Source organism: Colias philodice, chromosome 25, assembly GCF_061535455.1.
Source record: "Colias philodice isolate Cphi_HAF_F1 chromosome 25, ilColPhil1 Martin Lab GWU primary, whole genome shotgun sequence".
Classification (NCBI taxonomy): Eukaryota; Metazoa; Arthropoda; class Insecta; order Lepidoptera; family Pieridae; genus Colias; species Colias philodice.
Window position 1 is genome coordinate 2,911,214 of NC_143110.1, and position 60,948 is coordinate 2,972,161.

Consider the following 60,948-nt stretch of genomic DNA (forward strand, 5'->3'; position numbering starts at 1 on the left):
TAAAATACAAACCAGACTAGACAAACATATCTACGTTAAGTAAATATTTTTCAGCAATTCTCAAATAATTCAGATATTTTAAATTTTCAATCCATTTTTTTTTTCATAATAAATCGAGTCTATTACCGTTCTGGAGCCGTATTATGACCTCTTTAATCTCAGTCAGTTTACGCCGTGAATTAAAGCGCGCAAATTCATATAATATCGTAATAATTAACCATGGCTGGTTATTGTGATCGTAATATGAATTTGCCAGTCAGTTCAATTCACAGCGTAATCTGTCTGGAAATAAGAGGTCATAATACGGCCCCTGAAAGGCCAAACCTACCTATGTAGATAATACAGTTGACGGAGACAATGACGATTCAAAAGTGCTTCTAGAAGAAGTCTTATTGAATAAATAAATGTTTGAGTTTGTAAAAAAAATGTTTCTACAATGTATTGCACAGTGATTATAATTATATTTCTCAACGTTGATGCCTTATCTCATCTCGACTTATCTTTATAATTATTTAGCAATTTAACACTCGAATAACGAAAGGTATTGTTACATCACTACATAGTATAAAACAAAGTCGCTTTCCCTGTCCCTATGTCCCTATGTCCCTATGTCCCTTTGTACGCTTAAATCTTTGAAACTACGCAACGGATTTTGATGCGGTTTTTTTTAATAGATAGAGTGATTCAAGAGGAAGGTTTATATGTATAATAAGATCCATTAAGTAGTGGAGAAGTACTGTTATTTTTGAGGTTTCTAATGTGATGTCGTAAAAAATTACATTTATTCCGCTTACATTGCAAACGCAGGCTGAACCCTACAAGTTTTATCAAAATAATGTACTAAGTATTATACACATTGAAAAAGTCTACAGAAAAGTCCGCGATGGTATATGTCTATCTCTTATGGATAACCCACAATAACTTTTTTTTGTCATTTACTTTTTACGACAAATAATGGCTAATTTTCGAAGCGATTTTAACCAATACAGCATTAATCCTTAACCAATTAAATACCATGGATACATTGTTCATTTAATATAGATCTATATGGCCCTTTACACCGTATGATTTAAGTGAATATTTTCGAAGATATTACAGATTTAAATATTGCGGGACGTAGCGTTTGCGGCCGCCCGGCTTTGTATTTTATACCCGTGCGATGCCGGAGCGGGCCGCTATATTTTTATACCTATACAACGTTCACAATTTTTCTGTAGTGTATTTAGTATCAGCATTGCACCCGTGCGAAGCCGGGGCGGGTCGCTAGTGATTATATAATAGATACTAGTTTAGGCACGCGTCTTTGTACTGCAGAATATTTTTGAACGTTATGATATCTATTTAAAATGGTTTTGTTTGATAAGATATGTCTAATGCGTTGCATTTATTATAGATTACAGATACTGAATTTATTAATAACTAGCGGTCCGCTCCGGCTTCGCCCGTGGTAGGTACATTTTTACGTTTTCTCTACATAAGAACCATCCTCGTACTTCAAAGAATTATAGTAATAAAAATAGAATTGTCGAAATCGGTCCACCCGTTCACGCGTGATGCCGTGACGTGACCAAGGAAAAAGGGTTTCATTTTTATATATATAGATATGTAGAATGTAGATATTATATTCTATTTATAGTCTGTAAGATATATACCTAGCTGTATGTATATTGAGGTAAAATTTCAGCAAAATCGGTACAGTCATTTCTAACAAATTAGCCAGAATTTACACAGACACAAAAATATGAAAGCATGAAAGAGTAAATGATTCTCATTTTTAATTTAAATGTTTTATAATTCGATACAAAATAATCTATGACGTAATAAAAACAGATTAAAATGTACATAAGATCAAAAATTTTATTATTAATACACAATAGCAGCTGTTAATATACACTGTTTGTTATATATTACCTCTTTGTTCGAAAGACATTAACCTTTTTGCAAGAACAATAAATGCAATAATTTCCCGCCAACGAATTGGCGCCAAAACTAACCTAAAAATTGGTTCTATCAGTGATGATTTGACATTAATACGATTTATGATGTAATGACCATTATATTATGTTTATCAAACGTATTTTTCTTATCATGAAAACAATGAAAAAAATTTACATCCAAAAAAAATTGGGTTCATTAAATTCGACACATTGTTGTTAAAAAAAAATGAATTTGTCATTTGACAACTTTTCAAAAACATTCTAGAATCGATTTGATTTTCGAATACAAAACAAAATATTCTCATTCTTAACATGTGCTATGCAATTGAGTTCAATGAACGCTCTAACAATATTGACACGAGCAAGAAGAGCCGATATCGGCGCATACAAATATTGTAGCCAAATACGATAGATGATGGGGACTTAGGTGATCATTGGGGTGCTTGACCTTAGATATGAATACAAAATTCAAACGACACTTATAACGCTCCATAGTTCAAACAATCGTTAGTATCATTAACGTTCGATCAGGGAAACAGTAAGTCAGTAAATATAAAGATGTCAATAAACAAATAAATATGTGTATAAGGAAGAGAGGCGGAAAGGCGATTCTCAAACGAAAGTGAAAGAAAGTCGAATGACCAATAATCCAATACATCATTTTCATCACGCGAACATAGCGGAAGCGAAGCGCTGAATGGTATCTTGAGTTTTTTCTTACGCGCGTGATCGTTTGCTAGGCATTCCTGCTATGCAAGCCAGTGTCAGTTACCGCTGGCTTTATTGAGAAAAAATGCTGAATGTCGTGTACACACTCGCCAGTAATGCTAGTGGCCACGATAGTGCACATGCGAGACGCTTGTTGATTGTATCGTCTAATTAATGCTTAGATAATGTAAACAGATTCACTTTTATAGTGTGCTGGACTCGTTTATCGACATAGCTGTACTCTGTAATATTTAGTGTAATATTATGGAATTTTACAACATTACGTAAATCGAACATCAAAATCAAACCCTATATAAAGGAGCACCTAAAGAAAATTCCTACTCTAAAACCTTAGGAGCATCTAATATCTATCAAGAAAATGCTTTCCAGTAATGATTTGCTCGTCTATTCGCAATGTTATTATATTAAATTTCACCTAATAACGTAAATCGAACCTAGAAATTCTAACCTAAACACCCACATATTCCTATATATGTGGGTGTTTAGGTTAGGATTTTTAGGACATCTTATCCACCAAGAAATGTCTTCCCTATAATAATTGCTCATCTATTCCATGTTTAACCAATATTGGATAGAAGCCACACAATTTCTATTGTTTTGTACTTCCGCAGCCACCCTAGACCATGTTATGTAAACCGTTTCGTACATCCCGTCGTATTTTTTCCGTCAGCGATACTGTTTGTAAATTTTCGCCGGTTTGTGAATGAATTTCGCGCCATTTCCGCAATTTATATTGAAGAAGATTATAAAAAAATAATAGTTTAAAAAACTAAAAAACACGCTTTTTATAGAAAACCGAACTTAAAAATAGAAAATTTTATCAAATTAGTGTATTGTCATCGGTCCTCAATAAATCTACAAAGTTTGAACGAAATCTGGCCGTTTAAAGTGGGTCAAAATCGCGCCCAAAGAAGTCGGTTACAAACATACAAACATACAGGTGAAGCTAATATAAAGCGTGTAAAAACTAAATTTGGGCACAGTCTTATCTGCATTTCTCCGTTCCTAAAGATTTTAGCATGATGATCATATCATATTACCTACATAATTATTACTAGCTGTGCTCCGCAGTTTTACCTCTCAGCGAGATGATAATAAATATAGCCTAGGTATAGCCTTCCTCGATAAATGGCCTAAATTGGCTATCCAACACCAAAAGAATTTTTCAAATCGGACCAGTAGTTCCCGAAATTAGCTGACTGTCCACAGGACAGTTCTTTGGCATATTACTATAATATATGATGTTACATATGTAATTTGTAAAATTGTAAAACTGACATGATTAAAAAGAGCAACTATGGACTTATGGAGTTTCTTGCCGATTCTTCTCCGTAGATACTGCTTTCCGAATCGGTGGTAAATGTTAAAAATATGTACCTAAATACGTTTCAAAAGCGCTTCTAGAAGAAGTCTAATTGAATAAATAAATGTTTGAGTTTGAGTTTGAGTTTAAAACATTTAGCGTGTTCAATCAAACAAACTTATATATTGATGGATTTATAACTTTACAATGATTTTTGTAAGAATATTCATACGAGGATTAAGGCTAATAGGCTAAATAAATTACCCAACTCGATGACAAATTTTGCGAAGTGTTACGGAATAAATGAATGAATTTGAATATTATTTGCGCCATAACCACGAAGCGTGATAACGTAAAGCTGTTATTTCACACATACGAGTTTAAACTTATGTAAAATCTGCTTTGATTCTTAAATGTATCATCACTACATAGTAATTTTTTTTAACTATAGATAGGGAAGCGCTTGACCACAATCTCGTCTGATGGAAAGCTAAAATGCGGTCTAAGATGGTACGCGCTTCCCGGTTCACTCTTCGCTTGAAGACTGATATTGTACTCGTCGGGGAACACAGATTCAGGAAGCGCGTTGCAGTCCTTAAACATATAAAACAAATTCGTAAATAACTAAATATTACATAGTATAAAACATATTCGTCCCTGATCCTGCGTCCGGGTCCCCCAGCTTTAAAACTACGCAACGATTTTGATGCGGTTAGTGTTTCAAGAGGAGATTTTAGAACATAATTTTATTAAGGTTTATAGAACGCGGACAAAGCCGCGCGGGCAGAAAAATTCTTAAATAATCCATACTAATATTATAAATGCGAAAGTAACTCTGTCTGTCTGTCTGTTACTCAATCACGTCTTAACTACTGAACCAATTTACATGAAATTTGGTATAGAGATATTTTGATACCCGAGAAAGGACATAGGCTACTTTTTAACCCGGAAAATAGGATTGGTTTTATCCCGGAAATCCCACGGGAACGGGAACTATGCGGGTTTTTCTTTGACTGCGCGGGCGAAGCTGCGGGTGGAAAGCTAGTCATACATAAGATAATCCCACAAGTGGACACAACTTATGCCTGAAAGTACTGAATTATTTTCCTTTCATTCAACCACTTCTAGCGATTTAATGTTTTAACTTTTAATCATAGGCAAAGAGGCAAATACTGTCCTCTTGTCACGTTTACACACTATAGATACTTGAAAAATACGTTATAGAAACGCATATATTCTATGCACGTAAACCCTTATAGATACCAAGAATAGTAAAGATAATATCCTTCCTGGAGTACAGCTCTGTTTATTCTATATCAGTCATATCAGATAATAATTATAGTTTCCTACACCTTTACCGTATCTTTGGGACCGTTAAGTAAATCTTTTGATAACCATAACGTTGGCTCTGAAAAGATAACAATACACTTAAATTTTCTTTAAATGTTATTCTGAAAAACATCTAATTTATCTTTGTTATCGATTATCGATTAATGTCATCGAGATTGTTCACACTTTGTGTCTTAGCCTTTGTTTTTGCTTATTGCAGATAATTTTTAATTATTTTCCACTGCTGCATACATTTAATAGTACCGAAAGAATTTAAAAAAAACATTATTGTTCGTCGTTTTAAATTTTAATTACTTACTTAAGTCTAAATAAATCATATCAAAATGCGGCAATGGTACCTACACCTTCATAAGGTCAAGTCCAGAATAACACGGAGAAATTAACTGTTTTTTTTCAATGAATTTGCACATTATTAACATCATTACTATGTACCTACTGCAACTCGATAAAGGGAAAAACTGAAACTGATCGTAGTGGCCAAAAGTTCGACGTTCATTGACAAACCGCTTGGCCAACGTGGCCATAGGTAAGCCAACTTTATCCCGCAGTAGCATAATCTGCGGCAGTAGCGACATATACCTAATACCTATGTGACTTGTGAATACGTGTATGCTTGTAGTAGAAATAAGAAAGGGCTGATGAAGATAGTATTCTTTATTAAGTAATTAAGTGACGTAAAGAGGACGTGATAAAAAAGCTATAATTTTTACAAATTTTCCTTCTAGATAAGGAGCCTTGGATGTAGTGCACGTGCATATTTGTTTATCAGAATCTTGCATGAATAAACAAAAAAATATCGGTTATCATAAATCAAATGGTTTGATCGACTGTTTTAATAAATAATTCAAAAACGTCGAAATGATGTATCTATCAAGCTCATAATGTTGTCTGTAGATTGCCCAATTATTGATGACCGACATTATTTTTCCACTATAAATAAATTTTCATTACGATTGTAAAAGTTATAAGTATTAGATTAAATAATATTTATGATGTGTTTTCTATTTTTGATAATGTTTTTGGTAAATACTAAATACATTCCTTGATATATTAAAGTTTATTACAGGATTATTTTTTTTAATTTATTTGGACCATTTTTTAACTTTTGTGTTGTCCTTTAAAAATTGTATTTTTTTTTAAACTGAAACGGAATGGAACCACTTCCTATAATTAAATCAATTCAACTCAAAAATTTTATCACCTAAACTGTTTTAACATTAGAATTTAGAACACCTTCGCGTCCATGAAACCAATAGAAAAAAAATAATACTGTCAAACCGACACCAAACTACAATAATCTGTGGCACCAAAATCGATTCCCGCAGCCCGTGAAATCTGTAAATAATAAAGATACCACAGATCTGTACAACAGAGGATCATTGATCACTGTTGACAGAAGGGCGTAATATTTACATACCTAATAGCATTTGACCGATTGCGAAGGTCAATATGGGAGACGATCATGTTTATCTGTTGTTTGGTTTGGAGCCCCTCACTCTGTGTGGATTCTAATTTATTTGGGGTTCTGTTAAAAAATGAAAACATTTTTGATGTGGTTGTTTTATAAAAATACTAGCTTTCCGCCCGCGGCTTCACCCGCGTTTTCAAAGAAAAACCCGTTCCCGTAGGATTTCCGGGATAAAACCTATCCTATGTCCTTTCTCGGGTATCAAAATATCTCTATACCAAATTTTATGCAAATTGGTTCAGTAGTTAAGGCGTGATTGAGTAACAGACAGACAGACAGAGTTACTTTCGCATTTATAATATTATACCTAGTATGGATGCATGGTAGAATATTGGTGTAAAGTCGATTAATTTATTCAAATTGTATATGATGAATTTATTTTTGTGGAATTGACCTAGGTACGGTCTACAATATTGAAATATTTTTTATGAAAATATGAATAGGTAGGTACTTACATATTTAATTGATTCATATTAATATTCGTTTAATATATCTATTATTTTGTTATCATGAATGAATTAAAGGTGATAATTCGGAAAATACTAACTAGATTTTTATTTGGAATCAAGGTCATCCAACTTTAATTACACGTCAGCTATCTACATAACAATAATTATTACGTGCAGGGCTGCCGTAATTAATATTTAATATTCGAATCAAAAATCATTTAATCAATGACTCTATACACTCCTATAAATACTCCTAGAAATTCCTATTCGATATTCCTAGGATCGGACTTAGGAAATAATTCAATAAAATCTTGCTAGGTCTTACATACTCTATTGTAGTCATCTGTCATAACATAGTCTATTTTTTTATGAACGTAATGAAATGTGTATTATTTTTGGTGTCAATTAAGTTATTAATATGATTAATTAGTGATGTGTCATTAATTATCAATAGTAATCCTTAATCTTATCCGTAAATAAATAGCTTAAATTGTAAGATAATCGTTCACGTTCATAATATTACCTGTGATATTACCTAATTTTATATCTATGGTATAGAACAATAATTCAAAATAACCACACTTTAAAAAATACACTGATGTCAACCCTACACTACATCTGCATCAAATTACCTAAATAACTATATTTCATCAGAATAATCAAACAACTAAAATAGGGCAAGTATGAAGTATGATAGCATTTTATATTACAACTACTGAGCTATAGGTATCTAATAGGGTAGCCCTATCACCTAAATGTTTGTCTTTATTAAACAAACGCATTAATGAGATATGTTTTTTTTTTATATTTTTATCACCAACTAGTTAATTAGGTAGATTCATTTAGGTACGTCTCAAAGATCATTTTAATCATAATTATTATTTATTAGCCATAGTACACTTATGATTTTTTTCTAAGATACTACACAGGTGTATCCATATTATTAGCAATCTGCAATCGTCCATGTCTGTTTGCAATTAAACAGAGAAAAACAACTGATTAACTTTCTCTCATTCATTAACCAACACCATTGACTAAATGATACTGTGTACGGTAAGCGTGATTCAGAAATGTTAATGCTTACTAGAAATAATTAATGCTTTAACATTCATCCGAACGGTTAAAACGTTTAAGCTAACCATCTTACTAATTACCACTTACCAGCCATCTACAATTCGCGTGGATAATTAAGTTCCTTGTAGTAATAAATACCTAATCTCTAAATCTTGTCTATTCTTTATCTGATAACAATAAATTTATTGTATTATTATATTGTTTTTAATGAGTTCACGTCGCCATATTGTTTCATATTTATCTCATAGATAATGTTAAATAATGTTCGATAAAAACGGAACGACATCGGTAAAGGCATCTCCACATTATCATTTCGCGCTCTCAAACAATGATCCACCTGAGCTCGCCCGCCGGACAATCTGTAGCAGGACGACGAAACGAACGACGCTATCCGTCTCGCTCGCACGCGTCCTGCCCGAGATGCGCGCTCTCGTTCGCCCCGCGCGCCCGGTCGACGGTCTCGACCAATCGGCGGCCATCTTTTGCTCCCCCGAGAGCAGAGCGACAGTGCGTACTCTCATCACAAGGAGACGACATCTCGCCGCGCGAGGTTGTCGTTCCCGCGGAAGATGCACACATGCAACGCGACGCGATAATATATCCAAAAGTGCCTTAGAACTTTTTATTAGTGTAAGACTGTAAATCTGTGCTCAAAAGTTACCGTGATAAGTGAGAGACTGGAAGCTTGGAAATTGGACTTTAGTAGTTTCTAGTACCGGCTGATAGCGCAAAAATTATCCACGATTGGGTAAGTGTAAGTCTAACCGATTAGATTACAATGCAAATTATCGTTAGTGCGACCGTCGCCCTGTTTTGTTTTTAGGTTCAGACATTTAAATCGAGTAGGCCGTGTCGCAGAATTCGATGAATTAAAAATGAAACAAAGTAATTTATCGATCTCCTTGTGTAGGAAAAAATACGAAAGTGGTGTGTGCTTTTTTATTGTTTATCGTTATATTTCGACAGAACGAAAAAAGCTATGTTTTGAATGTTTTGTTAAATATTGTGTTTGATTTATTTTTTAATTCAGTGCTGTGAGTTTTAAATAGAGTATAAAATGAAAAAAATCCATGTTTTACCTATATAAATTAAAGTTGTTTATATTAATTCGGAACAAGTAAAAACCCGACGGGATCGATATTATTTTTGTGAACGAAAAACGAAATTACTTTTTTATTTATATTTGAGCTTTATGACTTTTTACGTTACAAATTTTTTTACTCAGGTTTTTAATTCCGCATTACATTTTTAATTAAAAAAACTTACCTACATATTAAAGTAAAAAAGCACCTATTTTTAGTAATACCGATAATATGTTAATTGTAAATGAGAATTGAGATATTATATTTTTACTCTTTATTCTCATTAAAATTTATAATTGCCTTTCTTATAAGATACCAATTGGATGAAATTGTGTAACGAAAATGATTTTACTTTTTATTAACCGTAGGTATCTAAAAAAAATCGTATAAAAATTGTATGAATATTTATCTTCTCTCTACTACCATAAAAATAAGTCGGGTTTTCCTTCGCCTGACGCTATAACTCCAGAACGCACGAACCGATTTCCACGGTTTTGCATTCGTTGGAAAGGTCTCGGGCTCCGTGAGGTTTATAGCAAAGAAAAGGTGTCTCTGAGTCTGGTGGCGAAACGGAGTTCGCCCGGTTTGCTAGTTAAATATACAGGGTGTCCCACTGTTGGTATACTAAGCTCAAAGGAGGTAACAGTTTTGCATATGCTGAGTACGTAAAAAATACTTAAAAAAATTCAAACATATTTATTTTTCAAATAGATGAATTCTTAAAACTCTATGTGTACAACCATAACAAGCAACCCGCCCAACTTTGCTACCAGCACATGACCTATCGTTTAAGATTATGTTTTCATAGACAAAATTCTCACATTAGCGAAGCGGTATATGCCGGCTGCGCAAAGCTAGAGAAGAAAACATGGATTTTCCAGCAAAATGGAAACAAAATTACAGCAAAATTTTTTTGATGTAATTTTGTTTTTTAAGTATTTTTTATGTGATCAGTGTATGCAAAACTACAAGTCCCTTCGCGCTTAGTATACCAATAGTGGGACACCCTGTATACATATTTCAAAAAATATTGATAAAAACTATGACTTTCATTGTTAGATACCTACCTACCTATTATCTATGATTACTGATTAGGTATTCATCATGAAAAGTTACGGTAAATGCGTAATATTATAAAGAAATTAGCACCTTTTCTTTTCTATTTTATTATTTCATGCAAAAATTGGGTGAATATCACGTAGATTAAAAAACAATTTATTTTTATTCATTTTCAATAAGTAGGTACATAGGAACTAAGTTCTTAATAAAATTATAAATTTAACTTGCATTTAAAAAGTAACTTATAAAGGTAGATAGGTAATAAGATCAAAATTGTGACGACGCGGACCACCGCTTTTTCTATTATTACCTTTTTCTATTATCTTTTTCTATTAATAACAATACCAATAACACAAATACCTACAATATTATATTAACCTAAAGCTAATTTTAAACAAAGAAACCAATTGAAAAGATAAAACAAATTACCAAAGTACCTAGGTAGGTATACAATAACCGTCAAGATAAAAACTCAATCTTAAAATCCGATCTTAAATTGAGACGTTCACTCAAATATTATCTAGTAATTGCGTTCTCAAACTCAAGTGGTGAAGCTATTTTTATCTAATCTTGTTGTTCTCAATTTCAAATTATTCAATTACGACGTAAAATAGGTATTTAATAAATGACAAAGGAATCGAACTTTTATTATTATTTATCTGTGATCTAAATTGTAGATAACTAATCTGTGGAAGATATTTTTGAATAGGATGCTATTATATTGATTTATGTATTCGATAATGTTAGATTTAAACCAGACAGTTAAAAATAGAATATATAGAGATTTTAAAAAGTTATGGCATTTAAAAATAATTTAATCATAAAGTCAAATATACCTAAAATGAATAAAAATATTATAGCTTACACACGTACCTATTTAATTCGGTTATGAAGTAGAATTGAACCATAATATATTATATAGAAAAGAGGTATTATTATACAAAAAACTATATTTCACGGTTACTTCATCATTAAAAGAATGTTGACAAAGCAAACCTTTTATAAAGAATAGAAAAATTTTGCATTTGAATGCCATAAAACCAAAAATATCAATTTCAAAGCAAAATCTCTCCCTCACTCAAAATATTTCATTGTTCTCTAGAATTGTACTTATCTATAACCTTTAATGATATGGTACATTATGTTAGATATGATATCATATTTTATTCAATAATCTATATCCTTTTTTCTATCCTGTTAACATTTACACATTACACAGGTAATAATATCTACGGTTAGATCATTCAACCCATGAATAATATACGATCACAAAAAGTGCCTACGTATATAAAAATGTTTTTGTAAATTTTCATGTAATTTTTAATTGGTTTCAATAAAAATTACACGTTCAAATGAACAGCGATAGTAAAGACTAGCTGCGCCCCGCGGTTTCACACGCGTGGATCCGCTCCTGTTGATTGACGTGATGACGCCTATAGCTTTTCTCGATAAATGGGCTATCTATCCCTGAAATAATTTTTCAAATCGGACCTAATGTTACTGAGATGTTACTGTTAGCGCGTTCAAACAAACAAACAAACTCTTCAGCTTTATAATAGTACATAATATAGTTAGATGTTTACTCACTTTAGTAAATCCTACTAATATTATAAATGCGAAAGTTTGTGAGGATGTGTGTGTGTGTGTTTGTTACTCTTTCACGAAAATACTACTGAACCGATTACAATGAAATTTAGCACACATATAGAGGGTAACTTGGATTAACACATAGGATAGGTTTTATCCCGGAAATCCCACGGGAACGGGAACTATGCGGGTATTAAAACGCGGGCGAAGCCCCGGGCGGAAATATAGTATTTTATAAGGTAGATAAGTATTAAATTAATTAAACGCATCATCAAAGCATTAAAATTTAAAATGAATTAAGATCATTTATTTCCCTCCTAATCGTCTATTGATCACAGCATCTTTACTTAAAATTAAAGCATTCAATACTTTAATGACTGGTTATGTCTTTTTTTTAATAATATTTAAGGATGAAAAAAAAGACATAATCAGTCTTCCACATTATCTGTTAAAAGAAAGGTTTTTTTCAGTCTTCGTTAACAATGACGTTCACGCTGTCTATGTACAAACTACAAATTCATTATTTTTTAAACATTTCGTAAACGAGCACTGGTTATTCAACAAAGATACAGCACAGACATTTTTATCACTAATTGCCAGTTAAAAAATACGAATTAATAATATATTAATGAGACGATAACTGGTATCCAAACTTCACGGCCTAGTAACGCCATCTATTGGCAGAGTTACGAAAACACTTCACGCATGTACAAAGCTGTTATGCCTGACAAGTGATCGCCTTTTCTGGACTAAATAATCTTAAATTATATATAACTAGCGGTCCGCCCCGGCTTCGCCTTGGTACATATTTCGCAATAAAAGGTAGCCTATGTTCTTTCTCAGGGTCTAAAGATTGTCTGTGCCAAATTTCATCAAAATCGGTTAAGAGGTTTATGCGTGAAAACAATACATACATAGTTAGATACATAATTACATAATTACAAACTATTCCTCTTTATAATATTTAGTATCTATAGATTTAAAAAAATGCATACCTATTCGATATTTTTTATTATATTGTTTGATATTAAAGTAGAGAACTCGACTGAACGGTGTCGGTTACGTTCAATACATTTAATAAAATATTCATCTATACCATTGAGATAATATTACTACGTATGGAGGAGACACCACGAACAAAATCTGTGCGCCATTTTTTTGCTCTAACTAAGTTTTAAAAATTATTATCTAGTTAGGTACTTACCGATGAAAGTTATTCCTTTGCACTTTTCCGTATTATTTGTATAATTTGTGCAATATCGTAACACACACGAAGGCATATTTGATGCGTTTCACTTTAAAACCATTAAAAAAAACCGCTCAACATACGCCACATGGCGTATGTTGAGTGGAACATAAGTGATGTATGCGGTGTCGTCTCTATATTAATATTATCTCAATGATCTATACAAATTATTCGTATTTATGTATTCTATATTTATTCGTATAAAAACAAATTACCTACAAATATCTATAATGAATAATTACTAGTCACTAGACCTATAAATATTGAACCTGTTACAATTGAAAATTTATCGAAAGGTTTAGAAAAAAACAAGATAATAAAAATATATTTTTAAATATTATTACATCACGCGAAAGCAATGATCATCAATATCTCACAATACAGATGTTATTAGTGACTTTGTCACGGAATTACCGATAAAGGTAATTAATATTTAATGTCTTCATACGCGATGCAAATGCAATAAAAGAAAATATTTTATTTTATCTGTTCAAGTATTGTCTGTGCCATTTGCATAACTCGCAAGATATTTCAATGCATATTCGAAATAAGTTCTTATTTATTATATTCAATTTAAACGTACATAAACATATTTGAATAAATGTAGGTACATAAAACATAGTTTTTCTTGTTAGAACTGTTTTCATATCAATCATTTCCATACTTTTAACGATTTTGTTTATAACTTATTATAATATTTATCATTTAAACATTTATCAATTCAAGAAAGCTTATAGCAGCAGCATCTTGAATCTTCCTACCTATATTTAGTGAAATTAATCCATCCATCCAGAAAAAGGTATTGTCCAAAGCGGATGCCGCGAAAGCCTCAGGTATTGTCCTTAAGGTATAGTCCAAAGCCTACAGGCGAGATACTTAATGCTCCGATTTATTTATTTATTTATCAATTTAACCCCACACCAAGTAAAATATTTACAATCATACAAAATGGATTAATACGGTAGTTAGGTACTTATGGCGGCCTTATCGCTTACTAGCGATCTCTTCCAGACTGCCCAAAAGGTAAGAGATAAAGAAGAAAAGAAAATGTTACGCGGGTGGCTGTGAAAACTGAAGATAGTATACATAAAATACATAATATTAAATAGAAGGATATGCTAAATTGGAGAGGTGCTTGTATAAAAGAGTTTTAAAAGATTTTATAGATGAAGCTCGTCTAACATCCTTTTTTTTTATTATTATATCAGCCTGTCGTGTCCCAATGCTGAGCAAAGGCCTCTCCAAGTCGCTTCCACGAATCGCGGTCTTGTCCTAATGAGAACCAGTCATTTTTAAATTGGTGAAGTTCATCTCGCCATCTCTTCTTCGGCCTGCCGCGACGTCTTCTATATGTTCCTGGGCTCCACAAAGTGGTTATCTTGGCCCACATCTAACATCCTTATAATATGTAATTTATGTTACCTTCTAGAATCTAGATAAATAAAACCTAACATTAATAGATTAAAATAACTGATTTACCTTAGATAAATCTTATCCAAATACAAAACCAAGTGTCTCAAATCGAAAACAGATACAAGCAAAATCAATTACCTCAAGCTTATCAGATAAGTGACAAGGATTTCACCTGCTATCTAGTAGATGTGACTGTACAAAATCATTATTATAGATTATTTTATATTAGGTTCTTGAAATTGGACTTAAAAGTCTAAAGTGCACGTATTGGGATGAAACACACTTGGGAAATTATAGGATCGTCCTGTGGTTGAAGTAGGATAATTTAACTAGCCTTGCCTATGCGTTACAAATTATGTAGGTATCAAATATGAAATATAGGTTCGACAAAACTGCAAAGTAATAACAGCGATATATTAAACATAGACGTACATGGAGGAAACACTCAAATATATGTACAAGAGAACAGCCCAATGGGCAATGTGCCAATGTGTACTAATTAAAATTGATTTGATTAAATTTTCCTGGATAATTCTAACAGTATCCAGTCCAATAAGAATAAGTACTTACCTTTAACTTGGAAATAGTAAAGCTTCAGACCATTAAAACATATTTGTTTATTATTCTGAGGTTAGCAAAGAATAAAATAATGCGAGAGGAGCCGCGGGTAAATAGGTAGTTTCTTATAATATTGGAAAGAGATTATGAATAAGATAAAATATGAGGCATTTGGAATTTTTTTGGCAAAGATATGAAAGCGGTATTTTATATTATCTAATGCATGTTTGTATATCTAGTGAAGGAAAGGAATGGTTGAGCGTAATTGATAAAAGTTTTAGTCATTAGTGTTTTTATCTTTCATATAATATGTGCGGATTAGATATAATAAATTATCTATTTATTTATTTTAAGAACTTATCGTATCCCTTTTTAGTTTTAAAACAGCTAGTAGATAAATAAATATAAATTCGATGATACATATCGTTAAATTATCTTTAAGGTGATCAATTATTAAAGAAAATCGATCACACTAAATCGATTCACTTATCCAAAATAGGAATTATAAGGTATAACTAGGTATAACAGAGGAAAACATCTTTGCAAATGCGCCTCATTCAGATTTATCCTGTACTCCACAAATCTAAAAGAAACTTCACATAGTTATGCGAAATCAAAATAATTTAAAAAGTGTATAAAAATATCTTCGCAAATGCACCTCATTTAGAAGACAGAGCAATCACAGAGAGCAATGTTTCGAGGCAGCTAAAAGATGCTAATAAACATTATTTAATTTAATATCATACTAGCTGTACCGCGCGATTTCATCTGCAGTTTTTTTTTTTTTTTCAATAAAGTTCATGTGTTATTCTGCTGAATAAACTGTTTCATCTAAATTCTAAATCTGTCCATTCGTTTTTTCGTCAAAGAGTAACAAACATACATCCTAAACTTTCGCATTTATAAGTAGAATTCATGGAAACAAAGAAAGTATTCATTGTGTTATTTAACCACTTCATCAATTTAGCATTTAACAATTATCGAATTAAAAGCGAGATATTATTACATGGCGGCTTATCTCAGATAATATTACACGGTCTCGTACAAAGAGGCCGCTTCTTTGTTGGCGTAAACTGAAGCTTTGTGAGAATTTTCATGTCTTTGTGGAAACAGCGGAGTATTGTGACAAGTTGATGTTTATTTCATACAAGATATGTGCATATGCGGTTTCGAAAATACTGTCGAAGATTGGTCGTACTCAGAAATATTCGGGGACTCTTGCATAACACTTTTTAATTCTAATAACTAATAAGACTGTTTGAAAAATCCTTGAAAATAACCAGTAGTTTCTTCTCCGTCAGGAAACAAAAGAAATAAGATAAAGTTTGTTTTAAATTGGAAAAAAAAATAACAAAACTAACCCAAAAAGACATGCTTAATTCAAAATACATTGTTAAGTAACAAATACATAATATTGTAACTTGTAAGCCCATTTCAAAATTTATACGTATGTATATAAAATACAAACCATTTAGTCAAATGTGTTTGCTGTAGGTATATACATTATAGAAGTTCAAAATGACCATGGACAAAACAGCACCAAAACTCAGGTTAATCCATTCCTTTAGAAAGGAGCAATCTAAAAACAGTACAATCCCTATACCTCATCTATTTATACGGTACATCGCAGGTTGTTAGCACGCATTGTCTGTCCATAATGGGTCACTTGAAGTGCAGTCTGTAACACAGGTGACAAAGCGACGCGTCAGAATTCGTTTACCATCGACGGCATAGATTATAGACACATCGGCGTTCGAATTTTTTTTTCTTTTTTTGAATGAAAACTTTTTGGTGAACTGGCTGATTATGTTCTGTTCTTTTTGAATGAAAACTTTTTTGTGTTTTTGGTTATGTGACATAGATTACACATAGTTTTTGCTTCTGTGAGCAGTTTTTAGGTTTATTTTTTCTTTTTTAATTAACTTTGTTGGCACGGGGCTAGTAATTAATTGCTATACAGTATTGATAACGGAATTGTGCCTTAGGTGATTAGGTAGGTACTTAATATTCATGATATATTACTCAAAATCTATGAATTATACCATTTTTATCTTAATAGTTTCTGAAAATAGCATTTAGCTGTAGCAAAAAATAAATAAGCAATATGTTGAGAAAAAAAATCTAAAATTGGCGCGAAACGGCCTTATACATTTTCCATCATGGCGTCACGATAGTTACACATTTCTCGATGTATAGGAAATACTGATAACTGAGGGCTTCTGACTCATTTCTTTGTTCTAATCGATTCTTTTGTGCTATATAATGTCTGTTAAGTATATGTTTGTGTTTTACTTCCCTCTCAAAGTAGGGCGAGTATATTAAATGTCATACATATTTTGTTTGATTGTAACAACATAATATTTTTGAAGTGAAACTTTTTTATCGGGTTGGAAAAAAATTTAGTGTAACATTTTTTCGACATGCGTGACATTTTTCCGTAACGCGCCATCTTTTTCTTATCCCCACCACGCGTGATTCGACGTATTTCTGTAAAGTTGCATATAGTAGGTAAATTATTTTTTGAAAAATAAGGTCATAAAGAAGTTTCACTTCTTACGTGTGTACAGTGTACACACACATTTTTATTTTTATGCAAATTTATACTCACCTTTGGTTATTAAGCATTGGAGTACAGTAGCAACTTATATTACGTCAATAGTTTGTGTTTTATATAGATTCTTGGACAATTATGAGTTTTTAATTGCTCTAAGAGATTACCTATTCATCTCATTTGTTTAATTGATTTGAAAAAGTGTCTGTCCAATGGATGGAAATAGGACTCAAGACATATATTATAATGATCCAATACATGATTACAATAACAATTGAAGAACTACACAAATTTTATACTCAACGTTTTTTGAACAATGCCGTTGAAAAACCTTTTTTTTACTCCATTTTTTATGAAATCACTAACAATAGAATATTCAATACTTATAGATATTTTATCTAACAGGCGTTGTCCCCACCGGGTCATGCAGGGTGCGGCTAACGCGCCTGCGCCTTCCGCGGCGGAGCCTCCGGCGTCACAACGTAAGTTTCAAGTTAACTTGTAACTTAGTTGTTACTTAAACTTAATATTTATGTGGAAGTATTTTCTTAATTAAGTGTAGTTTAGTATAGCTTAGTCACCTTTGTGCTGAGACCTTATTTCTAACGTTTGCGATCTGAATGAATTCTTTTAAAAATGGATGTTCCGATTGGAATGAATAATAATTAATCTATCTTTATATGTATCTATCAACGCACAGCCCAAACCACTGGACGTATCGGGCTGAAATTTGGCATGCAGGTAGATGTTTGGACGTAGGCATCCGCTAAAAGAATTTCCCGAATTTCTTGCGGGATCGGGGAAAAACGGGGATGCACGTTAAGTCGTGGGCGGAAGCTAGTCAATTATAAGTCTACAAATGATAATATTTTATGGTATACGATTCCTTTCAGTAACACAGTGAATTCTTATATTATATTGTACGAATCTAAAGGTAACCATTTTATAGGCATTTGTAAAAATAAATGCAGTTCAATGTACCTTTACTGCGGCAATGTATTCTGTCGAAAAAGCTTCATCTAACTATACTCTCACAACTGAGATCAAAATAACATTCCAACAACAGGATGCGAACTCGATACTGCAATTAAGATTATCTCAACGACGCGTGCGATCTCCGCGGCGGTAACATGACGACTAATTGCGCGCATGCGCCAAACCCGACACCAACAAACTACCTGCGGTATTTTATAACATTTAACTTTTGAAGACTTCTTCGAGAAACATTTATTTATTCAATTAGACTTCTTCAAGAAGCGAAGAAGCTGCAAGCAGCAAGAAGAAGAGAAGAAGTGAAACTTCTAAGCGCATTTCAATTTCAAGGTCGCGTCATGGTAATAGCGTCACGTCGTGAAATAATGCGACGATTTTGGTATCTTTGAATCTTGCCAAAGAAGTTTCACTTCTGACACGTGTGCTCGGCTCACACGTGCTTTTTTATTGTGCGATAGCTTCCCTATCCTCCTCTTGGCCACAATGTCACGATGAAATATGGCCTAAGATGGAGATTGGAGCGCTTCTCTAGAAGCCTTCCTTCGTCGGGAAACTGCCATTTATCCTTTCTACAAGTCACGCACTTATCACAGATTAAACATATCTTTAATTACTTCGGTCCAGGTTAAAAATAAAATGGCAATTCATGCATAATTGTTATAGTGTTATTTATCTGTGATTCAATATTGTATAAAGTACAGTCATTCTATGAAATAAGGAATAGAGATATTGATACAGTTTTTATATAAGTCATCGATATCCAGATTAAAATGTTAATAACAATAACAATGGTGTTATATTTCATATGGTAAATGAAGTTCCAATAAGCGCATAGGAATAGGAGCTCATTTCTAACACAAATTGTAATCTTACCCATAATTTTCCACAGTCATGATGAATCTTCAAAATTCTTAAGATTTCTAATCGGAAAATCGTTTTCCAATAACACAATAATTATCTAAACTCATAAATACGCTATCAATATATTTATTATATTATTTGAACAAAGTATATAAAATTAATATTTTTATTACAAGCTAACCGTCTCAACTAACTCAAGTTAACTAATTAAATATAAATCAGTATAAAAAGCGAAGATATATTTTATTCTGACGAAAGTATTTACGTACCTAATTGTAAACAATTTTATTTTTATTATTCTTCGCTACGTTGAATTTGTGAACACCTAGAAAATCCTTGGCCAGTTTTATGGATCTGTTTCGAAATGTTTCTAAATACTATTCGTACGTTTATTATAACCTAGCTTTTAACGCGGCGTATTTGCAAATTAAATCTATACTAATATTATAAAGCTAAAAAATTTGTTTGTTTGTTTAAACGCGCTAATCTCAGGACCTACTGGCACGATATGAAAAATTCTTTCAGTGTTTGATAGCCCATTTATCGAGGAAGGCTAAGGCTATGTCACGCTAAGACCAACAGGAGCGAAGCAATGCGGGTAAAATCTCGGGGCACAGCTAGTTTGATATAAAATGGATACAAAATAACGGTGTAGGAATATATTTTTAAGTTATTCTAGAAGAATGTAAGAACTTAGAAGCCGTATACACTATACGGGTAGTGTTCATAATTGTTTTAATTATTTCTTACTTTAATAAGCTTAAGACGTCTGAGTTACACTTAGATAGACAGCTATAGATGAGAATTGTATAGAAAAGTCTTGATAAAGATAGGTTTTTTTTTTATACAAATACACATTAGTGTCTATGAACACTTTCAAAGTTCTTAAAATTTCCGATTAAAAAATGTTTTCTAACTCGAATCGAATTCGAATCTCCATATCGTCTTAGAAACTCTTCGTCTTAGATTATGCGCTTAAAATTCCTTGTTATTTATATCAAAAACAATATTATTGCCTATCGACATAATTAAATCTAATAATCTATTAATCATAAATACATAATATACGTATTATTTAGCTACACCTAAATACATTAACCAATTCCACATGCTATTTATCTAACAAACGCAACAACCAAACAAACATCACCTCGTTAGCTGTATTGACGTATAATCCACCTGTACCAACATCCCAGAGATAAAACTGTAAGATTCTTTTGTTCTTGGAACACAAGTATACGCACATCTTACCGAAATTACTAGAAGGTTCCACAAAGAAACTAATTGCTTGACGAAATTAAAGAAAGGTATCTTTACTAATATTATAAAGCTGAAGAGTTTGTTTGCGCTAATCTCGGGAACTACTGGTTCGATTTGGAAAGATAGTAAGATATTCATCAAAGAAGGCTTATAGGATCTGTGTATCTATATACCTAGTTACAAATATAGGGGAAATAAGATTGTAGCAAGATCATTTCTAGATAAAAATGTCCATTATGATTATATATATATTCTAGCGGTCCGCCCCGGCTTCGCCCGTGGTACATATGAAAAATAGATGTTGGCCGATTCTCAGACTTACCCGATATGCACAGAAAATTTCATGAGAATCGGTCCACCCGTTTCGGAGGAGTATGCAGACTAACATTGTGACACGAGAATTTTATATATAAGATTTCTATTCTCTGTGCCAAATTTTAATAATAATATTCAAATTTCTAAATTACAGCTTCACAAACATATTAGTACATAATTAAAAACATATGATTAGATTCTACATCCATTCAGCCATTGATAAACAAACCATCTTTACAACTTAACGTATTTTTCTAAGCCAATATTACTAGTACAAAGAGGAAAATGTTATTGTTCGTTATTTCTTAAAATAACTGCGTTAAAAACAACCGACTTCAAACTTGCACTTGCAACATTTACAAATACAGACAAAAATGCTCATAAAATAAAAACTACTGGGCCTATCCGAATAAAATTTTTATGGGACCAATTCGACACCATCCCGCATCGAACAAAAAAAGAATCACGTAAATCGGTTCAGAAACCACGGAGTAATCGGTGTACATACATAAAAAAAAAAAAAAAAAAAAACATACCGGCCGAATTGATAACCTCCTCCTTTTTTTGAAGTCGGTTAATTATTTCTAATACTACAACTCAAAAACTACTTCACCAATTTCCAATATTCATTCATCTTTAAGTACATTATTTCATTGAAAAAACTATATTGTATCTTTTAACAACCTTATAGCAACTATAGTAGCAATAGCCACACTTAGTTCAATACACAAAACAAAAGAAAACATTTCTTCAGTCCAACAATGACTAACATTTAAAACCTTTCAAATGTCTTAACGTCACCGATTAGGCGTTCAGATAACCTCAATGTGTGTTTGTATTGGACAACTTTGGTCAATTGGACCATACCGAGATGAGACAACATCCTGGCGGATAAGATAGTGACAAACATACTATTGAATCAGGTATTGATAAGTAAAATTAGACTAAGCAAAGTTAGTCATTTGCTAACGTTCTCTAAAACAAGGGAAGGTTCTGCATTGGTACTTTTTATCACGCTTTTATTAGCGTCACTCACAAGTCACAGCGTCACTTGTTTGTCGGTATGTAACCGACTTCTTTAGAGTTGATTTTGAGGCAATTTAAACGGACAGATTTAACTGAAACTTTGTACATATCAAGGGTCGGCGAGGATACAATAATCATTAATTTTTTCGTGTTTTTTTTTAATTGTACTTATTTCATTATAGTAAACTGCAATAACAGAAAAATCCTGTTTATGAGTTATAATATCTACTCAATACTGAAATCATGCATTCCAAAGTAATAAATTTTATAACTGATTAGTGTCTAATACAAAGTTCAATTCTGGAAATCGTAAAATGATGACATGAAATCATTATTAATAGCTATGTATTTCCAAAGATAAAGGTTAAAGTCTGTTACAGAATCTATTGTAATAGAACTATGACTAAACTAGCTTAGTAGTGAGTACTAGAAGATGCTCTTTACATTTACATGCGTAAGAAAAATTGTATTGTTTATCGAGTTGCATTAAAAATATTAGAAAGCGCACCAGAACTTTTGTAACAGCCACGGGCTTATAATTAGGAAAGGTGTCACGTAATTCATGTATCAAGTACCTTAATGTAAAGGTTGTTTACCTCTATAAACACTGGGAATACGATTATTTTGTTTTACGATCCAATTGGGATGGAATCAACATCTAGAAAATTCTACGAATCGAAAATTGACGTGCTTAAAATTTACGACGCGAAGTCAGGGAAGGGAGGCACTTAATTCAATGTAGATTACAAATTACTTTTAAATAGTCGATAAAATCAAAATAAATGACGTCATGACAAATTACGTATGTATTTACTATTTGTTGATTCTTTCGAACTTTTATAATAGATACATATTGAATATTCAAGCAGCTATTATGTTAGTATAATTTTTTACATTCTTCTTTAACTAACGAATACGTAAAACAATATCGTTATTTATGTCGTGACTGATTATAAGATAAAAGGCTTTATGATAAAAAAAATTAACACATTATTTATCACTTCACCTTACATTCAAAAACCTTTGTATCCGAATCATTTATTATCTATGCACTCGCTAAAGAAGGACTTCTTTATGATCTGTTACAAGAACGCGCCTACTTTTGAATTTGGAACGTCAATCTGACAAAGAAAAAAGTTATACAAGAGACAGGTGCTCGGTTGGTATGTGCGGTGCGCGTCGTCACGTCCTCAGTCCTGTTACCGCCATCTCTCGGGCACTGCGCGAATTAATATTCAATTTATTCACATCTTCACGCCCCTCCCGACTCCTAATTGGTACGCCTTTCCGTTCGGAGAAAGCGCCGTTCGATTCGGCCACAGATTATATTCATAGCACAGATGAAATATTGTCAATGTGCCTGAATGCGAATACTGATTTCTGTGGCGTTGAAAAAGTATTTAGGGCAGTGTTTTTAGCCGTAATTCGATATTCTTGCTTAGATCCTTATAAGATAACGAGGTGAAGCTATATTTCTTATTGGGATATGCGATCTCTAAACAGTTTTCTGGTAGGCAACACCCATAACCTCGGTTAGAAGCATCTAGGGGGGACGCAACTTGCTTGGCAGTGCGTCTACTCTTTTGCATCCTGATGTCATAAAAAAAGAAACGGATAACATTTTTGCTTCTTTACCTCCTCAATTTAGGAAGTGCTTTTTAATAAAGACACCATCACAAACGTTACCAAATCACAAATACTTTCAAATCTTGTTCTAAGTACATTGCAGTTTCCATTACCCACCAGTTGCACCATTTGTCCCAATAACCCACAATATACAGCAATGTATAAATAACCAGCGATATGACCGTTAAATTGTCGCGGAAGGAGCGCCCCTGACTTGCATTCGTTAACACCAAGATGGAGCGATGTTGCGCCATGACCATCTAGATGTTTGACCGTCTGAGTTTCTCTAGTACAGATTATTAAATACTATTCAAGTTATGAGTGTATTTATATAATAAGCTTATACTTTATGAAATATTTATGTAAAACTAGCTGCTCCGCGTGGTTTCACCCCCGTGGCTCCACTCCTGTTGGTCGTAGCGTGATGATATATAGCCCATAGCCTTCCTCGATAAATGGGCTATCTAACACCGAAAGAATTTTTCAAATCGGACCAGTAGTTCCCGAGATTAGCGCGTTCAAACAAACAAACAAACTCTTCAGCTTTATAATATTAGTATAGATATGTTATAAAGTAGCTAAGAGACTTATCAAATTAATTGGGGTTTTTCTGGAGATGATCGCTAAATAGTAGATAAATATAGACTACATCAGAAATAAGGACACTAAGAAAGAGCCTTCAGAAATTCAATCGAATATTATTACTTTATATTTGATACATAAAAAAATAGGTTAATGACCTTTATTTTTCTTTGAAATAGCACGTACTTATGAAATTCGATACCGCGTTGAAAGCAAGTAAAGGTTTCACGAGTTATTTTGCTACGCTACATATTACTCCTACGTTAGCGCATTTTCTTAATATACCAAATACCAATACATATAATAAATTCAATATAACTTGAAAATTTAGTAAGTATATACAGCTAAGAGCTTGAGTATAAACTACAGAGTACAGATTGAAATTATCCCTTATAAAAGTTGTTTCAGGTCAAGAGCGATACGAGTATACATTAAAAACTTTCCCAAAACAGCTTAAGTAACACCAAATAGCATTCAAACAAAATCCATGTCGAAACCCGGCAATTTGCACACAGCCAGCCGAAACCCTGTCGCAAAGATAATTGTCAATAGCGAAATGGTGACAGTCTCACTATAATTCTGTACCGTTCATTGGAGCATAACCAAACGGTCCGGCGACGTCCCGACCATATCAATCAAATATTGTGGACACCGTTATGTATGGAAGCTTACGGTGCATTTACACATTCGCCTCGAAACATTCGTGTACGAATGTTGACGCGACTACACACTCCTTTGCTCACTTGAATCTCAAGACACACAGAGCACATTTGTTCATTCGCTCGTTCGTTATTCGGCTCGCTGTTCGCACGAGTATGTAAATGCACTATTACACCACAGGACTGGGATGGTGATAGGTCGATTTAAATTCCGTATAAGCGGGAACGAGGAAGTCACGAGCGCGCGCATCTATGTGACACCTTTTCTCTATATGAACTTGAATGAACCCGATTTTTGATATCGAGATTTGAATTTAGAAATTATTCTCGAAGGTTCGTAATTTATGTTGTTAATTTTTTTACGTTCAGGTGTTTTATAAAATGATATGAATTGCGGTCAGTTTTTAAAAATACATATTACCTATGTATATTCGATAATCTTAAAGTTTACTTTTTAAATTTTTCATTGATTGACTTAATCAGCACAAATTATTAAATATTTTCGATTTGAAAAATTAAACTTTTTTTTATTATAAAAGTCGTTAGTTGCTGGTATTTCTATACAACATTGTTGTTTCTTCAAATAAACCTCTAAATTCATACTTGCTGATGTTAATGTCAATGTTTCCCAAAAATGCATATAAAGTTTCCTGGAATCGAATGAATTTCAACATGTTTACGACAAATGCGCAATTTCTCTGTAGGGACTTACGTTGCGTAAAGGTGTCCGCCTATCACACCGTATTACACGATTTTTCATAATGTTAATTAATAATTACGACAAGGGACTAATTTAGAACATTTAAATTACACCCTTGTGATTATGTTTAATATTCTGTGAAAATAACATGATGAATTGTAAAACGTTCAATAGTAGGTACTAGGTATATACCAATTAAGTATACCTAAATATATTTTTTTTAATATTAGATTCATTTCGATATTTTGTATTAATCATAATCTGAAAACATCTTGCAATTTTATAAGACACAAAACATTTAACTTTTAAACGAACTCTGAATGTAAGATAATATAATTCCTCTTTATTTGGAAAACCTGTTATAGATACTTTAGGTTTCCGCATTATCACAAAACTTGTTTTACACAGTCAATGTTTAGCATATATAGTGCTTTTGTATTTGATAAAGCTTTGTAGACAAGACTTATTCTCATTTAACAAATTTCAGCTAATTTAAACATATTCTATTTTGTATTTATTTTGTACTTATTTACAGTATATTTAAAAAACTGTCATCTTGAATGAATAAGTGTATGTAATCACTATTAAAAATAACTTTAAAAAGTTCATTTTACTCAATATTAGCTAATGTTACACAGCATTTAGTGAAAGAATCGAATAACCATTTTGCGTAAGGCACTTTTATAATTAACGTATTACAGTTCGGTGTAACAGGAGGCCTTGCCATACCACCGCTCATATTACTTAATAAGATTGTGTGTAGTGATTATTTCAATGAAAATATGATACGGTACATTTGTTCGACAATTCTTGTAATACCTTATTATTTACTTCAGCGAATTAAAATATTTAGGTGAATTACATCAAGAGAAAATCCTAATTTTTTAACATAATGAACATTTATGTATCTACTAGCACAAGTTAGTTTCAGTCCGTGACTTGTCTTTAAATAAAACAATAGTATTAAAAAACAGAACTTTTAGTAGCATTGTAATAATAATTCAAAACGCATCATTTATACCTATCTGCCTGTTACTACCATTAATTGTATTTGATTGATTTATCGTATTTCATAAAAATATATTTCCTGTACGTAGGTATGTTTGACCTATTTTAATATTAATTCAAATAAACAAACACTCAATGCACAATAAATATTACCTATCAAAATGTCATTGATTTGAAACAAAATATAATTGAATGAAATGTATTGTAAATAATAAAATCGGCATCTCATTCACAATTGAAAACGCAAGCTCGAAAAACGGCATCCATTTACACCGCTCTTTATATAGATAAAAACATCCGGTTGGTGGTGTCGTGTTACATTATAGGTATTATAGATATTAGGTGAAATAGTTAATCAATGCTATAATGTGTATGTCTGTCTGGTACGTAGTCACGGCGCGGCAGCAACTGATTTCTTGGGGGATAGCTAGGAAATGGATGTTATTTTGAACTAGCTGTGCCCCGCTGTTCGCTCCTGTTGGTGTTAGCGTGATTATATATATCCTTATGGCTTATAGCCTTCCTCGATAAATGGGCTATCTAACACCGAAAGAATTTTTCAAATCGGACCAGTAGTTCCTGAGAGTACCGCGTTCAAACAAACTCTTTTATAATATTAAGTATAGATGAAAATGAATTGTAGGTATATATATTTGAGGCGATTAAAATATAAGCATTACAGAGAACTTATTTACCAACTTATCTTGATTGATTTAATGTAACTTGAGACATAATGACAGCTATATCGTAATTAAAAACTTGCGGTAAATAACATTAAATTCAGACTGAATGGAGTTTTTGAGGAAAACTTAAATATCCATATATGTTCGTATACGTATGTTTAAGCGATCTAATTACTCACCAATTGGTAAGCACAAATTGATGACGTTCTTGAATTGACGACATCTAACGACTAACACCCAGCATTCTATAAAAATGGAGCATAATAATTTTTCCAAGTTACATATTATATGAGATAACACTTACGGGTTAGGCACGGTTATAAACACCCACTTTTCGATACTTATATAAATATTTATGAAACTTGTAAAGTTCTTTCTTTCTAAGAAAAATATCATAATATCTCCAGGTAGGTGATAAAAAGATGAGGCCATACATAAAACCTAGATTTTCACTTAGCCCTAAACCTTACACATAGGTCATGACGTACATATGAGTCATAAATGTAATACCTACAAATACATTTGAGGTCATAAGTCATAGCAAGAAACCCAACACTTACCGAATTATAGCGCATTGGGGGAATTTCGGATGAGGGGTAATTTCAGAAAATTGTGAATACCACTATTAGAGCATCGCTTTATCGTATCGCGAAGGAAGGGCATGAATATATATTATATAGGTTTGATATTATTAGCATAGATACATATTTGCTTAATCTATCGATAGTTACGTTTTAATTTAACATATATACGTATATTTACCCCGTGGCCGGAATTACCCCAATGCACCTTATATTGTGAAAAGCTACTTTACGTTTACGGTAAATTATATATTTAATTATCAATTTTCTGTTAATAACCAACAATAATATATTGTTTATTCTTTATTATATTGAAAACAAAATCATCAATAAAATATAGATATACAATAAACTGATAATAATCAATTACCTCTTTATTATACACAATTAAGTAATCCTAATTTCATATCTGTTTCATCTAATCTCAAGAACGCTTGAACCCATTTTGATAAAACACAAAACCTTCCATAGACAATTATATTGTACTAAATTAAATGTGACTAACCTGTGTATTGTAAATAATGTCATCATGATAAATTACCGATTATTATAATCTTATCTGTAAGTACAAATTTATGAAAGATTTTCACCAAATTAGTCTTTGTATTGTGTTTTTAAAGAAACATTATTGGAGAAACAATAAGTATTAATAACACGCTAGCTGCCTAGGCAGACGTTAATCTGCCCTATGGCCCTTTTTCCGTGTTTTCTTTCCCCAAGAATCCTTGTGCCTCAACAAAACTTAAAACAATAGCCGAATCGATCGAGCCGGCCGACATGGCGATTAAATTTTATTATATTGAAGATTAAGGTTTTCTCCGAAACATAATCTATAAATAGGTATCTAATGATTCATGGATAATAATGAATTGACAATGGCACGATTAGATTATTATTTAACATTCCAGAATGTGTAATTTTGTTCTGTTGCGACAATTTTTTCAAGCCTTAATATCCTTTTTACATCAATGTAAGTATTCTCGATTCTAAAAATTAATGACTATAGGAACGTTTTCCACGAAAACCTTACTCAGTCATCAGAATACCTTCAGAATAAAAATCTATGAACAAATATCCATGTACATAAAGGAAAATTGATAAACAATAATCGTCCATATCTTCGAAAATATCTATAGAAACAAACACCGTCAGACCATTATACAACCTCACCAAACCACATTAAAACCTACTCAATTTATCGTGAAACCTTTGAAGTCTATTCCGCGAACTAATCTTTACATCACAAAGCATAGTGTCGAGTGCTATAGTACTAGGTAGGTAGGTAGGTATAGCCCGTTGTCAGTATTGATTTTCCTTCCGACCAACCAACGAGCGATGTGTTGTGTACTGTCTACCGCGCCTTACTGTTTATTTATCTGCTGTTTACCTTGCGTAACGAGTTCACTTTGAGGTGCTAAATTCTTATATACGTATAATAAGTAACTCTAAGATCATTAGAGATCTTAATCGTACAAATAAAATAATGATTCATCCTTCTTACCGTGTTGAAAGGAACGTATTGAATAATTATCTCAAATATCAAATTGTACGCTTATGGCTCAACATCCTTATCTAACGCTCTTTGGTTTTCAAGAAGTGCCTTACGAATACCGTATTTGAAACAATGGCATACGTCTGATTCATATACAGGACTTCTGTGGCTAAGGTGACTGGTGTCCTTAAAGTGTCGCGATTTTAAACCTTATAGCATATTATATCGAATTTTTAGCAGATTGTACAAATACACGAACGCGGCTTTTATCACGATTAACTTCAGTAATCTATTAGCGATAACAGGAACTTCCCGTTCAACAATAAACTCGACATCTCTTTATGTTATTCTAATAAAACTACATTCGTACAACTGACTGACTCATCTATTGTGAACTTTTCTTGGAATAGGAAAATGAAAGCGACCCGCGTTATTCAAACATTCGACATCGATTGACACGTACATTTGTTGTTGCAGAAATCAAAACAGAAGTCATCAGTGAGGCGAAGGTTGATGCGGAAAACGACGAAATGAAGATCGAAACGCGAGCGAATAGAACAACCAGCATAGACAGCGATAATCGCTCGGACAGAAGCGACGAAGAAGATTGTCGACGGGCGAGAAAGCGGGCAGCATCTACCTCACCTTCACCCATCCCCTTGGACAAGAGAACCGCGCGGTTTGAGTGTCCAAAATGTTTTCAACGATTTGACTCCCTCAATGCTTTTGATATCCACCGATTCACGGCACACGGTGATGAAACAAAAACTAACTATGAAGACTACACATTCTCAGATTTTTCGAATAAAAAATTCGCAGATATCCCCAGAAACATGGGCGATCGCAACCAAATGCCTATCAATGATCAGCTCTATAGGTGTGAATTTTGCACGAGAGACTTTCCCTGTTTACAAGTGTTGGAGATCCATAGAAAAACTTGTGGTTCAACTAGAGTACCAAGTCCAGAACGCGATCGCAGAGAAGACTTTTTCGCTAAATTAGATTTGCGAAATAGATCGTTTGGAATTCCTGGAACTTTAACACCTCCAATGGAAAGGTTCACTCCCAAGTTCGATGAGGCACATTTAGGTAATGGAATAAGACACATCGACGCTGCGAGAGACCTAGCGGACATTCAGTCAATCTTAAATGTCACTTCTGCTGGTAGTCTTCTAGAAAGATTAACGGGTACGAGAGTTGCTTTAGAAAGTGCCGTACTAACCCCACCGGATACTATAGGCAAAGATAGAGAACAGGAAGAAACGCAAGATAATTTCGCAGCTGAGTTTAGACGTATGAAATTGCGCGGAGAATTCCCATGTCGACTTTGCCCGGCTAAATTTCCGAACCTCCGAGCTTTAAAGGGACATAATCGAGTACATCTAAGTGGAACAGGCCCCGGCCCCTACCAGTGTAATATGTGTCCACATGCATCTCTTGATAAAGCAGCCTTAGTTCGCCACATGCGTACACATAATGGAGACAGACCATACGAATGTGCTGTTTGCAACTATGCTTTTACAACCAAAGCAAATTGTGAACGACATTTAAGAAATCGTCATGCTAAAGTGACGCGTGAAGATGTTAAACGATCTATTATATATCACCCTTCAGAGGACCCAAATAACGATGAAGTTAACTCTAAACTCGCGCGAGACGAAGTTAAGAGATCATTAGCATTCCATACACCAGATCTTGAGAGACGAAATGATTCGGGTCGCGACACGCCCTTAACTCATTATTCTCCTACGTATATAACTGACAGACATCCAGTTACTGCATTGGTTAAAGCTCTACCAGAAACGCCCACTTTGACTCCGAGAGAATCCGAACAAACAATGCCGAGAATTAAAGTGAAAGGCATCGGACAGTTGACACAAATACCTGAATTCAGGACACCTGATATCACGTTTAAAACAAACGATATTCAACCGGAGCCGTACAATGAAGAGGCTCCAGTGGACCTCAGTACGAGTGATAACAATAGTTGCGACGTTCTTGACCTCAGTAAAAAGAAGCGTGATACGGATGATGATGAGCCAAAAGTGCAAACACGTCCACCCTTCGATACTACAGCTACAGCAGCTGCTACCGCTGCAGCATTCGAAAAGACAAGGTTCTTACTTGCCCAGCAAAGACTATTTGAAACTTCACTTCCTAAACTAGACCCTGCATATTATGCCACCCAACTTTCTCAATTATATGCTGGTGCAGTACCAGGGCTACCTGGTCTACCTATACCACCATCTTTCCCTATAAATCCTTACTTTCTACAATCTTCTTTCTTTCCCCATCCAACTGATTCGCAAGAGCTCGCCGAAATAAAACAGCGTATTCAAAAAGAAATTATCCGTGGCTTAAGCATGTCTGGCGGAAGACTAGTAACGACTGAACCTGAACCTCAACCAAAGCAAGAACCAGAAGAAGAAGAACAGAAACCTTTGCAAGTAGCCACGTCACCGACACCTCCACCGCACTCTGAATCTCCGCATCCGATAACTAACAACATTGTACCACAGAACGATTCCGTGAAAATGGTCATAAAGAATGGTGTGCTGATGCCAAAACAAAAACAAAGAAGATATCGTACTGAGCGCCCTTTTTCATGTTCGCAATGCTCAGCTCGCTTCACTTTGCGTTCAAACATGGAGCGGCATGTTAAGCAACAACATCCTCAACATTGGAGTGTGAGGAGACCAGCGCCAAGAGCGCCCCCACCGTACCCTGGATCTGAAAATTTAGCAGATCGAGTGAAATATGCCTTGTTAGCTCGACACCTTGAACGGCCGACGCAACTCGACCGGTCTCCCGTTAGACGAGACTCTGATGAAGTCGCCGATAATGAAGAAGATGAAGACGATGCCTTAGTAATTGACGAAGAACCTGATGAAAAATCTGACGAACATACAGCCGCGCATAGAGCTGCCGCGGAAATTTTAATGGCAACCCGTCAACAAGAAATGAATAAGGATTTCGATCTTAAAATAGCTGGAAATCTTATAAACAAGCCAGTTCCTATTAATAACGAGAAAACAGAAACGGGTACTGACCCAATTCCATTGAGTCAGGACGCCGCAGTGCCCGTGGTACCGACACGTAGTGATGAAGAGGAAGACGAGGAGGGCCTTGTGGCTTCTACCAGCGAAGGAAATGTCTCCGGAAGTGACGAAAATAAGTAAGTATATTTACTTCATACAAAAAGTAAAAAATAATAACTACATTTCAATAAAACATTTTAAACTGAAGTATCACAAGACGTAACTTTTGCAATCTATTTACCACATTTATTTCTTTCAGATCCGAATCCGACACCAACCAACCACCAAAAAAGAAGTCCGCATACAGCCTCGCACCGAACCGTGTCTCCTGTCCTTACTGCCACCGTAAATTCCCCTGGTCCTCCTCCCTCCGACGGCACGTGCTCACCCACACCGGCCAGAAACCTTTCAAATGTCCCCACTGTCCTTTACTATTCACCACGAAATCCAACTGCGACCGTCACTTGTTACGGAAGCACGGCGGATCAGCCAAAGCAATACTTGCGGAGCCAATCGCAGATGCTCTACCAGCTGTTGACGCGCGTTCAGTGCCTGAACGACCTTTCAAATGTGCCTCTTGTCCAGCCAGTACCTTTTCCTCTTTGGATACATTAAAGAAACACATGTCCTCTCGCCATGGAGATTCTCAACCTCCTTCCCCGTCTGACACTACCGAAGACAGTGAAAATGGTCTGGTCTTCAAGTGCCACTTATGTGAACAGTCGTTCGGCGATCGTAGTGGAGCTTTAGCGCACTTGGCAGCAGCGCATTCTGCTGAATATGAACAGTTAGTCAGCAAGGGGGCTCTGGATGCAGCCAGTGATAGAAGCGAAAGCGCTGATGATGACGAAAGAGGAAAATTCCCGGATCATGCTAATAGAAAGGTAGGTAGCATCGGTAATCAATTTTCTCTTAAATGTTTATGCAAATTTTTGAATTGTTATGTTCTTGAACTCTTCAAAAAAGTGAGTGCTTAGAAATTAATTTTTAAAATTAATTTACAAAAACTTAACGTATTTCATTACGAGATTCATACGTCTATTTTAATTAATGAATAAAAAAATAATTAAACACGTGATAAATATGCAAAAAGATACAAATATAGATTCGGCGAAATGTTGTAATTTGAATATTTTATTTTTATTTTTTAAACCAACTGCATATAACACAGCAGATAAATATACGTTTGTTAAAAAGGTTATATAAATTGTTTATCCACTATCTTTTATAAGCTGTTTAGTTACATACTTTAACTTTATCTATTTGTGAAATTACTTCATTTGTTAGTTAATAAGTTAATTTCATTTAATTCCATTTCGTAACATTCAGTGGAACAGCAATATGTTCATGCCATACACCCTTTTACACATTGCCATAATAATCTTACAATTACGTCTCCCACCCAAGGTGGTCTGCGCCTTCTGCGTCAGACGCTTCTGGTCCGCGGAAGACCTCCGCCGCCACATGCGCACGCACTCCGGCGAGCGGCCGTTCGCCTGCGACCTGTGCCGGCGCCGCTTCACATTGAAGCACAGCATGCTGCGGCACAGGAAGAAGCACCGCGAGGACACGGACGACGAGGAGACCCCGCCGAGCACGCCGCTCGAGACCAACGGGTGAGTTAGCTGTGTGTGCAGCTTTGTCTAGGGTTCGTGTGACCTGTGCGGTGCCGCTTCACATTGAAGCACAGCATGCGGCATAGCAACGGTTACGCGGCTGCGTTGGCTGTCTTTCTTATACAGGAATGAACTTGTAAAAAGTTTGAAACACAAATTGATTTTATTTCATCTTTGTTATTTTTTTTTTTGTAATTCTGTTTATACGTATGTTTTTAAATTTTAATTATACGCTGTAAGTGAAGATTAAACATTTACCATAAAAAATAATGTTTCAAACTTTATAATCATGTAACTACAAAGCACCCCAAAAACAGAATGTAAAAAAGTTAACAAAATTCTTTAGAATACCCCCTGTATATGACAAGAAAAAAACTAATAAAAAAATAAAAAATGCTAAAACACCGTTTTGTTTACAGCTACCGTTACCAAGACGACGACGGCTCCGGCACCGAGATCCCCAACAACGTGAACAACAACAACTCGCCGCCCTCCGTCCCTTACGATAAAAAGCTACAACTCGACATGACGTCACGCAAATATTCCTCCGAAGAAAACGACACGGAAAATGGCGGCGACCTCATCGGGAAGTTACTCGGCATTCCCGACAAAACTATCATAAATAAACTCCTTTCATCCGCTGATGAAGCAGCTAAATTCTTGGGAGTGAATAAATGAGAGTACGCTTTAGTCCTCGTGACTCCGGCCAGACTTATTCTGGCCCCGCGGGGACTAAAAGTACAGACTAAAAATCAAACAGCGCCATCTGTCGGCGAGTAGTGTGAACGCTTTGGTGCCTTCTAAATGCCTTGTACGGACCACAGATAAACTGAATTCCTGGGGCACTTTTGTAAAAAAAAAGTTATCTGTCAAATTTTGACAGTTGTAATTTTTTTTATCGCGTAATTATTATTGTCACAGGTTATAAATTTGGTTTAATCTGTGGTCCAATTTAGCTTATACCGTCCTTTATGCCTTGTGGATGACCATCGAAGTATGTTTAGTGCCAGTTTTAAAGTACATTCGAATCTAGGGATTCTATATTGTAAAATAAACGTAGTTGTAATTACGTCGTTGGACTTCTAGTACGCTTATACACTAAATAATGTTTACTTGATGTATTTTATTGTATTGTAGTTATTTTTATTCTAATAGGTTTACTAGAAGTTTATCGAGACTATATCTATTACTATTTGCATTTCCATCTAGTCGTAGTTCACTTCATTTCATTTTCATTTCATGAATACAGCCAAATATTCAGCAAGCCCAAAATTGTCTAGTCAATTTCATTACTTTTATATCGCGCTAAACCAAATCTGTAGATTGAAATAAGCATAGCTCTTAAACCATCCTACCAATGAATAGATTTAAGTAACAACTATCATGCATTTTCTATCTATCTCTTGTAAACTTGTATTGTCAAAACTTTCTATTCGATTCCTCAAAGGTATATATAATTATATATAAGTGAGTATTTTAAGTAACGTAAGAAAACTTTATTTTGCTCAAATTTATGGCATTTCTTTTAAACAAAGACTAAAAATATTGCTTCTAAGATGTGTTAGGATCTCGTTTTTTTATTATTATAATAATTATGTCTACGACCAAAGGTTGGACGGTTGACTTTTACCGGCCGATGTTTTTGACAATTTTTTAAATACGTTTCGTTACTTTATTATTGAAAGATTTTTATTTTTTAATTTTTTGTATTGTAGTTAAGAATTTTGGTGCAGCAATATTTTTGATTAATTATGTAATTATTATTAGGTGGGTTGAAAACTCGATAGGCTCGTAAATTATAATTTAGTTTTAGTAACGTTCAGTCTCCAATTTGGATCGACGAATCATACGCTAGAATATACCTAAGTCCCGAATATGCTTTGTAAAATAATATCGCATACATATTATAATATACCAAATTTATTATACAGATTATTTAGCTATGAGCGTAGCGTGTAAGAATTATAATATATGAGTGTTTCGCTTCAAAGAATTACTAAGCAATAAATTAGTAAGTTTCAATTATTTGTGAATTAATTATTAATTAGTTATAGATTATAATAAAGTAATTTTATTATATCTTAATTATAATAACGTGTCGTTGTACGATTAATGTAATGATTTATGACAAAATCCTGCTTTATGTCAATTATAGTTAATGGAATTCTGTATTGTAATTTATTTAGTGAAATAATAATTTGCGTTACATAAACCTTAATTGGTGTTTGGCTAGAAATCTGATTTATTATGTATTTAGATTATTAGATATAGAATAATCTCGTACTTACTAGAATAATGTAATTTTAAGAAAATATGGCAACACCGCTTGGCCTTTCGATAGTAGTCGTGTGTTTATTAATTATTATATAAAAGTATTTAATGTAATGTCTAATTATATATAGTTCAAGTTTTACATTGCATGACTTGATTGTATTCAATTATATAAATATGTAGTAAGCGTATTTACTATTCACCTTTGCCTCTCTTTCTTTATTGCAATATGAGTGTCGTTTTTAAAACGTTTTGTGAAATACATTATGATATAATAATAAAGATGTAATGCTTTTATAACTTGTTTGACTTCCAGTTATCATCTCCCGTTTTCTATTACTAGAATTCTTTATTTATTTATTTTCTATTTTTTACATAGGTACATTCCTTGCAGCTATTTTATAATAATCTAAGATCTAAGATAATAATCATTCTGTTATAAAATAATACGCCAATGAAAGGAATACCAATCAATAATAAAAAAATTGTGCTAACAAAAATAGAAGACAAAATCCATTTTATCCATATTTTAGAGATAAAAAATAATAATCAATAAGTACTTAGTACATACTTAAAAATGATCTATTTGATTTTAAAGTACCTACATATTATGTACTTACTGAAACATTTTTAAACGTTATGATGAAACATTAAATTCTAAAAAATATGCATCATATTCGTAAACAGAAAATCCTTTATAAAAATAATAACATGAATCTCTTACACTTATGCATTAATGTTTATTTTCCTTTACTTAAATTTTTAATCGAAATATCAGACAATAATTTTATAATATTATGTATGTACTTACATTCCATACCGTACAGCGCACTCATGTTTGCTGTGTTCGAATTTAGAACTATTTGAATGTGACATTCATTGTATTAATATTTCTACTCGATACGAGATGGCGCTATATTATAATAATGATGTTAATGTATTGAAACTAGATGGCAGTAAATTTCAGGATTTATAAAAAAAAACAATATTGATTGTTGAATTGAATTTTGAAATATATAAAATAAATAAATATGTAAATATAAAAAGATATTAAAAAACGAATAATTATTTTTTATTAGTTTTATGTCGGGGATACCATTATAATAAACTTGTTAATGTAGACGTATAATTGTTTTTATTAATTTTACTATCAATAGTACCAATACAATTTTAATATCAAATTGGAAAGCAATATATTCAAGTTTATTATCGTAGGTAGTGTACGACATAACAAATTTTCTGAAAATTTATTATTAATAAAAATGAAATCAAGGATATGATTGATATTAATAGAAATTGGCAACACTGAATAGGTAAATGAAGATTGAAGGAATTTGAAGAAATAGAAAGAAGTCACTAATTTATGCCAGACGGCGTCTTTATTTTCAGATGCAATCGTTTAAGTTTTGAGTGGTAATTGTGAAAGGTTACGTGTCGCCCTTGGATTTATATCCAAGCTAATTACAGTAAGGAAACAATGTAAGCAACATTTATTTGTATTCTGATAAGTTATGCTTGTTTTCTATGAAATGCATTTCTAATAGTGACGTAGAAAACTGTAATGCACTGTTTAGTTTGATCTATTACAATTTGTTGTTGTTGAATATACATTCGATTTAGTACAAATACTAATTTATTGAGCTCTTCTAAAAGATACAATAGTGCAAAATATGTGTTGTTTACGTGTATCAATTTTATTTTAAACTTTCAGATATTATTAAAAAATTCAAATTCAACATGGGGGACCAACAGTTCTTTCTAAAATGGAACGATTTCCAAACGAATATGGTGACATCGTTCAGGCATTTGCGAGACGAAAAAAGCTTTACAGACGTAAGTTTTTTAGAACGAATTTGATGGTAAATTTCTAATAAATTGATTGATTTGTAATTTTTCCCTTGATATAAGGGTTTCTATTATTAATTTTTGAGTAACACATAAAAGGAATGAATTCTGACATGAACAGATCAAAATAAATTGTTTTGAATTCTGTCCAAGGAATTGATTTTCTAATAGTTTATGATCACAAATTGCAATATTTTTCTAATAGACTGAGGATAGAAAGTTAACTAAAAAATAGTACCGTACCATAAAAACACTGCCAAATAAATATAATTTAGTACCTACAGTAGTATTGTTGTTGGTGTTTTCTGTTTGAAATATTTCATATAAAACTGTGTTCATCATAAATAACTAATGTTTTAGGTAACATTAGCATGTGAAGGCCAGACTTGTAAAGCTCATAAAATGGTTCTGTCTGCGTGTAGTCCATATTTCAAAAGTTTATTAGAGGTGAGTTGAAGTACCTGTATATAATACTTGCTGTGCCGCGCGGTTTCGCCCGCATTGCTCCGCTCCTGTTGGTCTTAGCGTGGTGATATATAGCCTACAGCCTTCCTTGATAAATGGGCTATCTAACAAAATGAATTTTTCAAATCGGACCAGTAGTTCCTGAGATAAGCGCGTTCAAACAAACAAACAAACTCTTCAGCTATATAATATTAGTATAGATAAGTAATAACTTTTTATTTCTTTAATTATACTACTTTTCTCTTTAATCTTTTTACTATACTATATAAATATGAATGACTACACTTTCAAGACAAGTGAATACTAAATTTATAACATTCTAATTAAAAACCCACATAGTTCTCATTTGAGTGGGAATTGAATATCCTATCCAAGTTACCCTCTATGTGTGTGCCAAATTTCATGAAAATTGGTTCAGTAGATTTTGTCTAAAGGAGTAACAACCATTCACATTTATAATATTAGTAGGATAGGATATTTAATGTTTTCATTTTGGGCCAAAATGCCTTGTAATTTACCATTTTTACTCATTGTGAAATAAGTTATTCAATCCAATCAACTGTTTACAAATTAAATGTAAACATTAGTATCTGTGATTTTAAGCGAGGGATATGAAATTGTAAACAATCATAATTATGACATTTGGTTAACATTTTTTAACTTGTGTTTATTACATTTATGATAAGCAAATGAGATTATTTTTAAATTTATGTAATGTGTTTATCTTCTAATATCAATATACAAAGAAAGGTTATTTAAAATATTTTTTTTGGCTTTTTGAAAGTGTAAATAACCCATAGAGAACCCATATTTAATACTTGATTGCAAGTCATGGGAAATAATACTGCAACATTATTTATGTTTCTGTAATCTCTATAGAAAATAAAATAAAATTCATAACAATCGGTCCAGCTGTCTATAGGAATCAGTTACAATATTACAAAACAGTGTTATATTCGACAATTTGGTTATAAACACTATAATACAAGAATCCTACTACTATTATAAATGTGAAAGATTGTGTGGATGGATGGATGTTTGTTACTCTTTCACGCAAATACTACTGAACAGATTACAATGAAATTTGGTATGTAGGTAGCTGAAGACTAAGACAAAGGCTAGTTCTATTTTATCCCGAAAATCACACAGGAATATATATGCAGGTTTTTCTTTAAAATGCGGGCGGAAATCAAGTTTGATTATATATTATGTATATAGATTTAAACAAAATATTCATTTAACAATACATATTTTCAGGAGAACCCATCAAAGCATCCAATAATAATACTAAAGGATGTATCGTATCTACATTTGCAAGCAATACTTGAATTCATGTACGCAGGTGAAGTTAATGTGTCGCAGGAACAACTGCCTGCGTTTCTTAAGACTGCCGCACGCCTTAAGGTATTTAAACTAAACAGTTTTATCACATCTATAGTTATGTTGTTTATTTTATATAGAAGATAGATAACTTAGGTATATATGATTGCCCTTGCAAAGAATGCCTTGCAATTTTATTTCATTTACCGCTTGTACTAGGTACGCGATATAATCCGAATAAAGTGTACCAATTTTAAATTTAATTCATTTTGGAGACCATTTTAAATGTCTTAAGTGAAAATAATTTTAACAACAGAAAAGCAGGAATTCTTGTCGATCTGTTTGTAAATCTATTTATGTCTATTTATGTTTAACTTTTTACCTACCTCCGCTGTAGTAATATTGTTTTTCACACAATCTGTTGGTTGCTTGGAAGAGATTACTTGTTAGTAATAAGGCCGCCTTCTGTGTTGTTTGTACTAGTTTAAGTTTTATTGTACCTACTCTTGTTATGTTGGCAGCACAATAAAGTGTTTAAAATAAAATAAAATAAACGATTGTGTGTAACTTCTTAGTTTGAATGACTGAAAATATTACTATAGAATAAAATGTAATTATGTAATTAATGTAACAAAAATAACAATTTAATAAAATAAATTAAATTTTCAGGTGAAAGGCCTAGCGGAGCCTCCACCGCAGATGCCCAGTATCAAGCGGGAGGGCTAACCCACACTCGTACCTAGCACTTAGTGACCTTAGTGCATATCAAATAACTTACACTGCTCATTTCTTGAAAAGCTGGCTATATAAGTGTATAGAAAAAGCAGATTTTTTGGTAACTTTTTGATTAAATAATGTAGTTTTTTTTTATTTTGTTTAGTGAAAAAGTGCTTTTTTTACGTTACAGTGTGATGTTTAAACAATATACATATTTGTTTTAACTACCAACTTTAAAACAATATTGTAAAGAAAATTAATGCATTGGACTTTTTTAAAGAAATAGTATGTGCCTTTATTTATTAATTTAAGCATTTATTAATATTCACATTAAAAATACTTTTTTTTTGTAAATGTAATGCCAGTTTTTAACATAGTGTAACTTAGCATCTAAGTTATTTGAAATGGACTGTATCATGTATTTTTACACAGTTTTGTTTCTTCATTCTTTTTTATTTCCGTGATGCGCTTACGCTTGCAATCGATGTATGCTCAATTTTAATTTTTTGTGCATATATTCAGAAATATAAATATAAAATTGCAGTGTTTTTCTGTATGTTTGTTATAACTTATAATCACCAAAAACCGTTACTAGAAATATAAAATGTAAAAAAAATCATCAAATATTCTGAAAAAATACTTTAAAATCGACTTTTTAACATACTGTTGCAAGCGTATCCATGACAACCAGTAATAAATACAATATAAATATGTATTTTAGATGATATTCCGTAATTTAGCAATAATGCTGTGACAAAGTTTTAACATATAGAGAAATATATTTTTGCACAGGCGCTAACTGTGGAAATTTATATGTATGTATAAGTGGAGCTGTGCGCAACGGCTAGACAGAAAATGATAGATTTTTCCATATAAACGTTAATAAAAAGTCCGTAACAGTTTTTAAGATTTTTTTTTTTGTTTTTTTTTTTGGAAAAAGAAATATGTCAAAGCTTAGCAAAGGCAACTCTAAATATAATTGTCTCTATTTCGTTGTTTAAAATTGTATACAAATTAGTTTCTTTTTAATCATAATAAAACAGGATTTATAACTATTAACAAAGAAAAAAATTGTTGAAGAAATTGTAATTCGCCTTAATTGTGGAAATATACATATAATTATATATTTTTCAATTCATATAAATAAACATATTATATAGTGTGTAATTATGTTTTTTGCGCGTAGTTTTTAAGTATTCGTCGTGTGCATTTTTCACACCTACCTGTTTAATACACTGAGCTAAACAATTGAATATTTTCTTTGGTAGGGAATCTCTGAAAATATTTTTAACAAGGATAAATCATGTTTTCTTGCTTTGTTTGTAAATTAACACCGATAAATGGACAATTCAATTCAAAAACTAACAACTTGTCGACTAAATACTCATTTTGAAAATTTCGGCTCATTTCTTTCACATTGCCATAAAAAATATATTTGTAAAGTTAACTTGTAACCTTAGATTATTAATTGGTCTCGCGCGCGCGCTACGACTAGATACCGCCCCACCTAAAAACAATAGCTCCGTGAGTGCGGCAACTCATTTCTGTAGTGTGTGTTAGGCAATTTGTAAAGACGCTAGTGTGTGTGAAGAATTGGGCTGCCAGCTACATAAATTTTACCTCATAAATGGGAAATCTGCCATCTTGGAAAGAAGTTTTGAAAAATATTTTTTTTTCATCCTGACCTGGCCGGGAATCGAATCCATGAACTATTTGAGTCGCATGACTCAAATCCACTTGCGACGCTACTGTACTATAGTCACAAAGGTTGTTTAAAAGTAAAAAAGCGGAAATAAAAAAATAACATATTATATGAGTCAGTTAAACATGTATTAAACAAGAATAAATTATTATTATTATACTTTTTTATACATGTGTTAGTAATAGTATTGAAAAAAAAAGTTCAAATTATTGCTTAAAGATTCCCTCAACCACGTGTATTTTTTTGGATATGCAGTACGGCAACATTGAATGGCGTCGTATTTTCGTAGAAAAAATTTTCGAAGTAAAAGAGAAATTTCGAATAATACGACACTTAGTGATGGTACGTGCTCCCAGTGTTTTTCTTATTTTTTGTTGTATTATTTTTAAATAGTTTTATGACACAAATAGGCATTTTACTTCAAATTTTGTTCAAAATTTTTATAAACTATCGGTTCGCCCTCTCCACACAATGCATGTGACACGACTGGCTTGGGTACGCCGAATTCGGCGTACTATTAGTTGCCGCATTTTTCAAGTACGCCGGCGGTATCTAGTCGTAGCGCGCGCGCGGAGACCAATCCTTAATCTAAGCTTGTAACATTCCAAAGTCAAAAGTCCATTTATCGATATAATGTTAACACCACTCATACATCACTAGTGCGCGTAATATTATTTTTATAAGTGCAATTATATGCAAATAGACAATAGGCTAAAACCTAAGTTCTATTAAGATCCAGTCAAAAGTGGAGTAACCTAGAGAATATTAGTAATACATTTATTTTTAGAACTTATTTGAAACTATATGTCTCAACGCCTTAAAATATTATACGGCATATGCAAGTAAATAAAAAATAGGGAAAACATTGACGTACTATTATAACTAGACTGATAATCGCCTATTAAATGTTCAAAATGTTTGGTATAAAACTTCATTGAAATTTACACCTTATTTCGTGGTAATAAGGTTCAAAGTACATTCTATCTCTCATCAAACTCTTCCCAATACACGAAAAGGCAGAGTTTTGTTCCGGACACTTTGTGTGATTATGAGTCTAGTTTTTTTTTGTACGTTAATGGGAAATATAAGAAAAAATCTATCCGAAAATATAACTTTGCTTGATTCCAAAAGTTAGTCTGCCTTAGTCCGTGAGTTACCTGCAACCAAAGTATAGAGTATGAAGAAATGCATACTAAGGCGTGACGACTAACTGTATGTTTGACCACCGATGGTTGCCTTATTTTGTCGCCAATGCAAAATTGTTTCGTTGTTTTAAAGGTTTCTTTAGTATGTATAATTTATTTTCTCTTCCTAATGTGATATTCGCTGAATTGCTCTATAATTATAATTTAAAAAACTGCCATTTAACAAAAATTATGAATAACTAGCGGTCCGCCCCGGCTTCGCCCGTGGTACATGTTTACGTTTTCTCTACATAAGAACCATCCTCGTACTTCAAGGAATATAATAAAAAAATAATTATCGAAATCGGTTCAGCCGTTCTCGAGTTATGCGCTTACCAACACATTTTGCGATTCATTTTTATATACCTACATATATGAATATGTAATTATTAATTACTATTGTATATTGGTTTACTTGAAAATCGTAAAGGTTATAAAAATTACGACATTACTATTGCGATACCGTACACTGTATTTGTATATTAAAATAAGTTACATTCGTAAAATAAAGAACACCAAAAAATCTTCAATATGTTAAATACTTTAAAGAATGGAATGAATTTTGCATTGGAAAGCCTTAATTCTGCTTCGTTTTAGAATGTAAGTGTTGTGGATACATTTCTGCTTTGTACACGTAGTAATGTATACTTAGTTGCATAATACTTGCGATGCAATTTTGTTTTATATAATTATTCATTTTTGTACTTTTTATCGGGCTGAGTTTATTCATTCATTTTAAATTTAGTATAAATATGATATTAATTTTAAGCATTTTATCGTTCGTATGTTTTCGATTATATTCATTTTAGCTATGATTTAACTCAGTACAAATCATGTCCATTGAATTCTTATCTTCCTTAGTTTAGGTGCAATCGATAATTATTGCATCTCATTTTGTATATTTTCATATTTTCTCGACACGTTCGTTAGTTTTTAATAATTTGTTTGCTTATTTTTCATTCCCTTGCCTTTCTCGTTGAAGAAATTAATAATAGTTGTTGTAAAAATGTAAATCTGTTATTTTTAGACAGAGTAATGACTTGTGCTACATAGTGAACACGTGACTAGTTTGTAACGAAATTATGAAAGATTTGTAATTTTAGATTATACAAATAAAAGGAAATTAACAAAACTTGGTTTTATTTATTTTAAATCTATAAAACATTTCCTAACCCTATAGAATGAAATTTTGGGATTGTTTCAAACGCGTCAGATGAACAAAGAACGTTATCTGACATAGTGATAACCTAAATACCCTTTAAAAAACTGGGTTCGAGTGACGAGTCCCGGTCCCAGGCGGATCAACTACTTGTCTGCAAATAAAAAATATCAATGAAACAGATCGAGTTATCTATAGAGAGACTTACACACAATATGTAAAAGAAATGTGGATCTTCAGAGTATGTGAGTGTAAACTTTAGGAAGCAACTTTCCCTGGTTTACATTTCAAGCATCCAAAAGTTGTACAAGAAATGTCTTTGAAGAGAATTGAGAAGTAAACATATGAGTATACCTTTTATCAAAATACATAATTGTTAAGAAACTCGTTAGAGGAAACAACGTTTTGAACGTCCTAACGTTGAACATATTGAACGTTTGTAAATATCCCTGTAAAAAGTTTCTTAAAAATGCACCTAAATCTATCAGTTTTTCGACGTGCTGTGTGCTTCGGTAAAAAAATCGAATTCGGTTGTGTAATTTTTTATTTATTTATGCATACAATTTGACCTTTAATAATATACAAAGCTGTACAACACGTACAAATAAGTTTCCGCCGTTTTTTGACAAAATGATAATACTTTTTGCGAAAGCACGGTAGTTTTTATTTCAATATATATCTAAGTATTTTCCATCGCTAGCAAGTACTTTAGCCCATCTCTCCAGAAGTTTTCGAATTCTATGTTTGAAGAACTTTGAGGATTTGAGGAAGATTTTGAGGCTATTTACGAATCAACCTATTTTCTTATATTTTCATAAATAATTGTGAACCTCTGCTCCTGCAGAACATAATATGACACAAGCACATGAAAGTTCGATGGTGGCTGGTGCAATGTCTAGTGAATACTAATAATTTTAAAAGGTTTTTCTTGCTGCTTGCTTTTTAATTTCTTATTAGAGAAGTATCATTTAAAGTTCCTGCAAATGACGATATTTTTATCTTTGGATGAAAAAAAATATATAATGCTATCATGAAGTTAAAATTATAATAGGGATATGTTGTTCTTCAATTAAAAACCTAATTTTCAAGCCTAATTTTATCATCTATAAATTCTAACGGAAAACTTGTGTAATGCCAATACCAAGTCCAAAACAGCGGGAACTTATTTGTACACCTAATATATTTTTATAACGAAAAGGTAAGTTAAAAAATATTTTTGAAACTAGATTATCTGCCCATGATTTTCATCTAGCTTTTCTGTAAATTTCACTTTTCATATCATAACTTAATTTCTAACTAATATACTTAACAAAAAAGGGGGGTTAAATAAAACACACATTTTTAACATAAAATTGTATTGATTACATTGATAAAATAAAGCAAAAGCACCATAAAATATATTATTCGATAAAAAATAAGATAATTTAAAATGGAAAAACAAGGAATGATAGATTTAAATGCAAATAACAATAGTTTTGGAAATATAATTTTAGTACCTACAAATAGCTTTTTTAAATAATTTAATTATATAAAACTTTGATTACATCACTTCTAGACTTTTATTAGAATAAACTAACATACATATTTTAATGATGATAATTATATATATTCCGAACATAATATGAGTTTCTTACTGTTGAGACCTCAATCTCCCGCCAAAATAAAATATAGTTATGGCAACATTTTGAAATGTCAAGCTTCATTTAAAAATAACGATATAAATATAATTATTGCTTTGGCATAACTTTGGTAACAATTCATACACAAAATAAACATGATTCAAATCATACATACTAAAAAATAAAACTAAATCTAAAATAAAATATGGCATCATAATATAGGAACGATCTTTTATGTAAATAAAAAAAATATATATTATTTGATACTCTTGTACTAAAATGCACACTTCGTTTTTAGATAATATAAGTATAGAATAAGAATATAACAACTCTTAAAATTAAATTAAATTTTAAAATAAAAAGAGATAACTAATAAATGTTTGCACTGGCGTTTTTATAACACATTTAACCCTCGGAAATCACATAAGACCAGGCATTCAAAATATGTCATACAGACACATAAGCATAAAAATATTACTTTTACGAAAGTATTTCAACTTCAAAAGAAGAACTGAAAGTTGAGTTAAATATATTCTTTTATATTTAATCATTCAAAGGATTAAGTAAAAAATATAAGCAGTTTCATTATGCCCGCGCATTAATAATGATAAGTATTACGGTACTTAGTCCGATATAAATAATTCGCAGGGAGATTAGTCAGATTACGTACGATATTTTAAACTACATGGCAGTACCTTATGGTACCCATGGCTCTTGTGAAAAATGCCTATATTTTCACTTAGTCCGTAACATAAACATAAAACTAACAATCATTCATTATATATCTAATATTTTAGATGAAACGAAGATGAAAATTCTTAGTCCTTTCTTTTAGCAGCGAGATCGTTTGCTCATCGAAGTGCACCCCATATTCTTAGTGTCTACACCCCCCCTCCATTTCTATAAGTCCCTCTCCCCATTTAGACACCGTCCCACCCTTTTCGCTGTATTATAACAACCCCCCTCCCACTCATAGTTTTCCCCTCCCCCCCTACTCCCTATAACCATTAGGGTTCCCACTCTGCCACCTCCACACATCCTCACACATTAGCGCCAGTGAGCGAGTCGCCTTCCAGGCCAGTAGCTGGCTTGCTGTGGCTGGCTCGGCCCAGTTACTGGCCAGATCACCTGCTCTACGGGGGGAAGGGATAAAGGGTATGGGACGGTTACTGGCCTTCTCGAATGCGGATATCACTTGGTATACTGAGTAGCCTGTGCCTGTGCCTGTGAAATAATTTATTGAATCAGAAATGGAAGTACGGTTGAACAAATCATCATAACAGACTAAAAAATACACATGTGATTACAACAAAAAGATCAAAAAGATCAATACATACTATGCATTCTTAAACTTTTGCTATATGTACATAAATCAAAAAGACCGTTTGTGCAGAGCACACGTGTCAGAAGTGGAACTTCTTTGGCAAGGTCCAACGATACCAAAATTGTCACCTTACTCTATGACGAGACGGTATTGCCATGTCGCGACCTTGAAATTTTAATCTAAACGCACCTTATGAAGTTTCACTTCAAAAATAAAAATCGCTTATTCGCTTCAATAATAAAATTTGAATATAAAGATACATACACTAGTGACTAGTTCACACTTAACATATGTGTTTCATTATAATACGTCATTAATATAGCAAAAAGTTATGTAGAATGCCAAAGACACATCAATTATTAACTTCTCGAACTTCCAGTATTCATTCTCTCGCTTATAACCAACTCACCCAAGTTAATAGGGCAGAAACCGCTGAACCCATTCCGATGGAACAACTGCAGCGCCCTCACGTGTCCATCGGCCAGATCCACCACGTGTATATAATCTCTTACACCGGTGCCATCTATTGTTGGATAGTCTGTACCGAACACTTTCAGTTCTGGTAGACGACCTACTGCCACCTGGAAATTAACATTAAAATAATATATAAAAAATTCGATCACGAGGCGGGACTCGAACCCGCATCCTTTAGCGCCATTCCGGGGCGGATGCCTGACCAATGCTATGACCAATTCAGCAACTCGTGACCCGCCAGAGCGATCGAATTTATTTTCTTTCAGTTTTATGTGTCTATTCAATAAAAATAATATAACCTAACTTTAACCTATTACTTACCTTTTACCTTTAATCTATTACATACTTATTATACCTACCTATTATTGTTATACCTACTTATTACCATTATACCTACCTATTACCTAGACCTAAAACTTACTTATCTACTTTTATGTATGACAATAATTCAAAAGAAGTCTGGTTAGTAAAAATAATTTGAATTAGTTAAAATAGGTATTTTGTATATAGATATATATTCCTAATAAAATTAATCGGGAAAGAGATGTATTACGATTAACGACGCCATTTTCCAATATGGCGAAGCCACCGCAAAAATACGAGGTAAGAAAAACATTTAAAATTAGCACTTCAAATCTATAAATAAATAATGATCCCCTTTTAAACGCTCGAGAGGCTTGCTAGGTAAAACTTAAAACAATAAAATTATTCTAAGCTTTGTTAAAGTCAAATACATAATAGATACAAATAAAATTAAAATACCTGTGCAATAAAAGGCATCAAGTTGTTAGGAATCCCATTGGGGTCTTCCCCGATCCGACCGCTGGGGTGAGCTCCCACCGGGTTGAAATAGCGTAGAGATATTATTTTCCATTTCTGAAATATTAGAAAATATTATAAAGTTAAAATAAGGAAAATAATAAAAATATTCATTTAGTTCAGCGCTCAGTGCAGAAAAATTTTCTACACATCAAAAGTTAAATTCGTTACACTCACTTGGGTCCTATTTCTCACATAGCACTTTCATTTCAATGCCCAAATTATCACCAAATTTAGAGATATTTAGTGGTCTTGCTGTTGCTTTGATTCTGCTTTTGTTTCAATTTTCTGCTTCTAAAATGTTCTCCATACCAAATTATAGGTAGTTCTGAGGTCAAGATGCCTGCATACAGCACCTTTACGATTTCCTCACAAGAGCAGCTGTAGCTTTTAATAATAAAACTTTTAGCCATTTGGCTAGGCTATCGCTTAACTCACCGGGTCGCTAGCACACAGGTCCTTCATGATCTCCTCGCAGAAGTACTTCGTCCTACCGTACGGGCTACTAATACCACGACCTGTCGGGTGATTTTCGTCTAATGGTAATTTCTCTGGTTCACCGTACACAGTACAAGAGGAACTGTATATTAGATTGTAGACTTTGTGGTCGCGCATCACCTAGAATTAGAAAAATAAACTAAAAAAAATGCAAAAAAAAAGTTTATTGCTGTTTTACTGAAAATTACGAGCACTAAAAATTTATTCAAAATACGTCAAATTTCAAATTTGAATTTGGGAAATTGTGCTAAATTGTTCAAATTTTTAGAGAAAGTTCTTGTTGAACAAGAACAAATTAAAGGCAAATAAGGCTGCCAATTAAATCAAGTCGAGCGTTGCATACACTAAGAAATTATTGCTTTATATGTAGGCACAAGACTAAAGGCATACCTATTAAAGGTCAGCGGATAAAGCTTGAAATCGAAAGAATTCTCAAACTGGGGGTAGGTAAATATTTTGAAGGCTCTAGAAGAAAAGCATGTAAAACCGCATATTAGTACATACCTCGAATAAAGTGCATGTTCCGGTAATGTTCGCCTGGCAGTACTCCAGGGGCTTTTCTACGGACTCACCGACCGCCTTCAGCGCCGCGAAGTGAATCACGCATTGCACATCGTGCTAAAAGGAAGATATATGTTTCACGATTTCGCAATATGTCATATTGCGAAATCGTGTTTGTTTGTCTTACAGGGCGCTTAAGGAGCGATATTCTGGTATGATTTATGTGCCTAGAGATTTATCATACGTCAATGAATCTATGCGATTGTTAGAAAGGGTCGGATTTTTTGTTTATTTAACCAATCGTTTTCAAAAATTAAGCAATAAACTTCTGAACCGATTTTAATAACACTTTTACTAAAATAAAAACCTGGAAAATAAATTTAAGTTATTCTTGGAAAACAATTTAAATACCTTTCCAAACACATTGCTCAAGCCCTGCTTGTCCCGTATATCCACTTCATAGAAAGTTATCGTCTTGCCTGTCATTTCTTCTATCCTTAACAATGCTACCGGTTTCTTTTCTCCTTTTGCTCTGAAATCGGAATACCACAAAATAACTACTCCAACCTTTTAAAGCATACCTATCCTTACCATACATTTTGACGCCAATCTTTTCAACCGATTTCAAAAAGATGAGGTTCACAATATGACTGCTTTTTTTTCGTTTGTTACCTCAAAGCTTTTGACTGGGTGAACCGATTTTGATGATTCTTTTTTTTAAAGTGCCTTCCGGCTAGGCCCATTTAAATTGTATCCAGTTCAACTGTTTGAAGGCATTTAGTTTTTGAAGTGAAATTTCTTTGGGTGCGTTGAGGGTAAAATTTCAAGGCCGCGTCATGGCAATACCGTCACACAATAGAGTAAGGCGACGATTTTGTTATCTTTGAATCTTGCCAAAGAAGTTTCACTTCTGACACGTGTGTACAGCACACACGCTCATTTTGTTAATAAATAATTATTTAGCATATCCTTAGAATTTTATAGCATTTGGTTGGATAATCACCTATAAGCATTAGACAGGTTATCAACCACGACGATTTCGTACTCAAAATCTGGTTGTTCGAGCATCGCCATGACGGTGTGCGAGCCGACGTAGCCCGCGCCACCTGTCACCAATATTGCTGGCATTTTACTGGAAAAAAATATGTCAAATTAGTACTTAGTTAGTTCTGAATACCTGGTAGTGATAGATCTAGTTAGGAAATTTATATATTTCTGAGAGAGACAGGTCCAAAAATCTGTGTTATTTGAAATGTATTCTAGGGTTTTGAAGTAAATATGTAGTTGTGCAAGTATTGGTCTAAATAAGCAAAAATATCTTTAAAACATTCGAAATAGTATTTAAATAAAAATAATTAATTAATATGATACATGTAAGTATCTTGGGGTTAAAAAAGGTGACGATAATTTTATTATTAGCATTTAGGGATTTTTTAAGTAAATAAATAATTTAACTAACGGATAATTCAAGACAACTCGCACTAACAAATAATATATCATTGTATTGTAGAATAAAAGAATAATAATCAGGGTGACGTACACTTAATTAGCATTCAGCATAGTTATATCGAAAAGATATTTGTTAAATTAATTTTAAAATAAGTACTTGACAATATCGGTACATATACAAGTTTTAAGTATCACAAAACGTACTAGCTTTGTCTTATCTTCGTACGTACTTCTTTGCACGGCTCGACCCGCGGCCGGGTCGAGTCAGCGCACTATGGAAAACGAGCCGTATGACTTAGACAATACGGGCGAAGCTGGTGGAGTTGATATTGCGGAGATTAATGGAAGCGGATCGGAGGAACGTATTATTGAAAGCGGTGATGTATTAGATATGGGAACGGAGGATGTGAATAGGAAGAGGTCGAGGATACGGGAGGAGAATTCGTCGGAGGAGGATTGGAATATTGTTTCTAGAAAGCGTAAAGTTGTACGTGCAGGCAGCATAAACGAGTTGGAGGAAAAAATTGAAGTAATTGTCACAAGCAGTTCTGTGTTACCTAAACAGTTCACATTAGCTCGCTTATTCAGCGAAAATAAGATTGGCGGTATATGTCGTATTAAATATTTATTACAATATAAAATGAGCATTACATTCGAGGAGGAGAGATTTGCAAAGCGTTTTGTCGAGTGCAAGGCTTTTGAAGATTTGGGATGGAAATGTCAAAGGTCATCTGAGGTGGGGATGTCATATGGAGTGATTAAAAATATTGAATTGGATGTTTCTGAGGAGGAATTATTGCGTAATATATCAAGCAACATCGAATTAATTTCTGCAAAGAGATTAAATCAGAGAAATTTTAATGACAAGGGTGTGAGTTCTTGGGAGAAGTGCGAAGCTATCCGACTGTGTTTTAAAGGGTCAGCTCTTCCCAGTCATGTATCCATTTATGGCTTACGTATCAATGTGGATCCTTATGTTTTTTCTGTCACACAGTGCTCTCGATGTTGGAAGTTTGGCCATAGGCGTTTGGTGTGCCCTTTTAAGAAAGTTGTTTGCCCTAAGTGTGCTAAAAACCATGAAAACTGTACAGTTACATCATTCTGTTGTGTTAACTGTTCTGGTAACCACATGGCACTACAAAAAATTTGTCCGGTGTTTAAAAAAGAAAGAAGATTACGCGAGATAATGTCAGAATTTAACTGTACCTATAAAAAAGCGCTTACTATTTACGTGCCTCCTAGCCCATTACCTGTAGAATTACCCGAACCTACCCCCCCTATTTTACCTGACACTATGGAGAATCAAGATGTTGTGGGTGAAAAAAATGAACATCTAATGTCTCATCTGTTTGCTACCCCCCAGCCAGCTGCACCGAGAAATATTGGTATCCGCCGGAAGCAAAGGAGACAGAAAAATGCCGTGTCTGGACGGGATACGCCATTTCCCTCGATGGAGGATATATCTTCAGCACAAATGGATATCAGAGACCACACACCTCAAAGACAACAACAGCCACAGCCTTCGAGACTAAGTGAGGAAGGTAGAAAGGAACTGGTGGAAGGATTAAGTTTCTTTCGCCTCTTGGCCAAGTTGTGTAATGTCGCATTTAGTAAACAATCACTTGACGAGAAAATTCATCAGATAGTTACAATGTGCACGCAGTGGATTATATCTAAGGTAGTGAGTAGTTTTTCAATTGAAGATTTATTTGAGTCATTAAAAAATAATGGATGATGACGATCGAGTTAGCATTATTAATATTATACAATGGAATTGCCAAAGTTTACGCCCTAAGCTCATTAGTTTGGAATCTTTACTTAATCATGAAAAAATTCATATTGCTGTGTTAAGCGAGACATGGCTTATGCGTGAGTCTGATTTGAGAATAACAGATTATAACATTTTTCGCTCCGATAGAATAGATGGTTATGGTGGAGTAGCTATTCTCACGCATAAGTCTGTTAAGTGTATCTATAGTAGTCATCAAAGTTCGAATGTTGGTATTGAATTGTTGCATATTAAAATTCTTAATTGTCGGCATATTGAGCATATTTTGAGTGTTTATTGCCCATCTACTGTCCCGACTTCTCAAAATGATTGGGATTATGTGTTTTCTGGTTTCGGTGGTAAAACTTTAATTCTGGGTGATTTTAATGCACACCATGTTGGTTGGTCTTATAAATCTGATCAAAGAGGGGCACAGATTCTGAACGCATCGATAGATAATAATTTTATTTACCTAAACAATGGAAACTTCACAAGATTGCGGCTCGTTGATGGTGTTCTACAACAATCCACTCCTGATATATCTTTTGTCTCTACAGATTTGGCAACTTTGTTTTCTTGGAAAGTCACTAACGAATCATTGGGAAGTGACCATTTAATTATAAAGCTGTCATCGTCCACATATGATAGACGATCGTTTATTAAACGTAGGAATTTCAAGAATTGTGATTGGGATGCCTATACTTTATTTTTAGAACAATCATTTAATAACTTTAATGTTCCCTCAAATTTACAAGATTTTTATGATTTATTTGAACATACTTTGGTATCTGCTGCTGATAGACTAATTCCGTATAAGAAAATACCCCAATTCTTTTGTGATAAATTTAAACCTAAACCCTACTGGAATGCAGAAGTTTCAAAGGCGGTTGCTGAACGTCGTTTAGCTCTGTCAATTTTTAGAAGCTGTCCTTCTCCTGCAAATCTAGACGTACTCAAAGAAAAAATTTCTAATGCTCAAAAAATTATTCGGATCGCAAAGAATAAATCTTGGCAGCGCTTTTGTACTTCTATTGATCACTCCACCTCATCCTCGGACATGTGGCGTAAAATGAAGTGGCTTAAAGGGCATCATGTTAGATCGACTGGATACATGGTAAGTAAAGATAGGGCGGAGGCTTTACTTGTAAATCTAGCGCCTATGTATGTGTGCCCTGCACAACCTACCTTTTCGTCCAGGAATACTAAACTAGAATCAGCAATAACTATTCAAGAACTAAATAATTCTATTAAAAAATCGGATACTGCCCCGGGGTGTGATGACATTTCATTTTCAATGATGCGACACTTACCGATGGTGGGGAAGCTTTTACTACTTCAATTATACAATGCCTTTTTATTAACTGGTTTTGTGCCCTCCCAATGGCGTACAGCAAAGATAATTCCTATTCCTAAACCTAACTGCGAAGTCAATACTCCGCCTGCATTTCGTCCTATCGCTTTATTATCGTGCATTTGTAAAATTTTCCATTCAATTCTAAATAAAAGGCTAGAATGGCATTTTGAATCGAATGATCTTTTCTCCCATAGTGTTGTTGGTTTCCGTCGTTCTCGCGGTTGTTTTGACAGTCTTACATTTCTTGTGTCTCATATTCAATCCAGTTTTTCAACAGGCGCTACAACTGTAGCCTGTTTCTTTGATATCAAAAGTGCCTATGATAACTTGGATATAAGTGCTTTGTTAAAAACTTTAGATGAGGTAGAAGCCGGGTCTAAAATTTGTAATTATCTTTGGTCGTATTTAAGTGAAAGGCGTCTCAGGATTGAAGCTGAGGGTGGAGTTGTGACGAGATCTACCGGACGGGGCTTAGCTCAAGGCGACCCAATTTCACCATTGCTTTTTAACGTTGCCACGTATCAAATTTGTAAAAATATTCAGAGTGTTAAAATGTCTCAATATGCCGATGATTTTGTTCTATTTGCGTCAAATAAAAATTTGTTTCGTGCTGTACAGGATGTGCAATCAGCGGGAAACATTTTTATTGATTTTCTAAATAGTTTGGGTCTTTCAATTTCAACTTCAAAAAGTAAAGTGTGTGTGTTCAAAAGGGGAACTAATAGAACGTTAGTAGATTTAAGTTTTGATAACGATTTGTTACCTGTAGTGAATGAAGTCAAATATTTGGGCATGTGGTTGGATTGTTCTTTAAGATGGAAAAAACACATAGAGGAGATGGTTGTTAAAGTGTCTAGGCATATTAATATTCTGAAAGTATTGGCTGGCCCCGGTTGGGGGATTCATCAAAAACATATAAGACGGCTTTATATTTCTCTCATTCGTAGCCGAATAGATTTCGCTTGTTTTTTATATGATAATGCAGCTAAAAGTACATTGCTCAAATTGGATAAAGTTCAAAACCAGGCTTTGCGTGTAATAGGTGGCTATATACGTAGTACCCCTATTCATGTTATGGAGAATGACCTTTGTCTTCCTCCTCTGTTTATTCGAAGAAGGTATCTGGCGGGGAAGTTTTGGCTAAAGTGTAGGTCGTGTAAAAATAGTTTAGCAACTACGGCGCTAAATGAACTGTTTTCACTGAGTCGATCAAGGTATTGGAATAATAAAAAGCTTCCCCTTCTTGTTCGATCGCAAGCCGGATTATCTTCGTTGAGTTTACAGAGTTGTGGTCGACTTGAGATGTTCTCGATGGACACTTGGGTTAGTAATATTAATGTTCAGGATTTTATTTCAGATACCATCCCGTCAGTAGATCGTGCCAAACGCACTTACCATCATCGTACTCTTGAGGCTATTTGTTCCCAATTCATCCTTAATAAATATGGAGCACATCATAAAATTTACACTGATGGCTCTAAATGCGCAAGTAGTGGTGGTGCGGCCGTGTTGGATTCATTTCTTGGATGCAGCCTTAAGTTCAAAGTTGATTCAGAGATATCCATTATGCATATGGAATTGATTGCTATCGCGGAAGCTTTGGCTTATATTCAATCTTTAAATTTCGTACATTTTGTCATTTTAACTGACTCTAAAAGCTCATTGCAACATTTGGCTCGCTGTGCCTCTCAAGTGAGAGGAGTACCGATTGCCTATAAAATTTTAGAGTTAATTTTGAACTTAAAAGCTAATAATAAGGAAGTAATCTTACAATGGATCCCTTCTCATATTCAGCTCAAAGAGAACGATGAGGTTGATTTATTAGCCAAACAAGCAGCAATAGATGGGGTACCCTTGGAGGTCGCTCCATTGTACTCGGATCATTTTAAATATGTGAGGGATAAATGTCTATCCGATTGGCAGGAATATTTTGATGAACGATCGCGGGAGAAAGGAATTTGGCACAGAACAATCCAACCACATGTACCTCGGTACCCATGGCTTGATGAGATTGTATGCGATAGATGGACGTTGACAACTATTTTAAGATTACGTTCGGGACATATTCCATCGAATAAGTTTGCGCATTTAATGCAGAAAGCCGATTCTCCGTTGTGCAATGATTGTGGTATTGTAGAAGATGTGCAGCATATTCTCTTGGAGTGTGTTCGGAACGCGCAATTTAGACAACAAAATAATGTCTTCCGCTGTATTAACAATGTCGGTTGTGTGAACAGCATTCTCACTTGTCCCTCGTCGGCAGAGGTGCGGGTGCTGGTCAGACTGACCGATGTTGGATTACAAAATTGAATGCATTGTTTACTGTAGTTTGTACTTATATTTTTTATATTTAAGTGTTGATTGTTAATGGAATTTACGGGACGACGTGGTCGCTAAGCGACAAAGTCCCTTGAAAAATAAAGAATAAAAAAAAAAAAAAAAAAAAGTATCACAAAATATACATCACAAAACACATTACACAACACATCACAGAATATATAATAGTACTACGTATTATATCAAAAAAAGAATGAATCAGACTAATTTTTTTAAGAGCCCATTATACTGAAAGTTTAGGCATTTTAGGCACTGAGACGGCTTGCGCCCGCGTTGCGCAGGAGCCGGCGCGGCATGAACTCCGGTGACCTATGAAGGCGGGCGAATACGCCACAGTATAAATAAATCAGTAGTTCGATTTTATTTGCTATCGTAGGAATGTATTTGATAAATAAATTTACTACTTATCCTATACCATTAAACGAGCAATATTTGCATATTTATATATTTGTTTGTATATATACAGTGTGGAAGTTTTTGATGTGCCCTGAATGGAAAGTACTTGAAATACTAGGGATAGCAAATTTTTCTGAAAGGTAACATTCCTTTTTCAAATTTTACTTTATTATTAAAATCGATAGAAACAATATAAAATATAATTTATTTTTAATTTCTCGTAAAAATATTTGCTCTTAGAAATAAAACTATCATGGAATCTAACATTTTTATTGTAGAATCAACATCATCTCAACATAAAGAACGCTTCTGGTTTATTGGTCTATTTTATACATACATTTAAAGTTTAAAATGAAACTCTCGTTCTGGATACATTAATTTATTTTCTTCTGAAAATATTGGTAATAATAATTAAAAGTAAAACAAATAAAAAAGGCAAAATAATATGTAATTGAATATAAGTATGTAATAAGTATGTTAGTGTATTCAACCAACTTAAAAAAGTGTGAGTATTTTACAACAATTTGAATAATAATCAATTAATGATTGAAAATGACACCCGTGACGAAAAGATGTAAAGTTTTCGTCCGCACCATCTTGAATTTTAGTTTTGACCTCATATTGGTTAATAGCTACCCCAATAACCATGAAAATGATACCCATGACGAAAAGATGTAAAATTTTCGTCAGCGCCATCTTGGATTTTAGTTTTGACCTCATATTCGTTAATAGCTACCCCAAAAACCATGAAAATGACATTCATCACGAAAAAAGTCAAATTTTCGTCGGCGCCATCTTGGATTGTTGTTTTATAAAAATAATATTTGTCATACTCATTGAATACAGATCAACCAACATCATAATAGTCTTTCTACTAGTACTTCAAAACTTTGCCGCTATTCCTATTCAACAACCCATATAAAAGAGGATCTCAGGCAAGGTAATTTTTAAAACATTTTACAAGGTAATTTTTTTAAATCACTACATAGTATAAAACAAAGTCGCTTTCACTGTCCCTATGTCTCTATGTCCCTTTGTACGCTTAAATCTTTGAAACTACGCAACGGATTTTATAGTTCTTTCGATTCCCGGTCGAAGAAAATGAATTTTTGAATATCTTTGAATGCAGTTCTATTTCTTTTTAAAAATAAAGGAAATTTGCTATCTCCAGTATTTCTAGTACTTTCACCCAGGGCCCATCGAAAATTTCCACACTGTATTTACAAACAAATATATTAATATGCAAATATTGCTCGTTTAATAGTATAGAATAAGAGGTTAATTTATATTTACAACAATAATCCTAGGATAACAAATAAAATCAAACTACTGATTTATTTATACCGTGACGTGCTCGCCGTTTTACTCGCCGCTCGGTTCTAATACGCGAGCGGCGACTACAACGTGGTCGGGAGCAAAACTAGCACAGGTCCTCCTTCGATGACGTCCGGCTGGACTCTGGCGGCACTGACGTGGTGCGCGCGAGTCGCATTTTACGTATTATATTTTATATAGAAAAAAATAAGGGCTAAATTATAAATCTATCCAAAAATTTCCCTGTAAAACCTGATTAGTAAATTAAATGTAAAATTTTCATAAACATAGCGTTCCCCTAATTCTCATAAAACTGATTATGCTTTCAAAATCGATGTTACTTCTGATTTTTTTTTGATCGAGTTAAATGTTTAATATTGTGTTTTTATCCAAAAAAGTCACTAGATCAAACGTTTATCTGTGCTATATATTTTTTTAGGATTTTAAATATGATGATTTCTATCCAAAAACCATGATTTAGAAACATACATTTTGAACAATGGCCCCTTAACTTCAAAAATGGAACACATTTTTTTTTAAACGCGCTGTCTAAACTGAGCTATGAACAAAGTATTTGATGATCTGTAGCGCACATACATACCAATTGAATAGAACATAAAACATGTAATGTGACCTATATGTTATGAGTGTGTATTGTAACTACGTCAACAATATACTTGAGAATGTATCAACAATGTAGATCGTATTTTCAAGCATATTTGCAGACAAATACTTGAAATTATTTTATGAATTAAGTGGTTTGATTATGTACCACAGTACCATGTTCTATTTAGAATATTCCTGATAAAAATGTAGATTATAAATTAACATAAAAAATTTGTAACTACTTAGGTAGTAAAAATTTTATCTTTCGTGTCTAGTCTACCCATAAAACTTTTAAAGTTTTTTAGCGTTAAATTATAAAACACCAATCAGCCTCAAACGAGCACATTCCTCTTTGATAGAAGTTTTATCGTTTGTAAAACTTACAGCTAGGTACCGTTTAAGATTTTTAGCTCTTTGTTAACAAAATAAAAGATGACTAAGGCAGAAGGGATGTAACTAACTTTTTATGTATTGATTAAGGACGCGTTTACGAATCTGACAAAAATACGCAGTTTTTCGGTGCATTTTGCGGCGAAATAGTACAAAACCAAATTTAACTAATAATTACCATAAATAGATTACTCCTTAATCTTTAAATGGTACTATATTTTAAGTCGAAAATTTTGGTTTATAATATTGAAAAAAATAATTTCCGTTGCCTCTTCACCCAAAATTGACAATATCGTGCTGAATAAACGAACATTTTTCTTGTATTTAATAAAACAAATTGATTTATTTAAAAATATTTTAAGTAAGTAGACATGTCTAACTCAAAAAGGTACTAGATAAAACTATCAAAATGTTTTAAATAGGCTGAGAAAAAAATTAAAATCAAATCTTATTTTTTCACATATTTAGCTGTAACGCGTGATACTTATTGCATTGAAATAAGGGTTATTTTATTTGTCACTACCTTGAATTATTGCAACACAATTTGTAATGAAATATTTTAGTAATTTAGTCTGCGCTCAGCCGCCGTTGTGAGTAGACACTGTGACGCTTGTAAGCAGCTCCTCGTTTACGAAAAGATCACTGTACGAATACAAAATATTTCACCTAATAAACTTGATCCTTCACGCATTTATTTTATTTATAGATTTTATACTTACGGTATTATAAATTTCATATTTAGTTTCTGACTTGATGGAGTGACCTGAACGTGTACTTCGAAGACTGCTACTGGAACTAATAGACGAGTAGAGCTAGGTATGCCGAGTTTGGGCTCGTTTTGTTAGTTATGTTGAGACCTTACCTCCGGACTTGATGGAGTGACCTGAAGGTGTACTTCGAAGACGGCTACTGGAACTAATAAACGATTAGAGCTAGGTATGCCGAGTTTGGGCTCGTTTTGTTAGTTATGTTGAGACCTTACCTCCGGACTTGATGGAGTGACCTGAAGGTGTACTTCGAAGACGGCTACTGGAACTAATAGACGAGTAGAGCTAGGTATGCCGAGTTTGGGCTCGTTTTGTTAGTTATGTTGAGACCTTACCTCCGGACTTGATGGAGTGACCTGAAGGTGTACTTCGAAGACGGCTACTGGAACTAATAGACGAGTAGAGCTAGGTATGCCGAGTTTG

At 33.3% G+C, this 60,948-nt stretch overlaps 3 protein-coding genes across 5 annotated transcripts; 2 read left to right on the top strand and 1 right to left on the bottom strand.

The window, feature by feature from the left end:
* The first annotated feature begins 8,779 nt into the window (after positions 1-8,779).
* On the top strand, positions 8,780-36,826 carry LOC149477246 (uncharacterized). Of its 3 annotated transcripts, none has more exons than XM_089710768.1 (6): positions 8,780-9,058; positions 18,212-18,288; positions 30,070-32,767; positions 32,890-33,514; positions 34,038-34,246; positions 34,666-36,826. In XM_089710768.1, the coding sequence occupies exons 2-6, from the start codon at positions 18,231-18,233 to the stop codon at positions 34,922-34,924; spliced, it is 3,849 nt and encodes a 1,282-aa protein (XP_089566894.1). In that variant the 5' UTR covers positions 8,780-9,058; positions 18,212-18,230; the 3' UTR covers positions 34,925-36,826. The 3 variants fall into 3 exon arrangements, with proteins under 3 accessions (XP_089566894.1, XP_089566897.1, XP_089566896.1); XM_089710770.1 differs by lacking the exon at positions 8,780-9,058 and adding an exon at positions 9,100-9,237; XM_089710771.1 differs by lacking the exon at positions 18,212-18,288.
* Positions 36,827-37,832: 1,006 nt separating this feature from the next.
* Positions 37,833-43,915, top strand: lolal (longitudinals lacking protein-like). Its single transcript, XM_089710818.1, has 6 exons — positions 37,833-37,996; positions 38,229-38,350; positions 38,723-38,809; positions 40,085-40,231; positions 40,817-42,335; positions 43,177-43,915. The coding sequence occupies exons 2-5, from the start codon at positions 38,255-38,257 to the stop codon at positions 40,871-40,873; spliced, it is 387 nt and encodes a 128-aa protein (XP_089566944.1). The 5' UTR covers positions 37,833-37,996; positions 38,229-38,254; the 3' UTR covers positions 40,874-42,335; positions 43,177-43,915.
* A 3,604-nt stretch (positions 43,916-47,519) lies between these two features.
* On the bottom strand, positions 47,520-59,406 carry Gale (UDP-galactose 4'-epimerase). The gene is made up of 8 exons (XM_089710805.1): positions 59,364-59,406; positions 51,148-51,276; positions 50,556-50,676; positions 50,148-50,261; positions 49,584-49,763; positions 49,089-49,202; positions 48,262-48,433; positions 47,520-47,752 (listed from the first exon to the last, which is right to left on the bottom strand). Exons 1-8 carry the CDS (start codon positions 59,384-59,386, stop codon positions 47,520-47,522), a joined length of 1,086 nt encoding a protein of 361 aa, XP_089566931.1. The 5' UTR covers positions 59,387-59,406.
* Positions 59,407-60,948: the final 1,542 nt, after the last annotated feature.

Bases quoted from the DNA above. Each gene is read 5' to 3' on its own strand.
- Gale (XM_089710805.1), bottom strand. From the start codon at position 59,386: ATGTTTTATGTTCTATTCAATTG. The intron at 50,677-51,147 runs GTGATTATCCAA...TTCCGATTTCAG, and splicing joins AACCTGTCTAATGCTTATAG to AGCAAAAGGAGAAAAGAAAC. The intron at 48,434-49,088 runs GTATTTTAATTT...GTTAATTTCCAG, and splicing joins TGATGCCTTTTATTGCACAG to GTGGCAGTAGGTCGTCTACC.
- lolal (XM_089710818.1), top strand. From the start codon at position 38,255: ATGGGGGACCAACAGTTCTTTCTAAAATGGAACGATTTCCAAACGAAT. The intron at 38,810-40,084 runs GTGAGTTGAAGT...ACATATTTTCAG, and splicing joins ATTTCAAAAGTTTATTAGAG to GAGAACCCATCAAAGCATCC. The intron at 40,232-40,816 runs GTATTTAAACTA...TTAAATTTTCAG, and splicing joins AGACTGCCGCACGCCTTAAG to GTGAAAGGCCTAGCGGAGCC.
- LOC149477246 (XM_089710768.1), top strand. From the start codon at position 18,231: ATGCAGGGTGCGGCTAACGCGCCTGCGCCTTCCGCGGCGGAGCCTCCG. The intron at 32,768-32,889 runs GTAAGTATATTT...TATTTCTTTCAG, and splicing joins TCCGGAAGTGACGAAAATAA to ATCCGAATCCGACACCAACC. The intron at 33,515-34,037 runs GTAGGTAGCATC...CTCCCACCCAAG, and splicing joins CGGATCATGCTAATAGAAAG to GTGGTCTGCGCCTTCTGCGT.